The sequence below is a fragment of the Puntigrus tetrazona genome, chromosome 20 (genome assembly GCF_018831695.1).
Source record: "Puntigrus tetrazona isolate hp1 chromosome 20, ASM1883169v1, whole genome shotgun sequence".
NCBI classification, from domain to species: Eukaryota; Metazoa; Chordata; class Actinopteri; order Cypriniformes; family Cyprinidae; genus Puntigrus; species Puntigrus tetrazona.
In genome coordinates this window covers 26,708,033-26,780,121 of record NC_056718.1, presented here as the reverse complement: position 1 = coordinate 26,780,121, position 72,089 = coordinate 26,708,033, and the positions used below count along the sequence as shown (strand labels likewise).

The window sequence follows — 72,089 nt, the reverse complement described above, 5'->3', positions numbered from 1 at the left end:
AACAAACTTCAGCTAGTCCAAAACGCAGCAGCCAGAGTTCTTACTAGAACTAGGAAGTATGATCATATTAGCCCGGTTCTGTCAACACTGCACTGGCTCCCTATCAAACATTGGATAGATTTTAAAATCCTATTAATTACCTTGTAACGGTGGCGTATTTCATTCACAAAACACAATATGAAAAGTTAGTTCGGGCGCCAGGCAGATTAAATCCACCAACAAAATAGTTTAGCTCAGAATGAGCTGACCACCAGTTATACACTGTTTACACTCACATAATCCACACCCATGAACAAGCACAAAAAAAAAATATATATATATACGTATAAATTCAGTGAAAAATGTATAATTTCAGATTTTCCCCAAAACCAGACAAATGATCACATCACTCAAGTTCTTTGAAGTAGGCTCAATCCATTTGGAATCAGCTCACTCTTACGACATCTTACGAGCAATCCGAAGCACAGACGCCAAACACTCAGATCCAATGAACAGCACCCCAGGCGGGAACGCCCAAGCACAGACTCGACGACGATCCAACGACAGCGTCCACAACACAAGCGATATCCTCCAATCCTCCGACTGTGGAACAATCAGCAAAACTCCCGCAGCATTCACACAGGATCGCCGGTCTCCCCAGTCTCCACAGTCATTGCACTGAAGAATCAAAATGTACAACACCAATAATCGGAATCACTCGCGACTCATGTGTCGCCTCCGCCATGACAGTTGCACTTTGACCCCCGACGCACACACCCGCACGTTTGTGTGCCCCACTTTTATCTGTTAGGTCCGCTCTGTATAACGTGTACGTTTCTTATTGGTCACACACACACAAATAATAATAATAATAATAAAAATAATAACAAAAATACTGTACGATTCATTTAATCGCTACAACCTATAAAGCCCTGAATGGTTTAGCTCCTCAATACTTGAGCGAGCTCTTATCACATTATAGTCCTGCACGTCTGCTGCGTTCTCAAAAGTCTGGCCATTTGATAATACCTAGAATATCAAAATCAACTGCGGGCGGCAGATCCTTTTCCTATCTAGCACCTAAACTCTGGAACAATCTCCCTAACTCTGTTCGGGAAGCAGACACACTCTGCCAGTTTAAATCTAGATTAAAGACACATCTTTTTAACTTAGCCTACACATAACACCCCAACATACTTTTTTATTATTCAAATCCGTTAAAGGATTTTTAGGATTTAGATTTGCTGGAACCGGGAACACTACTCCTAAAATACGATGTACTTGTGACATCGTAAAAGAATGGCATCTACGCTAATATTAGTCCTGTCTCTTTCTCAATCTGTTTTCACAGTTTGTATCCAGACTAGATGGTGGATCAACACACAGAGATTATGTTCATCAGAGACCAGAAAACCTAGATGCGCCCGTGGACAGATCACCAGATCCTCACACACACACACACACACACACACACACTTCATTTACACTATCTGACACAGCTGCGTTTAAAATTGAACTTGAAATTGAACCCCAACTGAGTCTGGTTTCTCCCAAGGTTTTTTTTTTTTTCTCCATTCTGTATGCATGGGGTTTGTTTCCTTGCCGCTGTCGCCTCTGGCTTGCTTTGTTGGGGACACTTAACTTCTAGTGATTTAACGTCGAATTGATTACAGAGAGCGTCTCTGCATTTAATAACAAATTGGTCACTCTCGTCACTATACATCCCTGTCATTGTACTCTTCTACCTTATACTGTACAGTGCTTTGATGCAACCTGTGTTGTTAAAAGCGCTATATAAATAAAAATGATTGATTGATTGATTGATCCGTCAATATATTCATAAGTGTACGTTTACTAATAAAAAACTACTTTGTGGATTTGTTGACTGAAATATGCATTTATATTGACAGTATCAGAAACTCTGTAAATAAGAAAGCTGCGAACTGTACAATATATTTATTTGGTTTCATACTTGCATACATGTGCATATATTACATGTATACAAATTTTAATTGAGGCTCTGGATCTCTTCCTGTCTGCACCTCCCTGTAACTCCTTCTTCTTACCTCCTCCTGGGGGCCATCCTCCACCAGAACCTCCTCCCAAGCTCCCGTTTTTGTTTTGTCTCTTCAGTGCGAGGACGCACCTTCCGGGAGGGGGGCGATATGTCACGTCTTTGGACTCTTTTGTTGTTGTTTTTTGTCATGTGCTCTGTGTGCCCTACCTTCAGTTCTAGTTAATTGTCTTTTGTTGTCTTCAGCCGTGTCTTGTTAATTTAGTGATTTACGTTGTATATTTAAGTCCTAACACAAACATACTGTGTTTGTATTCAGTTGGTCCGATCGTCGAGGTCCATACGTGTGGTTTATGTTCTGCCTGCCTGTTTGTAGATTATTATTTTGCCCGTTTAAGAGAAATAAATGTTTGAATTTATTTTACTTGTCAAAGTGCTCCTTTACTCTAAACCACACCCATGACACCTTGCATATGCTTTATCGCTGTGGAATAAATCTTTTCATATTGAACCGAATCAAAAAGACTGCATTTTACTGCATGTATTAACATAACATCTATCTATTAATAGAACTCAGTATCAGTTCAGATCTGATTCCCGTTTCTCTTGACGTAATGACACAAAGATCTGGGAGGATTCTTGAGACATCTTGATCTGTTCCTGGTCCTTACAGTGAGGTCCTAATCCTTCAGGAGCTGAGAACGAGAACCTCTGGAGGAGGGAAGTGAAGAACAGGAAGAGTGTATTTCGTGCGAGCTGCTCACCCAAACATGACCTTTTCCCTGGACAAATGCAAAGGCGGGACACATGCACACGTCATCTTATTATGTGCACAACATCACAATAAAACATTTGTAAGCGTACAATGAATGCCTACCTGCAGAAAATGCCGTTTCCTAAAATTCCTTCGGCCATCTAGAAAGTGTTCGGGATAAAACTGATCTGGTTTTTCCCATTGTGATGGATCCTTCAGCACAGAGGACAGATGACAGATGACCAGTGTGCCCTTTTGTAAAAGGAAGCAGTGAAAAAATTACACATTCAATACAATTAAAGGAATAGTTCACCCAAAAATTAAAATTCTGTCCAGATCCAGGTCTGTACGATTTGTTTTTTGGTGCGCAAATCTCCTGCACCTTCTACCTTATTTAGTTTATCCTCAGGTAAGGTAAAGTAAGTCGAGTCTGTCCTATCTCTCATAAGCCTTTAATCATACTCACAAGACAGGTCACAGAAGACTTCTCCGTGGTCTGTTCTGCTCAGGTCTTGAAATCAGAGTCTTTTGGCAGGCGAGCGTATTGGTTATAATAAGATATAGTTTTATTATATATAGGTTAAATACATTACAAATAAAACACTAATATAAAATAGAAATAAAAACAAAGTTGTATAATTTGCGAGCTCAGTCGTTCGGAGGCGTCGTGGAGAGACTGTCTGGAATCAGAGAAGCGTGTCGCCGAGGTGCAGCTTTATCTTCTGCTCACTTCTAAGTGCAACCCTCCTATATAGACTACAGGTGCAAGTCAACACTTTTTGGGAAAGTCCCGTACAGCTGGAGACCTCCCTTTCAAGAAGCTCACTATAAAAACACAGCCATCTTATCAGTCTGCTCTTCTGCGAAGATCTTTCTAAGATGTCCTCCTCTCCACGTCGGGAACTCAGCACTCAACGGTAACATTCCTATTCTTCAAAGTTCTTACTAATACATATTTTATCTCTGGCTATACTTTAACTAAATGCTACATATATCATACCTAATGTCTTTTCTCAATAAACTACTTTTACACATGATGCTGTTGTGGTCTTTCTTTCTACTATTCAATAAAGTGAATACAATACCATGTGTACTGTGTATCTTATAAATACTTATCAAATAAAAGAATACAATATTCTGTGTGGTCTCTTCTTCTAGATAAATCATTAACACATCACAATGTGTTTACAATACAAGGTATCACTCAAATAAACAAGGCAAGCTTACAATATTGGGAAAACTTCCCGTTTTCCTCAACAAAATATATGATGCACTTATTACCAATATTGATATAAATCAATTCATTTTAGCAGGCTCATTAAAAGCATTTAAACACTTTTCCTTACAAACCATGAAAAACATTTTTTAATCCCGTTCTTAACATGCAATTTAAAAATGACCCAAAGCAAATAAATGCAAGCCAAAGCAATTAACCCGAAGGAGAAAACAATCAAGTGACAAACTTCAACAACAGTACAACTCTAGAGCAGAAGTACTTGAGGAATGAAGTATCCAGCCAGTACTGAGTCTCGACTCGTCAGACGCGGTGCAGTCAGAGGGAAGATGTTGCTCACTCTCTGAGTTTCATGAAGAACTGCATCTGTGTAAGGCATTTTGACTCTGTCTACCAAACATGGCTGCCGCCACTTGCCGATTACACAGTCGATTTCATCTTGAACTTTCTCTGCGAAAAAAGACAACAATTAAACAGTTTAGTGCATTTTAACAATCATATACAGTGCAGTATTGTGACTCACATTATGAAATATTCCCCAAAGAAAATTTGCCAAGCTGTACTCATCCTCAGGCCATCCAAAGATGCAGACCATTTGATTCTTCATCAGAACAGATCTGGAGAAATTTAGCATTACATCACTTGCTCACCAAGAGATCCTCTGCAGTGAATGGATGAATTCAGAATGAGTGAAATGAAAAAAAAACATCACAATAATCCAAACCACTCCGGTCCAACAATTAATATAGGTGAAGCCAAAAGCTGCGTGTTTGCAAGACACAAAATCATTCAAATGTTTTAAAATGTTACTTCTGTCCTCTATCCATAATATTGCCTGTTTCAATTCTCTTGGTAGATTTTGATATGAGAGAACAACACTGATACATGAACCTCGGCAAACCACATATAGAAAAGTCGACTCTATGCAATATTTTTCAAGCAAAAGCTTGGAATTAAGGACGAAGCAGGATGTCCTCTTTGGGCAGAAATCATCTTGCTTCGATAAACTGAACTGTCACGAGAGAAACTGCAACGACTCTGGGCTTTTAACAACAAAACGATTTTGCATTTTTGGATTAAACTTACTGTTGCTAAAAAGTAAATAGAGAAAGAGGGGGTCTTAAGAGTATGTTTGGTCTCAAGAGCTGCTCTACTACCATCTGCTGGTGATAATGTACCTTGTCAGATATTTATCATGCTTATCATGTCTTGAAATGGTACTCTAGCTTATGTTGGGGAACTTTGTTTTTTAGAAATTAGTAATAATAGAGCCATTCGTACTGTTTTACAAAGAGAAATTGTTACTGTGCCTGATATTTTGCCTCACTGAAAATTTGATTTGCTGGAGAAAAGTATGGATGTAACCACAGATATATCATCACGGATAAGATTTAAACCTTTATTTCTTATTTTCTTATTCATAGATTGTATCCAGTCATCCAGTCATTGTTAATAGGAATGTAAAATGCAAATTGTATTTTTGTAATGAATATGAGGAAACTTATTTTGGGATATATTAATATATTAGTAAGAATATTCGTTGTTTCAAACATTTTCACTCTTATATGGGAAAATGTAATGAATTCATTTACTTATTCTATTGACCAAATTATATATTCATAAGTGCACGTTTACTAATAAAAAACTATTTTGTGGATTTGTTGACTGAAATATGCATTTATATTGACAGCATCAGAAACTCTGTAAATAAGAAAGCTGCAAGGACTGCAAGCTGCGAACTGTACAATATATTTATTTGGTTTCATACTTACATACAGTACATGTGCATATATGTATATCTTGTGACTGAATGGACATACAAAATAAACAATGTGTACCAATCATTTATATACATTGAAGATGACAAATTTTAATTGAGCATCTCTCTTGTTTGTCTTCAGAATTGACCCTCGCTGGCTCCGTTGTCTTGAGGTGACCTCGCTGGCCCCGTGTCTTTTGATGACCCCCACTGACCCTTGTGTCTTCTGGTCTCCCTCACCTGCCCCGGTGTATTGTGATGACCCACACTGACCCTGGTGTCTTTTTGTGACCCTCGCTGAACCCGGTGTCTTTTGGTGACACTCACTGGTCCTGGCGTCTTTTGGTCACCTTCACCTGCTCGGTGTTTTGCCATGACCCGACTAGCCCTGGTGTCTCACTCATTCTGGTGACCTTCTACTCTCCTACTTCTGGGTCTCTATTCCTGAAGTGGCCTCTTCACTCTCCATGTCATTGCTACGTGACAAAAATGAACAAGAAATAGATCAAAAATCTGTGTTTTGTCACTCAACATTTAACTTATTTAAACTCAGTCTGACCAAACTCTTCATTACTAGATTACATGGGCACCAAACCAGATCTTTTTCACCAACCTACTGCGTACCTGCAAGTGCATGAGCAAAGATTTCTCCAAAAACCTCTCATTCTTTTTCTTAGTCGACCAAGTCTTCCAATTTTAGGCACCTTTAATCTGGAAAAAAAAAAACAGAACAAACATGAAAACAAACACTACAATAAATGACATACAATAAACTCAGCATCATATATGTGCATGTTGTATGTGATCTGTGCATGCATTTAATTAACAATGGTTTTTAGCGGCATATATCCGCACATGTGTGTGTGTGTGTGTGTGTGTGTGTGTGTGTTCAGCATGTACTTGGTCTCTGAGAGCGGCAATTGTGGGACACACTCTTCATTAGTCCATTTGCTATCGTCCTTAAACACACAAATACATTTTCAACCGTTTTCAATCTCTTAGATATATATTTGAAACTTCACCTCATAACGTGGTATAAACTCACTGCTGAGTTACTGGTGGATGCATGAGGGTACATGTTTGGCAGCAGGTGGATCAGGTTGTCCAGCAGGTGCTCTATCAAAGCAGTACACTGTCCCTGTTCTTCAAACATGGTGGGGCCAGAAGGAACGCTGCAACGTACAAATAACAAATACATGTCACCTTACTAAATACACCATACACCCCGTCTTCATTTCATGACTGGTCTCTGTGTCTTATACTGTTCTGAAGACTTGTGCAGGTAATTCTAGACACCTTTATCCTTTATGCTATTCTGTAACTATATTAGCTGAATGCATACACACATACACTTACTGAAAGATGCTGGGTCCAAAAACTACTGACAAATTCGTAGATGTCATCAAATTTAGATTACTCTCAGCAGCAACACGGGACAGGAAGAACATTAGGTAGCAGAGGACATTAAAATGTTCCTCTGGAAGGCTGTTCAGCACAGTCCTCAGAGCCTGATTCAGTTCTTCCTTTTTTGAATCTGCAAGATGTTGGACCTGATAAATCTGTGTGTCTTACTCGAGTACGTTTACTCGTCACCACCTCAACTTCTCTTACCCCTGAACACCTCCAGCAGCTGCGTCCTGTGTGACTCTGGGATGAGTCCGCCAGGCAATTCCCTGAGGAAAACTTTCAATAAGGAGGCCCAAGTGTAAACATCCCAATCGTCAAATTCCGGAAAGCCTCCTTCATCAAACGTTTTCCTCAGTTTCATGCAGCGTTTTAGTGACCCGCTAACTCTGAACAGGCCGGTGGCACTTAGGCCTAAACACACACGCACATTTTACAAAGACCCACACACAACCTCTACGTGCAAGTGACAAACACTGAGGAGCACAGTCAAACACTCACCGTGCTTCTCCACAATCTCCACTACGTGTGTGAACACCAGAGGAAGACCCTGCCTCATCTGTCCTCTCTTCCTCAGGCTGATGAGGGGCACACCGAACACGGCCCTTGGTGTTTCCACCTGCACAAGACAAAAGTTCAGCAATGAAAAATTTTAAAAATCAGGAAGGTGTGCCTTTTAATAGTCAGAAAACATTGTGTTTCTTCACATGCACTAACACCAATATGCAGAATGCAGTTTGTTAATCATAATAGACGAACGATGTATGACAAATCAATAACACAACAAGTTTATTACTGAACATTCAGCATTCGTAGGCTAAATTGTTAGTGATCTGTTGCGTGCAGGGCGCATACTCACACACACTGGTAAAACACCAACCGATCCCATTTCAGGAAAGGATGTTCTTCAGTGTGCGGGTTCACAACGAATCCGAAGCCGGCAGTCAAAAACGGAAAAAAGGGTCAAAACCGGGAGTCCAAACCGAGTCAAAAATCGAGCGTCAAAAACGGAAAAGGGTCAAAACCGAGAATCAATATCAAAAATCCGAAAGGTAGTCAAAAAAAGGCGAAATGCAATAACCGAAGAAATAATCACCATGGAAACTCGTCAATAGCACCAACCACAACAATCGTCAAACTTCCCAACAAAGAATTCTAAAAAAGAATGCCCGTATGTAGCTGCTGCGCTCCTCACGTCATGATTCTACAGACGTAGTTGTCTAGTTGTGCTGGATTCATGGATGTTTTTGTATTTCTTAATTATTTGTTGAATGGTTTATGGGAATAAGTAGATTTTAGATTGATTACACGCTACAATATACAGCATAATTTTCACATTTGAATTGTATTAACATTTTACAATCTAAACATCTTTACAAAAATTACATTCATAATGCACATGTCCTTGTGTCACGTCTTTGGACTCTTTTGTTGTCGTTTTTGTCTTGTACCATGTGCTCTGTGTGCCCTACCTTCCGTTCTAGTTAATTGTCTTTAATTTCTTCAGCCGTGTCTTGTTAATTTAGTGATTACCTTGTGTATTTAAGTCCTGTGTTTTGAGTTCACGTTTGTCCGATCATCAAGGTCCTTACGTGTGGCTAATGTTCTGCCTGCCTGTTTAGATTTTTTTTTTCCCCCCGTTTAAGAAGATTAAGAAGTTTTTTTACTTGTCGAAGTGCTCTCTTACGCTAAACCCCACCCGTGACAGTACGATCGGACCACAACAGTAAAACGGCGTATTTTGCCCTTTTGTTTTTTGTTTTTTGTCATGGATTACCCCTATAATGACCCGAACTTCCTCATCCTGCTGGAGCAGGAGGATCGCTCTCTCTCGAGGGTTATACGGAGATCTTCCTCATTCTCGCGAAGGACTCGCGCTACCCGGACAGCTTCCTCTGCTAGATCCACTTCCGAGGATTAAACACTTCCACACGAGCGAAGCTGTCCAGGGACGTGCTGGCGTTGTGCTATTCGCCTATGACTGTTCAGCCCGTGGACAACGACACCAGCCCCACTCCAGATCCAGAGCCCAGCCCATCATCTCCCCGCGTCGCGGAGCCCAAGCCTGAGACCACCGACGGCGGAGTCTGGCACGACCACGGAGCCATCACCGAAGAGAGCGACAGAGCCGTGGAGCGCCACCGGACCCGAGCCGACTGCGACAGACCAGGTACGTGAGCCGGCAACAGAGCTCGCCACGGTGGAGACAGCCGAGTGGAGCTCCGCCCACTGCACATCGGCTGAGGATGAGCTGATTATCCACCTGGGGCTGCTGGATGATGTCGACCTGGACTTAGACTGGGCACCTCCCCTGTATCCAGAGTTCCTGTTCCCGTTCAGCCGTCCTGTTTTCCCGCCGTCCTGAATACCTGCCTCAAGTGCGCCCCCTAGAGACTGTTCCCCAGAAGCTCACTCCAGTGCCCGCGCAGCCAACGCCGCCACCAGTGTCTATGATGCAACCTTTATCACCCTCCCACCCTTGCCACACGCCGTCGATGGATCCACCACAAAAGAAAGCTTTCTATGTAATCTTCCTGACTTATCTCAATTCCTTAGCACATCCAATACGACGCAAAAACTTGATGATATAACAGAAACTATGCACTCTCTTTTTCTAGCACTTTAGATACAGTTGCTCCTTTGCACTTAAAGATGAAAGAAAACAATCTGACTCCATGGTATAATGAAAACACACGGACCCTAAAGAGAGCAGCCCGGAAAATGGAGCGCAGGTGGAGAAAAACTAAATTAGAAGTATTTCATTGCCTGGCGGGAGAGTATTCTGTCATAGAGAAAAGCATTAAAAATGGCAAGATCTGATTATTTTTCATCCCTTTTAGAAGAAAACAAACAAAACCCCCGGTATTTATTCAGTACAGTAACTAAATTAACAAAATAAAATGTCAACAGGTGCTAATATTGCGCAAGAGTATAGCTGCAATGAGTAAATGAATTTCTTTACCTCTAAGATTGATGCCATCAGAGATAAAATTGTAACTATGCAGCCGTCAACTACAGTTTCACATCAGATAATGAGCTTTAGATCCCCTAAGGAAAAATTACACTCTTTCTCTACTATAGGAGAAGAAGACTTGTACAAACTTGTTAAATCATCTAAACCAGCAACATGTATGTTAGACCCTATTCCATCTAAACTATTAGAAGATTTGCTTCCTGAAGTCATAGATCCTATTTTGACCATTATTAATACATCATTGTCATTAGGATATGTTCCCAAAACCTTCAAACTGGCTGTAGTTAAGCCTCTTATTAAGAAAGCACATCTTGATCCCAAAGACTTAGTAATTTACAGACCAATCTCTAATCTCCCTTTTCTGTCAAAGATACTAGAAAGGTAGTATCCTCACAACTCTATTCCTTTTAGAAATAAATGGTGTCTGCGAGGATTTCCAATCAGGTTTTAGACCGTACCATAGTACTGAGACTGCTCTCATTAGATTTACTAATGACCTGCTTCTATCATCGGATCGTGGTTTTATCTCGTTATTAGTGCATTAGAGGAAGCGCCTTAGCATGGTTTAAATCATATCTATCTGACCGCTATCAGTTTGTAGCATTAAATGAGGAGGTATCATATCGCTCAAAAGTGAAATATGGAGTTCCTCAAGGCTCAGTGCTAGGACCGTTACTTTTCAACCTGTACATGTTACCTCTGGGAGATATTATCAGGAGTCATGGTGTGAGCTTTCACTGCTATGCTGATGATACTCAGCTCTATATTTCAGCGCAGCCTGGTGATACACACCAACTTGAGAATCTAACAGAATGCATAGTCGATATAAAAAAACTGGATGAGTAACTTCCTAATGCTAAATTCTGAAAAAACAGAGGTGCTAATAATTGGACCTAAAAACCCCACACATAATAATCTAGAACACAGTCTAACACTTGATGGCTGCTCTGTTAATTCTTCATCATCAGTTAGGAACCTAGGTGTGCTGTTTGACCGCAATCTTTCCTTCGAAAACCATGTTTCTAGCATCTGTAAAAATGCTTTTTTTTTCCATCTTAAAAATATATCTAAATTACGACCTATGCTTTCAACCTCTAATGCAGAAATATTAATTCATGCGTTTATGACCTTGAGGTTAGATTATTGTAACGCTTTATTGGGTGGTTGTTCTGCACGCTTAATAAACAAACTTCAGCTAGTCCAAAACGCAGCAGCCAGAGTTCTTACTAGAACTAGGAAGTATGATCATATTAGCCCGGTTCTGTCAACACTGCACTGGCTCCCTATCAAACATCGGATAGATTTTAAAATCCTATTAATTACCTATAAAGCCCTGAATGGTTTAGCTCCTCAATACTGGAGCGAGCTCTTATCACATTATAGTCCTGCACGTCCGCTGCGTTCTCAAAAGTCTGGCCATTTGATAATACCTAGAATATCAAAATCAACTGCGGGCGGCAGATCCTTTTCTATCTAGCACCTAAACTCTGGAACAATCTCCCTAACTCTGTTCGGGAAGCAGACACACTCTGCCAGTTTAAATCTAGATTAAAGACACATCTTTTAACTTAGCCTACACATAACACCCCAACATACTTTTTATTATTCAAATCCGTTAAAGGATTTTTAGGATTTAGATTTGCTGGAACCGGGAACACTACTCCTAAAATACGATGTACTTGTGACATCGTAAAAGAATGGCATCTACGCTAATATTAGTCCTGTCTTTTTCTCAATCTGTTTTCACAGTTTGTATCCAGACTAGATGGTGGATCAGCACCCAGAGATTATGTTCATCAGAGACCAGAAAACTTAGATGCGCCCGTGGACAGATCACCAGATCCTGATGCACACACACACACACACACACACACACACACACTTCATTTACACTATCTGACACAGCTGCGTTTAAAATTGAACTTGAAATTGAAATTGAACCCCAACTGAGTCTGGTTTCTCCCAAGGTTTTTTTCTCCATTCTGTATGCATGGGATTTTGTTTCCTTGCCGCTGTCGCCTCTGGCTTGCTTTGTTGGGGACACTTAACTTCTAGTGATTTAACGTCGAATTGATTACAGAGAGCGTCTCTGCATTTAATAAGAAATTGGTCACTCTCGTCACTATACATCCCTGTCATTGTACTCTTCTACCTTATACTGTACAGTGCTTTGATGCAACCTGTGTTGTTAAAAGCGCTATATAAATAAAATGATTGATTGACTGATTGATCCGTCAATATATTCATAAGTGTACGTTTACTAATAAAAAAACTATTTTGTGGATTTGTTGACTGAAATATGCATTTATATTGACAGTATCAGAAACTTTGTAAATAAGAAAGCTGCGAACTGTACAATATATTTATTTGTTTCATACTTGCATACATGTGCATATATTACATGTATACAAATTTTAATTGAGGCTCTGGATCTCTTCCTGTCTGCACCTCCCTGTAACTCCTTCTTCTTACCTCCTCCTGGGGGCCATCCTCCACCAGAACCTCCTCCCAAGCTCCCGTTTTTGTTTTGTCTCTTCAGTGCGAGGACGCACCTTCCGGGAGGGGGGCGATATGTCACGTCTTTGGACTCTTTTGTTGTTGTTTTTTGTCATGTGTTCTGTGTGCCCTACCTTCAGTTCTAGTTAATTGTCTTTTGTTGTCTTCAGCCGTGTCTTGTTAATTTAGTGATTTACGTTGTATATTTAAGTCCTAACACAAACATACTGTGTTTGTATTCAGTTGGTCCGATCGTCGATGTTGAGACTATTTCACTCAAACAGCTCTTTACCAGGAAGGATCAACTCAAGGCGAAATAAAACACAAGACAAGTTTTTGGATTTTTAGCTTGCAAGGATTGCGCTGTCGGTTGTAAGGGATAGCTGGGAGTAAGGGATTAGTTGATTTCTTCAGCAGCCAAAGGTTTTGATACCGGCCGACTTCCACCCTTACTCAGCGTCCTCCCCAAGTGTTAGCAGTTTGCAATGGTTTTGATGGATCCACGTAGATCTCTCAGCGATTTTAACTGCAGTCGGTGTGGTCAGGATAACTTTGATCAGGATGCTGTTGCCTGGTTTCACTCTTGAGGCCTGTGGGGACAGAGGTATATCTGGCAGATCATTTGCTCTCACAACATTTCAAACATTTTAAATTTCAACATTTTGTTCATCCACTCTGCTAGTGTATGCTGCTCTTGTGGTTTCTCACACACATCATCACACAGCGGCAAACTGAACGGTCTACCATACAGTATTTGTACTGTTGGCAACTGAAAAAGGTTGTCTGGCTTTGGAAATTGACCTCTCTTAGGCCTGCAGTTATGTTTACAGCAGATCAAACAAAGATTTACAAAAATTTTTTAGTAGTTATTAAACCCTGGTGCATAACACCTGGTGCATAAAAGTACTGTTCTACCCTATGCACCATCCCTCCTGTTGACACATGTTTTCTCATGCGTCAACATTGCTGCTGTTTTGTACAAACTTCGTGGAAGGCACAGTTTGCCTTCAAGTCTGTATTGTGTCTGCATCAAGCAAGGTCATGCCTTGGGAGAGGGCAGTGAGTGCAGCGAAAGTATGGGCCCTGTCTGCTTTTCCTTTTTTATTTTTCAACAATCCCTGTCCATGTCTGGCATAATTCATTATGCTAGTTACTGAGTCGGTGGACCAGTTTATATTAGATTTTTTTGATGTAATCTGCCAACTGGGGATTGAATCCTAAAAGGAGTGCTTGTTTTAATTGCTGTTGGTACGCACTAGCCTCCACGACACTATACTGAACCTCACTGTTAACCCTAAAAACATCTTCCAGACGCGCTCTGTATTCATGTACATCTTCTCCATCTTTCTGTTTACACTGGGATATATTAGAGTAGTCTGGGCGTGTTTTAATTCTTTCCTGTCCATGTTCTACTGCATCTCGCAATGCCGCTCCATCATGAGCTAATGGATCATCATTCCTGTCTAGACCCGTGAAATCTGAATTCAGTTATCTTGGATCGGTCATGTTTTTCTTTTCCTTTCCCTCTTACTCGCACTTCGCTTTGTGCTGTCTGCTCTCTCAGCTCCTCTCGTTGAGCTGCTGCAGCCATCTCCTGGCCTCTAGCTGCTCTTTCTACTCTTAACCTTTCTTTTCGATACAATGCCTCTGGTCACCCAACATAATCTGCTGGATCTTCCTCTTTCTGCACTACTTTCTTGTTTCTTTCTCTTCGACTTCCACCTGTCTTCTATCAGCCTGCTCTTGCCACTTCGTTGCTTCAATCAATTGAAGTTTCAACAGATCACTCTTTTTTCCCTTGGCTAAGGATAAATCAACCTTTATTTTGTTTATTAAGAGAGCGCAGTCCCTTTTGACTAATTTACCATTGAAATCATTTTTTATTCCACTCATTGAGATATCGCACACTGTCTGCCGAATATGTATGCATAAACTTTGGATCTCCCGTCAATTTACTTTTTCCTGCGCCCATATTTGCTTTTTGGTAAGAGTCAACGATTAGTCACACGTCTGATCAGATCGTCCACTGCACCAAGCTTCTACAGACACTAATTTGTCTGCGGATACAGCCGTCTGAACAAACCAACTTTTCAATTTTGACTCAAACCCAATATAATTTTATGTTTGAATAACACAACTCCCTTCCTAGTAGGGAGAAATATCAGTCGTGTTATTCCTAAACCACAACAACCACTAGTGATTCACAATGACATTCATACAACACATTCATACCATTCATACCCTGCGCACTTAACAAAATTTTTTTTTTTTCTTCTTCTTGTCGACAAACCAATGTCCTAGACAATTGGTCGACAGATTCTTCTGTCGAGATTACTGTGCTACCAGAGTCGATCCAGATCCTTCACCTTAACAGGCAAATCAACGGGTACACTCGAGCCGGTACCTATTATACTGCAGTCACATACACATACTTCACATACACGTAAAAAAAACAAAACACCGGTATATCACCTGATCAGTGCGTTGAGTTGTCCTTCCAACGGCTCCCCTCAGACAGCCCGGAGAAGTTGATTTTTCCAGACGAAGAATCACCGACCCCCCTCGAATTCACGCGGGTGGATTTTGTCAGGCAGCTACTGCCTGGCTTTGGCGCCAGAGACTATCTCTCAGCTCCTCTTCGTCCTCTCCTCCTCCGCTCTGTCCTGTTGGGATCCGGCTCGAAGGACCAAGTAAATGTTGAGACTATTTCACTCAAACGGCTCTTTACCAGGAAGGATCAACTCAAGGCGAAATAAAACACAAGACAAGTTTTTGGATTATTAGCTTGCAAGGATTGCGCTGTCGATTGCAAGCGGGAGAAGCAGGTTTCTCCTTAACCTCCTTTTGCCTCCTGCTTTGCCTCCGAAGCTCAGATCGCAAGTCACTTTATTTATAGAGGAAAGGACAGAGCAAGATAAGTAAAAGAAACAGGAAAAACAAAGACTTCAGACATGTTCGTCACATAAGTCATGACTAGTCACATATCTTTTTGAGCGTCAGAATCTTCATTCCCTCAGATTCCCCTGGTGCCCATACCAGTCTAAGATACTATATAGAGGCCATGTCATGTCATGACCTAGAACAAAAAGTGTTATACCAGAGGGAAGCTGAAACTGAAGGGTCAAAGTTGCAAAATGTCAATACATAACCCTAACATGCTCTGTGTGCCCTACCTTCAGTTCTAGTTAATTGTCTTCAGCCGTGTCTTGTTAATTTAGTGATTTACGTTGTATATTTAAGTCCTAACACAAACATACTGTGTTTGTATTCAGTTGGTCCGATCGTCGAGGTCCATACGTGTGGTTTATGTTCTGCCTGCCTGTTTGTAGATTATTATTTTGCCCGTTTAAGAGAAATAAATGTTTGAATTTATTTTACTTGTCAAAGTGCTCCTTTACTCTAAACCACACCCGTGACACCTTGCATATGCTTTATCGCTGTGGAATAAATCTTTTCATATTGAACCGAATCAAAAGACTGCATTTTACTGCATGTATTAACATAACATCCATCTATTAATAGAACTCAGTATCAGTTCAGATCTGATTCCCGCTTCTTGACGTAATGACACAAAGATCTGGGAGGATTCTTGAGACATCTTGATCTGTTCCTGGTCCTTACAGTGAGGTCCTAATCCTTCAGGAGCTGAGAACGAGAACCTCTGGAGGAGGGAAGTGAAGAACAGGAAGAGTGTATTTCGTGCGAGCTGCTCACCCAAACATGACCTTTTCCCTGGACAAATGCAAAGGCGGGACACTGTTAGGAGTTTATTCTGTTTTGGGTCCCTAGTGGCCGCTATTTGTGCTTTTTCTGTGATGTCTCTGTTTTTGTTTTTTTTTTTTTTTGTGTCCTTGCCTACACTGCTTTTTCCTGCCATTTTTGATTGCCTGATTATTGTCAGATGTGTTAGTCATGTGATCTAATTTACCTGCCTATTTATATTGGGCCTCGTGGGTGAAATGTCACTGAGTCTTTGCTTTAAGTCATGCTGGAGAGTGACCTGTTTTTCCTAGTCTTCATCTCTGTCCCTAAGCCAGAAAGTTAAGTTTTTTGTGATTATCCTTTAAGTTTTGTTTTTTGCCTTGCATTTTTGGATTTCCACTGTGGATGTTAAGTTTTTATGATTTTCTCAGTTCTGCCCTGTGCTGTTTATTGGACTTGATCATTTCTATTTTTTGAATTCTTTGTTGCAATTTTGATCTTCTGTGGATTCTAAGTTCTTGAAATAAACTCTGAGAAGACTTTTACACCTCTGCACTTGAGTCTCCTGTTGGGAAAAATCTTCGTTGTTTCCCTCCCAGGTTCAGGTCTGTCAATGATGAGACTTACTCTTAAATTTAAAATCTTAATAAGTTTAATAAAGTCAGAATAATTGAGACTGAGCTCAGGATACAGAACAACAGCATCAAGGCATGCAGGGCAGTCCTGTATGCTCACACTACATTTCACACAATATTTATATTCTTGTGCTTGGGTCTTCCTCCCATTCAGGGTGTCCTTCACAGAACCAGGTGCAGTTGTTTCTTCTCGACCAGTAGATGAGCTCAGCAGTCTCCATATCTTGTTTCTGTAGATAAGACATTTTGTACAGCACATACACACATAATATCAAAATGGAAAAACACATAATATCAAATGGAAAAACACAGAGCCTTTATGAGGCCTGGGCACAGTGCTTCTAATGAGTAAAACCTGTAAAACATAAATCCTTTAAAACATAAATCCCACACTCCTGAGTAGCTCACTTTGATTGAACTTTGCCTTTCACACCAGCGACCCGGGTTCGATTCTTGACAGACACATGCACACGTCATCTTATTATATGCACAATAAAACATTTGTAAGGTACAATGAATGCCTACCTGCAGAAAATGCATCCCGTTTCCTAAAATTCCTTCTGTTTGGGATGACAGATGACCAGTGTGCCCTTTTGTAAAAAGGAAGCAGTGAAAAAATACACATTCAATACAATTAAAGGAATAGTTCACCCAAAAATTTAAATTCTGTCATCATTTACTCACTCTCAAGAAGTTCCAGATCTGTACAAATTTAATACGATGCTATTTTAACGCCCAGTGGTAAAATGATTCGGGATGTTTTGGTTCACCAATGACTTTCTTAGTAGGAAAAATCCTATGGGAGTCGATGGTGACCAAAACAGCCTGGTTACAAACTTTCGTTGCGTTCGACAGAACAAAAAAAAATTCAGACAGGTACTTCTTGAGGCTGAGTAAATGGTGACAGAATTTTCATTTAAGTGCACTTTTCCACAAGTGGTTTTAGTCTTTATCAGGGTTTTTAAATGAATATAAATATATGATGCACTTATTACCAATACTGATGTAAATCAATTCATTTTAGCAGGCTCATTAAAAGCATTTAAACGCTTTTCCTTACGAACCTTGAAACACATTTTTAAATCCCGTTCTTAACATGCAATTTAAAAATGACCCAAAGCAAATAAATGCAAGCCAAAGCAATTAACCCGAAGGAGAAAACAATCAAGTGACAAACTTCAACAACAGTACAACTCTAGAGCAGAAGTGCAGTCAGAGGAAGATGTTGCTCACTCTCTGAGTTTCATGAAGAACTGCATCTGTGTAAGGCATTTTGACTCTGTCTACCAAACATGGCTGCCGCCACTTGCCGATTACACAGTCGATTTCATCTTGAACTTTCTCTGCGAAAAAAGACAATTAAACAGTTTAGTGCATTTAACAATCATATACAGTGCAGTATTGTGACTCACATTATGAAATATTCACCCAAAGAAAATTTGCCAAAGCTGTACTCATCCTCAGGCCATCCAAAGATGCAGACCATTTGATTCTTCATCAGAACAGATCTGGAGAAATTTAGCATTACATCACTTGCTCACCAAGAGATCCTCTGCAGTGAATGGATGAATTCAGAATGAGTGAAATGAAAAAAAACATCACAATAATCCATAGGAAATCCAAACCACTCCGGTCCAACAATTAATATAGGTCAAGCCAAAAGCTGCGTGTTTGCAAGACACAAAATCATTCAAATGTTTTAAAATGTTACTTCTGTCCTCTATCCATAATATTGCCTGTTTCAATTCTCTTGGTAGATTTTGATATGAGAGAACAACACTGATACATGAACCTCGGCAAATCACATATAGAAAAGTCGACTCTATGCAATCTTTTTCAAGCAAAAACTTGGAATTAACGACGAAGCAGGATGTCCTCTTTGGGCAGAAATCATCTTGCTTCGATAAACTGAACTGTCACGAGAGAAACTGCAACGACTCTGGCCTTTTAACAACAAAACGATTTTGCATTTTTGGATTAAACTTACTGTTGCTAAAAAGTAAATAGAGAAAGAGGGGGTCTTAAGAGTATGTTTGGTCTCAAAGAGCTGCTCTACTACCATCTGCTGGTGATAATGTACCTTGTCAGATATTTATCATGCTTATCATGTCTTGAAATGCTACTCTAGCTTATGTTGGGGAACTTTGATTTTTAGAAATTAGTAATAATAGAGCCATTCGTACTGTTTTACAAAGAGAAATTGTTACTGTGCCTGATATTTTGCCTCACTGAAAATTTGATTTGCTGGAGAAAAGTATGGATGTAACCACAGATATATCATCACGGATAAGATTTAAACCTTTATTTCTTATTTTCTTATTCATAGATTGTATCCAGTCATCCAGTCATTGTTAATAGGAAGGTAAAATGCAAATTGTATTTTTGTAATGAATATGAGGAAACTTATTTTGGGATATATTAATATATTAGTAAGAATATTCGTTTGTTTCAAACATTTTCACTCCTATATGGGAAAATGTAATGAATTCATTTACTTATTCTATTGACCAAATTATATATTCATAAGTGTACGTTTACTAATAAAAACTATTTTGTGGATTTGTTGACTGAAATATGCATTTATATTGACAGCATCAGAAACTCTGTAAATAAGAAAGCTGCAAGGACTGCAAGCTGCGAACTGTACAATATATTTATTTGGTTTCATACTTACATACAGTACATGTGCATATATGTATATCTTGTGACTGAATGGACATACAAAATAAACAATGTGTACCAATCATTTATATACATTGAAGATGACAAATTTTAATTGAGCATCTCTCTTGTTTTGTCTTCAGAATTGACCCTCGCTGGCTCCGTTGTCTTGAGGTGACCCTCGCTGGCCCCGGTGTCTTTTGATGACCCCCACTGACCCTTGTGTCTTCTGGTCTCCCTCACCTGCCCCGGTGTATTGTGATGACCCACACTGACCCTGGTGTCTTTTTGTGACCCTCGCTGAACCCGGTGTCTTTTGGTGACACTCACTGGTCCTGGCGTCTTTTGGTCACCTTCACCTGCTCGGTGTTTTGCCATGACCCCGACTAGCCCTGGTGTCTCACTCATTCTGGTGACCTTCTACTCTCCTACTTCTGGGTCTCTATTCCTGAAGTGGCCTCTTCACTCTCCATGTCATTGCTACGTGACAAAAATGAACAAGAAATAGATCAAAAATCTGTGTTTTGTCACTCAACATTTAACTTATTTAAACTCAGTCTGACCAAACTCTTCATTACTAGATTACATGGGCACCAAACCAGATCTTTTTCACCAACCTACTGCGTACCTGCAAGTGCATGAGCAAAGATTTCTCCAAAAACCTCTCATTCTTTTTCTTAGTCGCCCAAGTCTTCCAATTTTAGGCACCTTTAATCTGGAAAAAAAACAAACAGAACAAACATGAAAACAAACTAACAAACACTACAATAAATGACATACAATAAACTCATATATGTGCATGTTGTATGTGATCTGTGCATGCATTTAATTAACAATGGTTTTTAGCGGCGTATATCCGCACAAGTGTGTGTGTGTGTGTGTGTGTGTTCAGCATGTACTTGGTCTCTGAGAGCGGCAATTGTGGGACACACTCTTCATTAGTCCATTTGCTATCGTCCTTAAACACACAAATACATTTTCAACCGTTTTCAATCTCTTAGATATATATTTGAAACTTCACCTCATAACGTGGTATAAACTCACTGCTGAGTTACTGGTGGATGCATGAGGGTACATGTTTGGCAGCAGGTGGATCAGGTTGTCCAGCAGGTGCTCTATCAAAGCAGTACACTGTCCCTGTTCTTCAAACATGGTGGGGCCAGAAGGAACGCTGCAACGTACAAATAACAAATACATGTCACCTTACTAAATACACCATACACCCCGTCTTCATTTCATGACTGGTCTCTGTGTCTTATACTGTTCTGAAGACTTGTGCAGGTAATTCTAGACACCTTTATCCTTTATGCTATTCTGTAACTATATTAGCTGAATGCATACACACATACACTTACTGAAAGATGCTGGGTCCAAAAACTACTGACAAATTCGTAGATGTCATCAAATTTAGATTACTCTCAGCAGCAACACGGGACAGGAAGAACATTAGGTAGCAGAGGACATTAAAATGTTCCTCTGGAAGGCTGTTCAGCACAGTCCTCAGAGCCTGATTCAGTTCTTCCTTTTTGAATCTGCAAGATGTTGGACCTGATAAATCTGTGTGTCTTACTCGAGTACGTTTACTCGTCACCACCTCAACTTCTCTTACCCCTGAACACCTCCAGCAGCTGCGTCCCTGTGTGACTCTGGGATGAGTCCGCCAGGCAATTCCCTGAGAAAACTTTCAATAAGGAGGCCCAAGTGTAAACATCCCAATCGTCAAATTCCGGAAAGCCTCCTTCATCAAACGTTTTCCTCAGTTTCATGCAGCGCTTTAGTGACCCGCTAACTCTGAACAGGCCGGTGGCACTTAGGCCTAAACACACACGCACATTTTACAAAGACCACACACAACCTCTACGTGCAAGTGACAAACACTGAGGAGCACAGTCAAACACTCACCGTGCTTCTCCACAATCTCCACTACGTGTGTGAACACCAGAGGAAGACCCTGCCTCATCTGTCCTCTCTTCCTCAGGCTGATGAGGGGCACACCGAACACGGCCCTTGGTGTTTCCACCTGCACAAGACAAAAGTTCAGCAATGAAAAATTAAAAAAATCAGGAAGGTGTGCCTTTTAATAGTCAGAAAACATTGTGTTTCTTCACCTGCACTAACACCAATATGCAGAATGCAGTTTGTTAATCATAATAGACGAACGATGTATGACAAATCAATAACACAACAAGTTTATTACTGAACATTCAGCATTCGTAGGCTAAATTGTTAGTGATCTGTTGCGTGCAGGGCGCATACTCACACACACTGGTAAAACACCAACCGATCCCATTTCAGGAAAGGATTGTAATGGGATATGGGTTGGGCACTACAAGTCCCAGCAGCCCCAGGGCTCTTAAAAGGAAGTAGTAAGGTTGTGTTTGTTCTTTTCACTTCCGGGTTTTTGATTTTGGGGAAAGGTGGCGTGGAATGTAGAGTGGCATGTAGGTAAGGAGATTTGAGTGATGCATTCTTACTACTTTGTTAGTTTTATCGATTGCATAATGAATTGATGTTGTGGTAGATGTTACTTTGGGGATATGAGCGCAGATAATCATTGCCGCCAAATACCGCGGGGCGTTGCTGAGACTGAGAATATGCTGTACCGACTAATAGTAGGTAGAAGTCTGGTCATATTGATTTTGTTTATAGGTGTTTTGTTTTAATTAAATTATCTGCCTTTTTATTTTAGTGGTGTGACTGGATTATTGCCTGACTGTGGCCTGACCATCTTGTCGAAATAGTGGATGTGAAAGGTATTTAACGCTTTAATGAAAAAGGGTTTTTATTTATTTTTAAATTGGAAAGTGAGTGCATCTTATTTAATGAATTCTCTAATTCTGTTGATTTTTCTGTTTGTAATGGACTGTTTCCCCCTTTTAGGGATGCATGGTTACCGTTTACTTTATGGTTAAAATATTGTTTTGTTTCGTTTCTTTATTACCTTTTGTTTGTAAGTGTGGAGATCCGGAGTGGTAGAGATTGAGGTACTAGTGAATGTGTTTGGTTGTTGATTTTATGTTTGTGTACCTTGTATTGCCCACTGTTAATTGTGTTTTGTTTAGACGGCGGTGGTTATCGGGTTGCCCTCACAGTGTGGATGACAGTGGTAAGGTGGCTGGGATTGTGTGGTGGTTTGGTCACTGTATTTCTGTGTCTTCTGTAGGTTTGCAGTGTGATTGCTGTGAGCTTGGCTGCTGTGAGAACACTTTGGCTTCTAGGCCCTTCTTTCACTTTCTTAGGCAACCTGTGGCCACCTAGGGCCAGTTTTCTTTTATTTCTTTTTCTTTATTTTGTGGGCATTTACATCCAAAAGGGTATGTGATATGTTTTAACATGTTTGACTTGTCTGTAATAAAAATGTATTTGATTCTTTAAAGTCACCTCATGGCCCCTTCTTTTGGTTATTGACACAGTGATTGGTCATCATACCACAATTGGCGTAGTCGGCAGGATCTGTTTTTTTTTGAGGTGGTTGTGAGGTGTTGCTTTATTGGTTTTTTTTTGTATTTTCTTTTTGTTGTTTGTTAGTAAGCGGTAACCGTGCATGAAGACGATCATCGCAGACTCTGGTTCATGGACTATGGATTTTATTCATGTCTGAATTGCCTTCCTAAATAATTCGTCAACAGATATGGAGCAAGAACTAATAGACTTGCGGGAGCAAGTACGGGACTTGCAAGCACAAAATGAGGAGCTGAGGAGAGAGCTCCCCCCGCGCGGCAGCAGTGCTTCTAACCAACCTCACCCTTCTGTAATTAATGCCTCATCTCCAGTGTCTTTTAATAGGTACTTTTTGTGCCTCGGGAGAGGAAGTGCCCGCGGTTTTATGGAAATATGGACTCCAACTTGAATATTGAGGACTGGATTGAGGAGGCTAAGGTGTGTATCGAGGGTAGGGGTTGGTCTGATAAGGAAAAGGGGGTGTTTCTGCTTGATCATCTGGGAGGAGGCCAGAATGGAGATAAAACTCCAATCTTCAGCTATCAGGGAAAATCCAGAAGCTGTTTTTGAAGTGTTAAAAGATTTGTATGGGGGGAGACGGACATTTGTGCAATTACAACAGAGGTTTTATGAGCGAAAACAAAAAGAAGGCGAATCACTTACCGAATTTTCTCATGCTCTTATGTCATTGATGGATGCAATTCTTAACGGGAACCCAGGCAGCGTTCCGAATTCTGACAAAGTGCTTCGCGATCAGTTTGTTGAATATGTTCAAGATGTAATGCTGAAGCGTGAGTTAAAAAGATTTGTGAGGGAGAAACCATCTTCTACATTGCTGGAGGTTCGACGTGAAGCTCTTAGGTGGGTGGAAGAGGGAAATAAGGAAACAACTGCCTTATATTCTCAGTCATGGTGTAACGCTACTCATGGTAGGGTTATTGATATGGAGCCTAAGGTTAGGTTCCAGGATTCTACAGACTTAAAGGAGGTTAAGGAGATGTTAAAACAACAGCAAGTACAAATAAATGACCTTACCCAGCGTTTTGATAGTTTTATGTCTCAGAGGAATGATCCACCTGTTGTTCCTTCAACTAGGCAGAATTCTTCACGTCGATGCCTTCGCTGTAATAGAGTTGGGCATATTGCCAGATACTGTCGGTCATCCTGGCCTGTTGAGTCAAATGCTAGGTCACCTCAGGCAAATGTCAATGAGACTTCTGTTGGGGAACCTGATAGTGTAGCCCCTTCTGCAATCTTGAGTCAGATCGCAGAGGAAGCTAGTGAAGCCGCACAAACTCCTGTGTGCCCTACTATTTTGCAGCGTCTTGTGGGCAAATGCCCTATTGTGACTGCTGTGTAATGGGGGTTGAGATCTCATGTTTACTGGACACTGGGTCAATGGTAACTACTGTAACAGAGTCATTTTTTGAGAAACATTTTCGACAATTGAGGGTGGATGCTCTTAAAAAATGTAGTTGGCTTCAATTAAAAGCAGCTAATGGTCTTGCAATACCATATGTGGGTTATTTTGAAATAGATGTGATTGTGTTGGGGCAAACTCTTCCAAGGCAAGGCGTTTTGGTTGTGAAAGATCCGGTTGATACACTGTTCCATCAGAAGAAGGCACTTACTCCAGGCCTCTTGGGTATGAATGTAATTGGACAATGTTATAATGACTTGTTTGAAAAACATGGCCCAGCACTATTTTCAGTCCCTCAGGTCAGGCAGGCAGAGTTAGGCTGGAGAGATGCCTTGTCTCAGTGTCACCAAGCTGAGGAGTCCCCCGTCCCTGGATTTGTTGGTTATGTGAGAGTCCAGTCCTGCCAACCTGTCCAGATTCCGGCTGGAACGATGAGGTTAGTACCTGCTTTGTGTTCAAAGAATATACAAAGTGGTAAAGTAGTTTTTAGAACCTCAGGGTCCAGAGGGTGGGGCCTGCCTGCTGGAGTATTAATTTCACCTGCCTTGTTGCAGTGTACGCAAGGTGTGGTTCATGTACCAGTAGTTAATGTTGGTATGGAACCTTTATATTTGCCGCCAAGAATTAGATTGGGTAGCTTAATTATTGCGGAAATTATGAAATCTAATCAAGACATCTTTTTCAAGAAAGATTTATCACAGGATCCTAAAGCAGTGATTGTCCATTGTCAAACTATTACATCAGAGTCCAGTACTGATTTGCAGGGGCTAGAATTCCTGGGCTTTCAGATGCTGAGGGGAGGAAGTTAGAAGATTGTTGATTAAATATTCAGACGTTTTAGCTAAGCATGATGGTGATTTGGGTTGTTCAAATTTAATTGATCATCAAATTCCCCTAATAGATGATATACCAGTGCGCCAGCGTTATCGTAGAATTCCGCCCAGTCAGTTCGAGGAAGTGAAGGCACATATTAGACAGTTGTTGGACAGTCACGTTATTAGGAGAGTGGTAGCCCATATGCCTCACCAATTGTTTTGGTGAAGAAGAAAGATGGATCCTTAGAATGTGTATAGATTACCGCCAGCTTAATGCAAGAACTCGTAAAGATGCCTATCCCTACCAAGGATCGAGGAATCATTGGATGCCTTAACTGGAGCTAAGTGGTTTTCAACTTTGGATTTGGCAAGTGGATATAACCAGGTACCAGTTGCTGAAAGGGATCGATTTAAGACCGCTTTTTGCACTCCATTTGGGCTCTTTGAGTTTAATAGGATGCCATTTGGATTGTGCAATGCTCCAAGTACTTTTCAAAGATTGATGGAGCGAATTTTTGGAGATCAGAGTTTCCAAACTTTATTACTTTATTTGGATGATGTGATTGTTTTTCTACAACAGTTAAGCAACACCTGCAACGATTGGCGCTGGTGCTGGATCGCCTGAGACAACAGAACTTAAAGATAAAACTGAGCAAATGCTGCTTCTTTCGCGCAGAAGTGCGTTATTTGGGGCATGTGGTCTCTGCTACAGGGTCAGTACAGATCCAGAGAAAATAGCAGCAGTAGCTAAGTGGAACCAGCCGCAAAAATCTTCAAGAACTTCGATCTTTTCTTGGTTTGCAAGTTACTATCGCCGTTTGTTAAGAATTTTTCACAGATTGCTGCCCCTGAATACATTAGTAGCGGACATGATCCGGGGACAGAAGAATAAACGACCCAAGATTAATTTAGGGACGAAATGGACTGACTTGTGTGAAAATGCTTTCCAGGCCCTTAAATCTGCTTTGACCAAGGCTCCAGTCCTGGCTTATGCTGATTTTAGTAAATCTTTTATTTTGGACATTGATGCAAGCCACCAAGGTCTGGGTGCTATTTTTGTCTCAAGAGCATGGAGGCAAATGTCGACCAGTGGCATTTGCAAGTAGAGGATTACGACCGCCTGAACGAAACATGCAGAACTATAGCTCAATGAAGCTGGAGTTTTGGCCCTGAAATGGGCTGTTGCAGAAAAGTTCAGAGAGTACCTGTTGGGTCAGAAATGTTTGGTATATACAGATAATAATCCCCTTAGCCATTTGCAAACTCGCGAAGCTGGGAGCATTGGAGCAGCGTTGGGCTAATCAGTTGGCAGACTTTGATTTGGAAATAAAATACAAACCTGGACGCTCCAATGTTAACGCGGATGCCCTTTCTAGAAAAGTATTGCGTCTGTGGCAGAACTGGCTATGACTACTGCAATGCCGAAGGAGGTGCATCAATGTGTTCATGACAGTCAGCATGTAATGGTCAGTGAAACAATTTCAGTTTTCCTGAACAACCTAGAGAAAATCTTGGTGCCCTGCAAGAGGCTGACCCGGTTATTGGGCGATTCCTGGTGTATTGGGATCGCCGAAGACCCCAGATGCTCAGGAGAGAGCGGTAGAGTCATCAGTGGTGCTTGAATTGGTGCGGCAGTGGGGGAAGCTGGTGAAGATGGAGGGGGTGCTGTATCGAGATTCTGTCCCCAGGATGAACACAGAGAGATTCGTCAGGTTGTTTTACCAGCTGTCCTCAGGAAAGGGTTCTCACAAGCCTGCATGATGACCATGGCCATCAAGGAATTGAGCGGACAGCAAGTTTAGTGAGAACTTCGGTGTTATTGGCGTGTATGTTTAAGTTCATTGAGGAATGGTGTAAGAAATGCCAGCGCTGCACCCTAGCTAAAGTGGTGCGACCAAAAGTACTGTAGCTTTATGGGACACCTGACAGCAGAAAGACCGCTAGACATTTTGGCCGTGGATTTTACATTGTTGGAACCTGCGCCAAATGGACTTGAAAATGTATTGGTGTTAACTGATGTATTTTCTAAGTTCACACAAGCTATCCCAACTAAAGACCAAACAGCAGCAACAGTGGCACGTGTTTTAGTGGAACGTTGGTTTTACTTATTTGGAGTACCACGACAAATTCATTCAGATCAGGGGCGGTGCTTTGAAAGTAAGCTGATTCAAGAATTATGCAGATTGTATGCTATTTCAAAACTCGCACCACCCCTTATCGACCTCAAGGGAATGGTCAATGTGAACGCTTTAATAGAACAATGCATGATTTGCTGCGCACATTACCTCCAGAGGAAAAACGTCATTGGCCAGATCATCTTGCTCAGGTGGTTTTTGCATATAATACCACAGAACACCAGTCTACTGGGTACGCCCCTTATGTCCTTATGTTCGGACAAGAGCCCCATTTGCCTGTTGACTTTCTGCTGGGACTGGATAGTCATGTCCAGAGTGATGCAGAGTGGGTTGTGGACCACAAAAATAATTTGGAAAGAATATTTACTAAGGCTCGAGGACGTCTTCAGTATGCTACAGAATACCGAGCTCGACTAAATGATCTTCAGGTGCGACATGAAAAGTTAAGTGAGGGGCAGGTGGTGTATCGGAGAGCACATAACTTCAAGGGCAGAAATAAGATCCAAGATGCATGGGATTCAACCCCTTATAAAGTGATTCGATGTCTAGATGGACATGGAGCTGTGTATGCTGTCGCACCGGCAGATGGAGTTGATGGGATCAGAAACATTCATCGTTCTGAATTGCGTCCAGCCTATGTCTCTCAGATGACCCTGGCCTCCCTAATCTAGTTGATCATCAGGACACTGCTAGAGAAGCAGATGAAGACATGGTAATGATTTCATTGATGCCTGGGAGTGTATCTACTCAAGATAAAGCTCAACTTCTGTCCAGACCTCAATCTTTGCAGGAAGATATCAATTCGTCCTTGACTTCAGTAGGTGATGTTGAAGCCCATCTTCCTTCACAACATGAAGCGGTAGTAAGGCGTACAAGAAGGGTAACAGCTGGATGCCATTCAAACCCATATCATCTCCCTAGGCCTGTATGCATTAGTGAAACTCAGTTAAATGGTCCGGTTACTCCTCTTATGATGGGGCTGTCCAATAATAACCCCACCGTAGTGTTTCGCCCATGGTTGTAGGGGGGCTAATGTAATCGACGGACGGCGATTTAAATTGAAGGGTAGATTGTAATGGGATATGGGTTGGGCACTACAAGTCCCAGCAGCCCCAGGGCTCTTAAAAGGAAGTAGTAAGGTTGTGTTTGTTCTTTTCACTTCCGGGTTTTTGATTTTGGGGAAAGGTGGCGTGGAATGTAGAGTGGCATGTAGGTAAGGAGATTTGAGTGATGCATTCTTACTACTTTGTTAGTTTTATCGATTGCATAATGAATTGATGTTGTGGTAGATGTTACTTTGGGGATATGAGCGCAGATAATCATTGCCGCCAAATATCATGGAGCGTTGCTGAGAACTGAGAATATGCTGTACCGACTAATAGTAGGTAGAAGTCTGGTCATATTGATTTTGTTTATAGGTGTTTTGTTTTAATTAAATTATCTGCCTTTTTATTTTAGTGGTGTGACTGGATTATTGCCTGACTGTGGCCTGACCATCTTGTCGAAATAGTGGATGTGAAAGGTATTTAACGTTTTAATGAAAAAGGGTTTTTATTTATTTTTAAATTGGAAAGTGAGTGCATCTTATTTAATGAATTCTCTAATTCTGTTGATTTTTCTGTTTGTAATGGACTGTTTCCCCCTTTTAGGGATGCATGGTTACCGCTTACTTTATGGTTAAAATATTGTTTTGTTTCGTTTCTTTATTACCTTTTGTTTGTAAGTGTGGAGATCCGGAGTGGTAGAGATTGAGGTACTAGTGAATGTGTTTGGTTGTTGATTTTATGTTTGTGTACCTTGTATTGCCCACTGTTAATTGTGTTTTGTTTAGACGGCGGTGGTTATCGGGTTGCCCTCACAGTGTGGATGACAGTGGTAAGGTGGCTGGGATTGTGTGGTGGTTTGGTCACTGTATTTCTGTGTCTTCTGTAGGTTTGCAGTGTGATTGCTGTGAGCTTGGCTGCTGTGAGAACACTTTGGCTTCTAGGCCCTTCTTTCACTTTCTTAGGCAACCTGTGGCCACCTAGGGCCAGTTTTCTTTTATTTCTTTTTCTTTATTTTGTGGGCATTTACATCCAAAAGGGTATGTGATATGTTTTAACATGTTTGACTTGTCTGTAATAAAAATGTATTTGATTCTTTAAAGTCACCTCATGGCCCCTTCTTTTGGTTATTGACACAGTGATTGGTCATCATACCACAGGATGTTCTTCAGTGTGCGGGTTCACAACGAATCCGAAGCCGGCAGTCAAAAACGGAAAAAAGGGTCAAAACCGGGAGTCCAAACCGAGTCAAAAATCGAGCGTCAAAAACGGAAAAGGGTCAAAACCGAGAATCAATATCAAAAATCCGAAAGGTAGTCAAAAAAAGGCGAAATGCAATAACCGAAGAAATAATCACCATGGAAACTCGTCAATAGCACCAACCACAACAATCGTCAAACTTCCCAACAAAGAATTCTAAAAAAGAATGCCCGTATGTAGCTGCTGCGCTCCTCACGTCATGATTCTACAGACGTAGTTGTCTAGTTGTGCTGGATTCATGGATGTTTTTGTATTTCTTAATTATTTGTTGAATGGTTTATGGGAATAAGTAGATTTTAGATTGATTACACGCTACAATATACAGCATAATTTTCACATTTGAATTGTATTAACATTTTACAATCTAAACATCTTTACAAAAATTACATTCATAATGCACATGTCCTTGTGTCACGTCTTTGGACTCTTTTTGTTGTCGTTTTGTCTTGTACCATGTGCTCTGTGTGCCCTACCTTCCGTTTCTAGTTAATTGTCTTTAATTTCTTCAGCCGTGTCTTGTTAATTTAGTGATTACCTTGTGTATTTAAGTCCTGTGTTTTGAGTTCACGTTTGTCCGATCATCAAGGTCCTTACGTGTGGCTAATGTTCTGCCTGCCTGTTTAGATTTTTTTTTCCGTTTAAGAAGATTAAGAAGTTTTTTACTTGTCGGGCGTGCTCTCTTACGCTAAAACCCCACCCGTGACAGTACGATCGGACCACAACAGTAAAACGGCGTATTTTGCCCTTTTGTTTTTTGTTTTTGTCATGGATTACCCCTATAATGACCCGAACTTCCTCATCCTGCTGGAGCAGGAGGATCGCTCTCTCTCGAGGTTATACGGAGATCTTCCTCATTCTCGCGAAGGACTCGCGCTACCCGGACAGCTTCCTCTGCTAGATCCACTTCCGAGGATTAAACACTTCCACACGAGCCGAAGCTGTCCAGGGACGTGCTGGCGTTGTGCTATTCGCCTATGACTGTTCAGCCCGTGGACAACGACACCAGCCCCACTCCAGATCCAGAGCCCAGCCCATCATCTCCCGCGTCGCGGCCCAAGCCTGAGACCACCGACGGCGGAGTCTGGCACGACCACGGAGCCATCACCAAGAGAGCGACAGAGCCGTGGAGCGCCACGGACCCGAGCGACTGCGACAGACCAGGTACGTGAGCCGGCAACAGAGCTCGCCACGGTGGAGACAGCCGAGTGGAGCTCCGCCCACTGCACATCGGCTGAGGATGAGCTGATTATCCACCTGGGGCTGCTGGATGATGTCGACCTGGACTTAGACTGGGCACCTCCCCTGTATCCAGAGTTCCTGTTCCCGCTCAGCCGCCCTGTTTTCCCGCCGTCCTGAATACCTGCCTCAAGTGCGCCCCCTAGAGACTGTTCCCCAGAAGCTCACTCCAGTGCCCGCGCAGCCAACGCCGCCACCAGTGTCTATGATGCAACTTTTATCACCCTCCCACCCTTGCCACACGCCGTCGATGGATCCACCACAAAAGAAAGCTTTCTATGTAATCTTCCTGACTTATCTCAATTCCTTAGCACATCCAATACGACGCAAAAACTTGATGATATAACAGAAACTATGCACTCTCTTTTTCTAGCACTTTAGATACAGTTGCTCCTTTGCACTTAAAGATGAAAGAAAACAATCTGACTCCATGGTATAATGAAAACACACGGACCCTAAAGAGAGCAGCCCGGAAAATGGAGCGCAGGTGGAGAAAAACTAAATTAGAAGTATTTCATTGCCTGGCGGGAGAGTATTCTGTCATAGAGAAAAGCATTAAAAATGGCAAGATCTGATTATTTTTCATCCCTTTTAGAAGAAAAAACAAACAAAACCCCCGGTATTTATTCAGTACAGTAACTAAATTAACAAAATAAAATGTCAACAGGTGCTAATATTGCGCAAGAGTATAGCTGCAATGAGTAAATGAATTTCTTTACCTCTAAGATTGATGCCATCAGAGATAAAATTGTAACTATGCAGCCGTCAACTACAGTTTCACATCAGATAATGAGCTTTAGATCCCCTAAGGAAAAATTACACTCTTTCTCTACTATAGGAGAAGAAGACTTGTACAAACTTGTTAAATCATCTAAACCAGCAACATGTATGTTAGACCCTATTCCATCTAAACTATTAGAAGATTTGCTTCCTGAAGTCATAGATCCTATTTTGACCATTATTAATACATCATTGTCATTAGGATATGTTCCCAAAACCTTCAAACTGGCTGTAGTTAAGCCTCTTATTAAGAAAGCACATCTTGATCCCAAAGACTTAGTAATTTACAGACCAATCTCTAATCTCCCTTTTCTGTCAAAGATACTAGAAAAGGTAGTATCCTCACAACTCTATTCCTTTTTAGAAATAAATGGTGTCTGCGAGGATTTCCAATCAGGTTTTAGACCGTACCATAGTACTGAGACTGCTCTCATTAGATTTACTAATGACCTGCTTCTATCATCGGATCGTGGTTTTATCTCTCGTTATTAGTGCATTAGAGGAAGCGCCTTAGCATGGTTTAAATCATATCTATCTGACCGCTATCAGTTTGTAGCATTAAATGAGGAGGTATCATATCGCCAAAAGTGAAATATGGAGTTCCTCAAGGCTCAGTGCTAGGACCGTTACTTTTCAACCTGTACATGTTACCTCTGGGAGATATTATCAGGAGTCATGGTGTGAGCTTTCACTGCTATGCTGATGATACTCAGCTCTATATTTCAGCGCAGCCTGGTGATACACACCAACTTGAGAATCTAACAGAATGCATAGTCGATATAAAAAAACTGGATGAGTAACTTCCTAATGCTAAATTCTGAAAAACAGAGGTGCTAATAATTGGACCTAAAAACCCCACACATAATAATCTAGAACACAGTCTAACACTTGATGGCTGCTCTGTTAATTCTTCATCATCAGTTAGGAACCTAGGTGTGCTGTTTGACCGCAATCTTTCCTTCGAAAACCATGTTTCTAGCATCTGTAAAAATGCATTTTTTTTCCATCTTAAAAATATATCTAAATTACGACCTATGCTTTCAACCTCTAATGCAGAAATATTAATTCATGCGTTTATGACCTTGAGGTTAGATTATTGTAACGCTTTATTGGGTGGTTGTTCTGCACGCTTAATAAACAAACTTCAGCTAGTCCAAAACGCAGCAGCCAGAGTTCTTACTAGAACTAGGAAGTATGATCATATTAGCCCGGTTCTGTCAACACTGCACTGGCTCCCTATCAAACATCGGATAGATTTTAAAATCCTATTAATTACCTATAAAGCCCTGAATGGTTTAGCTCCTCAATACTTGAACAAGCTCTTATCACATTATAGTCCTGCACGTCCGCTGCGTTCTCAAAAGTCTGGCCATTTGATAATACCTAGAATATCAAAATCAACTGCGGGCGGCAGATCCTTTTCCTATCTAGCACCTAAACTCTGGAACAATCTCCCTAACTCTGTTCGGGAAGCAGACACACTCTGCCAGTTTAAATCTAGATTAAAGACACATCTTTTTAACTTAGCCTACACATAACACCCCAACATACTTTTTTATTATTCAAATCCGTTAAAGGATTTTTAGGATTTAGATTTGCTGGAACCGGGAACACTACTCCTAAAATACGATGTACTTGTGACATCGTAAAAAGAATGGCATCTACGCTAATATTAGTCCTGTCTTTTTCTCAATCTGTTTTCACAGTTTGTATCCAGACTAGATGGTGGATCAGCACCCAGAGATTATGTTCATCAGAGACCAGAAAACTTAGATGCGCCCGTGGACAGATCACCAGATCCTGATGCACACACACACACACACACACACACACACACACACACACACACACTCACTTCATTTACACTATCTGACACAGCTGCGTTTAAAATTGAACTTGAAATTGAAATTGAACCCCAACTGAGTCTGGTTTCTCCCAAGGTTTTTTTTTCTCCATTCTGTATGCATGGGATTTTGTTTCCTTGCCGCTGTCGCCTCTGGCTTGCTTTGTTGGGGACACTTAACTTCTAGTGATTTAACGTCGAATTGATTACAGAGAGCGTCTCTGCATTTAATAAGAAATTGGTCACTCTCGTCACTATACATCCCTGTCATTGTACTCTTCTACCTTATACTGTACAGTGCTTTGATGCAACCTGTGTTGTTAAAAGCGCTATATAAATAAAAATGATTGATTGACTGATTGATCCGTCAATATATTCATAAGTGTACGTTTACTAATAAAAAAACTATTTTGTGGATTTGTTGACTGAAATATGCATTTATATTGACAGTATCAGAAACTTTGTAAATAAGAAAGCTAGAACTGTACAATATATTTATTTGGTTTCATACTTGCATACATGTGCATATATTACATGTATACAAATTTTAATTGAGGCTCTGGATCTCTTCCTGTCTTACCTCCTCCTGGGGGCCATCCTCCACCAGAACCTCCTCCCAAGCTCCCGTTTTTGTTTTGTCTCTTCAGTTCGAGGACGCACCTTCCGGAGGGGCGATATGTCACGCCTTTAGACTCTTTTGTTGTTGTTTTTTGTCATGTGCTCTGTGTGCCCTACCTTCAGTTCTAGTTAATTGTCTTTTGTTGTCTTCAGCCGTGTCTTGTTAATTTAGTGATTTACGTTGTATATTTAAGTCCTAACACAAACATACTGTGTTTGTATTCAGTTGGTCCGATCGTCGATGTTGAGACTATTTCACTCAAACAGCTCTTTACCAGGAAGGATCAACTCAAGGCGAAATAAAACACAAGACAAGTTTTTGGATTATTAGCTTGCAAGGATTGCGCTGTCGGTTGTAAGGGATAGCTGGGAGTAAGGGATTAGTTGATTTCTTCAGCAGCCAAAGGTTTTGATACCGGCCGACTTCCACCCTTACTCAGCGTCCTCCCCAAGTGTTAGCAGTTTGCAATGGCTTTGATGGATCCACGTAGATCTCTCAGCGATTTTAACTGCAGTCGGTGTGGTCAGGATAACTTTGATCAGGATGCTGTTGCCTGGTTTCACTCTTGAGGCCTGTGGGGACAGAGGTATATCTGGCAGATCATTTGCTCTCACAACATTTCAAACATTTTAAATTTCAACATTTTGTTCATCCACTCTGCTAGTGTATGCTGCTCTTGTGGTTTCTCACACACATCATCACACAGCGGCAAACTGAACGGCTCTACCATACAGTATTTGTACTGTTGGCAACTGAAAAGGTTGTCTGGCTTTGAAATTGACCTCTCTTAGGCCTGCAGTTATGTTTACAGCAGATCAAACAAAGATTTACAAAAATTTTTTTAGTAGTTATTAAACCCTGGTGCATAACACCTGGTGCATAAAAGTACTGTTCTACCCTATGCACCATCCCTCCTGTTGACACATGTTTTCTCATGCGTCAACATTGCTGCTGTTTTGTACAAACTTCGTGGAAGGCACAGTTTGCCTTCAAGTCTGTATTGTGTCTGCATCAAGCAAGGTCATGCCTTGGGAGAGGGCAGTGAGTGCAGCGAAAGTATGGGCCCTGTCTGCTTTTCCTTTTTTATTTTTCTTTTTTTTTTCTTTTTTTCTTTTATTTTTATAAAACATTTTTTACAACAAATAATTAGACGATACAAAACAAGACATCAAGAATAGAAAAGCAAATCAAACAGAAAAGAAAACATTGGAGGGGTTACATTGTTTCACTTTTTGAACAATCAGTAATTGTTTATATTACAGTATTCGGTCCATTTCTTCCAATATCTTAAAAATAAGTCCTTTTTAAGTCTCAAATTGAAAGTCAATTCTTCCATATCACATATTTCCTTAACAATTATTATCCATTCATCAATAGAGGGGGTGACCTGTTTATACCAGTGCCTGGTAATGCTCTTCTTACATGCTACATTTAATACATTTACAAGATATACATCTTCTTTTAACACGACATCTTCAAAATTACCAAGGTAAATTATAACAAAATCTCTTGGGATTTCATATCCCAAGATCCTTTCAAACTCAACAAAACTTTGTTCCAAAAGGTAATATATTTGCACAGCTCCAGAAAATATGAAAATGGTCAACATCGACCTGGCCACACATTCGCCAGCATATTTGTGGTGTGGATATATTTGTTTACTTTTAATTTTGGGGGTAATGAAAAAACGCACCAAATTCTTCCATGCAAATTCTTTCCACCTCCGTGAACGAGTAATTGTATGTTGCACCTTACAGGCCGAGTACCATTTTTCACTTGGGATTTCTTCTCCTAATTCCCTTTCCCATTTCTGCTTAATATAGTGGGATGTATCCCTTCCATTCTCCCTCAAGGCCTGGTAAAACTTAGAAATTATTTTGAGATTATTGTTTGTATAGGAATCAATGATCAATTTCACTATTTTATTCAATTCAGTGCGACTCATTCTTTTATATTGCCTTTCAAAATAGTCCCGTATTTGTAAATATCGATAAAAATCCTTATTATCCAAGTTATAATTCTTTTTTAACTCTGAAAAACTTTTGAATTGTTCTTGTGCAACGAAAGTACACAGTGCGGTTAACCCTTGATTCGCCCATCTCTTGAAGCTGGCATCAAGAAGCCCTGGTTTGAAATTATGATCTAATGCCACCCATTTTAACAAAATAATCTGACTTTGAAGGTTATACTGTTCAACTAATTTAAACCATACCTCAAGTGTGGTGAGCATTATTGCATTTAAGTTTTTTTGAAGTCAAGAATTTTTCTTTATCTCCTAAAAGGCACTGTATAGGCAAACTTTGATTTATACATTCTATGTTTTTCCATTTAGATATATAACTTGGGTTACACCAACAAACACATGGCCTAATTTGAGCTGCATAAAAATATTCCTGTAGATTTGGCAGTGCTAGCCCTCCTTTGTCTTTTCCTAGCTGCAATGTTGTATATTTTATTCGAGGCTTTTTACCTTCCCAGATAAATCTCGAAATTGTCTTGTCCCAAGCCCTAAATTGATTTTTAGGAATCATTACTGGAAGAGCCTGGAAAGATACAGTAATCTCGGGACAATGTTCATTTTACAATCTCTATTCTTGAACTAAATTCCATTGGCAGCGTTGACCATCTCTCGATGTCTCTTTGAATGTTTTTATTAATGATATTATAGTTTTACAGTAAAGTTCTGAATATTCTTTGGTCAGAATTACCCCTAGATATCTAATAAATTTTGCATCCCATTTTACGTTGTAGTTTTGTCTGATTATTTGTGAAGGGGAGAAATTAAATGTTAATATCTGGGTTTTGATACATTTATTTTATACCCAGACAATTCACCATATTCTAACAGTAGGTTCATAAGTATATGGAGGGCAGTCTCAGGTTCCCTAAGATATATAATTACATCATCAGCAAATAACCCAATTACATGATTTTCTTCTCCAATTGTAATCCCATTTAAGTCTTAAGCTTTGCCTAACTGCTTGGGCTAAGGGCTCGATGTAGAGAGCAAAAAAGTAGGGCTCAAACAGCAGCCCTGTCTCGTACCCCTATATAGATTAAAGGTGGCTGTTAAATTTCCGTTCACTTTAATTCTAGCTCTTGGATTTAAATAGATTGTTCTGATACACTGTAATGAATTTTCACTGAAACCAAATCGTTCAAGTACCTGGTAGAGAAAGGCCCAATTGACACTATCAAACGCCTTTTCTGCATCAAGGCTCAGGATAGCTGCACATTCACGTTTCTGCATAATTTTTTTCCATGACATGTAATGTTCTCCTAATGTTATCATGTGTCTGCCTGCCTTTGATAAAACCAGTCTGGTCCTCCTCAATTAGATCGGGTAAAAATATTTCGATCCTTTTACAGATAATTGAAGTGAATATTTTATAATCAACATTTAGAATCGAGATGGGTCTGTATGAGCCACATAATTCTTTATTTTTACCCTCCTTTGGTATCACTGTTATGATAGCTTCCCTCCATGAGGGGGGAAGCTTGCCTTCTTTAAGAGTTTCGTTAAATGATTTTAATAGAATTTGTTTTAAGTCCTCCCCAAAAATCTTATACCATTCAGATGGAAGGCCGTCGCTACCTGGCGATTTATTGTTTTTAATCCAGTTATTGTTTTATCTAATTCTTCCATTGTGATTGGTGCAGTGAGTAGTTCATTTTGAATTGTGCCAATTGTAGGTAGGTCTAGGGAATCTAGAAATGTTTTTATCCTTTCTCTATTTACAGCTGGGGGTTGAGAGTATAATGATTTATAGTAATTCTCAAAAATCGTTTCTATCTTTTCTGGTTCGTATATTAATTGTTTTGTTTTAGGGTCCTGAATTTTGTAGATTGTATTTAATGCCTGCTGTTTTTAATCGTCTAGCTATTATCCGTGTGCTTTTCGTCCAGACTCATAAAAAGTTTGCTTTGTGTATCTCAGTTTCTTGTCTAACTCACTCTTCAAAATGTCATTTATTTTTAGCTTTATTTCTTTCATTTGTCTATGTATGTCTAGATCTTGTTTAGTCTTATGTCTATTCTCTAAAGCTTGTAATTCTTTAACCAGGTTATCATATGTTATTGATCTAGCTTTTTTGCAAGCTGCAGTCAGTGCTAATATCTTACCTCGTATAACTGCCTTAGCAGCGTCCCATACCATTATAGGACTAACATCCCCCGTGTCATTTTCCTCTATATATAGCTTGATATAATTTTTATTTGTTGGACCATTTCTTTATTATTTAATATTCCTAAGTTGAGTCTCCACAATGTGTTCTTTTTCGGTGTTCATGTCTATTTTTAATTTAATTATATTATGGTCCGAACAAGTCAGCTACCCCAATTTCACATTCTTTAACTTTATGTTGATCGTTTTTACTAACCAAGAAATAATCAATTCGTGAGTGCACTTTATGTGGTACTGAATAGTGAGTATAGTTTCTGGAAAATGGATGACTCTCTCTCCAAGCGTCAATTAGTCCAAGATCTTCCATAAGGGTCCTAACACATTTCGAAATTTTTCTTTTTCTGTTACAGTGGCTTGTAGTATCAATCTCGAGTTTAATACCACATTAAGATCCCCTGCTAGAATTAAAACTCCCTCTGTCTCTTGAGCCACCAAATCAAACAGGGACTTGAAAAACCTTTTATCACTTTCAGGGGGGGCATAAACACTAATCAATGTAACCAATGTATTCTCAATTTTGCCCTTTACTAAAATATATCTTCCCTCCTTGTCACTTATTTCCTTAATGAATTCAAAGCAGACAAAATTAGGGATTAGGACTGCCACTCCTCTTCTATGTCCCTTCTCAAAGGAGCTATAAAAACTATTCCTGTACCTAGTTTTTAAATTTTTCATGTTCTTGTTGTGAAAGGTGTGTTTCCTGCAGAAACACCACTTGTGCCCTTTCTTTTTTAATTTTTGCCAGGACTTTTCCCCTCTTAATTGGATTACATAATCCATTTATATTTTGTGATATGATCTTCATAAAATTTTAGATTGACTCGAAAAACGTAAACAACACAATACCCTCCAGAACTCTGCAAAACTTCCGAACACAATAAAAAAGTCATTTCTCGAACGAACTTCTAAACAGTGCGAATTAAAGTAGAATAATACTATAGCCTACGAATATTAACTTAGGCCTATAAGTAGAATAAAAAAAACAAAAAACAAAAAAAACCACAAACTTAAATGAGTGTGCTTGTGCACTCGTGTAAGTCCCGTTAGCGGTATGCGGGAATAGCCGTGAGAAGGGGGGCCCGCCCTAGTTGCGTGTAGTAACTTATGTTACTTACCACAGATTCTAGGTAAAGTCCAACGAAATTAAATAAGAAGAATTAAATAAAATGTTGATTTTCTCCCAGACAGTCAAAAGTACTGTTTCAATGTACAGGTGAAGTTCTATATCTTGTTAAGTATTAAAGATCTCACCAACAGGTGCCCAGCTTTTTACCTCTTGTCTGTTATACCGGTGGCATGCGTTGGTATTCTTGAAGTTTCTGTCGGACTCGCAGGTTCCTCTCGGATTCTTTGCTGCCGACGTTTCGCCAGGCCATGCAGTGTTGCAGCCGCTCCTCCATAGGATCGGTATTGGGACCCGTTGCGCTTCCACCGTCTTTATCCATCTCGGATCTCTTAATGATCCGCGCGGTCCATCATATCTTTCTCCGCCTCGTCGGGAGTGTTGTAGGTCCGTGTCCCGTTAGCCCAATGGATGCGTATTTTCGTAAAGGGTGTCTGGAACCGGATTTTCTCTTCTTTTAATATTTTCTTTATCCCATTGTATCTTTTTCGTTTTTGCATTATTTCTGTTGCATAGTCGTGGGTCGAACGAGATGGGACGGCCCTGCATTTCTATCCGCTTTTGCCAAGCCAGCTTCAAGACAGATTCTTTCACCGTGAACTGAAGGAAATTGACAATGATAGATCGTGGTGGCGAAGTAGGATTTGGTTTTGAAAGTAGTGCTCTATGTGCTCGTTGGATTTGGAGATCAATGTCAAGTCCTAGTTCTTTTTTTGAGGAGCGTATCCACAAACTGAGTGACTGAATTTCCACCTTCTGCACCCTCCGGTATTCCGTAGATTCGGACGTTGTTTCTCGTGATCTTGACTCAATGTCGGTCAGTTTCTCTTGCATTTCGGTTCCTTTGGAGCGTTTTTATCAGAGCCGCGTTCGCCTCTGTGGACCAGGTCTCCAGCTGTTCGATGCGTTTTTCTACCTCTGTGAGCCTGCCTTGATGTTTCTGAATCTCGCTAGCATTCGATGTCAGTTTTTCGTTTATTTCTTGTTTAAACTGAGCGAATTCCTTTTTCATGCTGTTCTTGAATTCTTCCGTGAATGATCGTAATTCTGACTTCATTTCTGTTTTCAAATCATTAATTTGCTTGCTTAAAGTTTCAAGTCCAACGTGTGCATTAGCCTGATCGTCCTCGTGTGTTAGCTTAGCTTCCCCCATCTTACCAGGCGAAGTACCTGCGTCGTCGATCATGTTTTGCCTCGTTCACCTTTGTTTGGTTATTAGGAATTTCTGCGCTCTTTGTTTTGGTACCCCCACTCATTCTGAGTCTGAATGCGAGTTAAGAATTTGAATTTTAGGGGTTATGTTAGTCTTACTGTCGGGAGCTATAAACTTTGCTGCCGTTTACGCCGCCATATCAACCGGAAGTCCTCCTTTTTTATTTTTCAACAATCCCTGTCCATGTCTGGCATAATTCATTATGCTAGTTACTGAGTCGGTGGACCAGTTTATATTAGATTTTTTTGATGTAATCTGCCAACTGGGGATTGAATCCTAAAAGGAGTGCTTGTTTTAATTGCTGTTGGTACGCACTAGCCTCCACGACACTATACTTACTGGTATGTACTTCCGGCTTGCGACTGTTCGGACGCTCTTGCTTACTGCTCCGCGCTTTGCTTCTTTTTATCTACTTTTATCTACTTTTTTTTTCTGATTTTACTAAGTTTTAACTTCAGCATATAGCACAGTGCTCAAACAACACATATTTGGCAAAAACTTTCGGGATTGCAATAATAGCTACTACAAAGAACTAGATTATCTGCCTCCCGCTGCTAGCAGCTTACATTCCGGAGACGGGAAAACACAGCTTCCTATCTTCAACAAACAAGAAAGAAAATGCCTCTTCTGGAATCTACTTGCTGCACAAACTGCCACAGACTGCTACAAAGGATTGTGGCTCTTGAAACGAAGTTACTTGCTGGACTCCCAAAACAAGCAGATCACACAGCAGATCATCACGGACCCCCTCAGCCCACAGCCGGTGAGTCCTGTGAATCGAATCAACCTCGACAGTATACAAATGTAGCGAATCAAGCTAAAGCTGATCAACACACAAATCAGTGGCAAAGACAGGGAGCGAGACCCAAAGGCACTCGAGACATCAGACTGTCACGAGTATCTCATATTGCCGCTGTGGCATCATCTACCCCAGACATGGCCATGAGAAGGCTTGGAAAAACTGGTATTTTACCACCCCCTGTACAGCTCGAGAACAGATTTGAATCTTTAACGAATTTGGGTGAGGAATCCCCGAAAGTGACTGAGCAAGAGTCATATCAGCCAGTAGCTAACACCGCTACAAACAGGCGCTCAAGGTCGAGCAGACAGCGGCGTTCAGATCACAAAGCAGCCGAGCCCAGAACTCTGATAGTCGGAGACTCCATTATCAGAAACGTCAGGAGCAGAACGACAACTACATGCTGCTTTCCTCAAGCGACCGTCTCTGATGTAAACAATGGACTTCAGAACGTTCTAATGAAGCACAAGACTGCAAAACGAGTCATCATCCATGTGGGGAAGAATGACATTCGTAAGGAGCAGTCAGAACTCCTGAAGAGGGACTTCAGTGAACTCATCGAAACAGAGTTGAAGTCCAGTCGTTCATCAGTGGACCACTCCCAGCAAGGGGAACAAACATGTTTTCACGGTTGCTTGGACTGAATACTTGGCTACAAAGAACCTGCAGTCAAAAAGGAGTCAACTTCATCGACAACTTCAATCTGTTCTGGGGACACAGACAACTGTTTAAACTGGATGGCCTTCACCCAAACAAACTTGGTGCGAGAGTGTTAAAGGACAACATCTATTTTTCACTCCGTCATCCATCAGCAGAGTGTGCCAGTCCACTCAACATGAATGGCACACACACACCTGGACAAAGTATGGATGACGACAGGACTTCATATCAGCCTCAGAGTCATCATCTGGTCGACACATCCCACAAGGACACTGAAAACACCACAGAGCCACAACAAGCACTGTTTGTGGACACTATCACGGTTGAGCCCTGCCATGCAGAGCCCATCACAGACACAATGTGACGCACAACAACGGCTCCAGCACTCAGAGCCGAAGGACGACTCTCTGGTAATCAGCCAGGAAGCCAGGACAGCATAATTCTGCCACGGAAACACCAATGCTCTGTTTACCAGAGACATTATCCCTCTCTCCAGCATCGCCACTTCTCAGCTTCTCACAAAAATGGAGGAATTGGTGGCTAAAACCAGACTCTCCCACTCCTTTGCTGCGAGCCCCAGTTATCAACTACAAACGGGCGGGCACCACCACCTCCAATGCCGCTGGGCCCAGCTCGCCCTCCTCCAGCGAGAGCTCTTCGGCCGCTGCGACAACGCCAGGCCATCCCTCCTCCATCTGCAGCTGGTAAAGCAAAAACAACTGATAACAGCTCTCAGTGATGTGTTTCGGGTCCCCGCAACTACAGCAAAAACTTTCAGGGATGTTTAGAAAACAAGCGGGAACCCAGTGTGTCTCTCACTATCTCCGTCTTATTACAGGATAGAAAGTCTAAGGCCTTCTCAAGGCGTACAGCTGACAAATCTAATCTGCGGCCCATTAGACAACAAACTCAGACTGCTATAGAAACAAAAAGTACTACCATCAAGCTAGCATTATTAAATGTTCGATCACTAAAAAACAAATCATTTGTGATCAATGATTTAATAATTACAAACAATCTAGATTTTATGTTTCTAAATGAAACATGGCTTGAAGAAAGCTGCAGTGCAACAGTGCTCAATGAAACAGCCCCTCCCAACTTCACTTATATGAATGTTTGCAGAGTTGACAAGAGAGGGGGGGGGTTACTGCTCTCTTTAAAGATGTCTTTCAGTGCAGACAAGTGTCATTTGGTCAGTACTTGTCATTTGAATATCTAGGGATTGTGTTGAAAGGTGCTCCACGCATCCTGTTTATCATTATTTACAGGCCTCCAAAATATTCTCCAGCCTTTGTTGAAGAGTTCACAGAATTGTTATCAATGATTTGTTCAGAGTTTGACTGTTTTGTGATTGCAGGGGATTTTAATATCCACATAGAAAATGCAGAAATCAAAACTACAAAAGAATTTATAACTGTTTTAAACACTTTTGAGCTGATTCAGCATGTGCATGGACCTACACATCACCATGGGCACACGCTAGATTTACTCATCAGTAAGGGTTTACAGCTTTCATCCATTGTTATCAAGGATGTAGCACTGTCTGATCACTTCTGTATTTTCTTTGATATATTGATCTCTGCTACCACTGAATCCAGATCTGTCACTGTCAGAAAGAGATGCATTAATGAGAACACAAGTGTGCTATTTATGAAGGCTGTTTCTTCAATGCCAAGCATTTCTGCCGACTGCGTTGATCTTCTCCTAGAGTCCTTTGACTCAAAAGTTAAGAATGTCATGGATGACATTGCACCTGTGAAAGTCAGTAAGAAGACTGGCAGACAAAAGTCATGTTGGAGAAAATCAACAGCAGTGCAGATCATGAAAAAGCAATGCAGAAAGGCTGAGCGGACGTGGTGGAAGACAAAACTTGAAATCCACTATAGCATCTATAAAGACAGCCTGCATGCTTTTAATGTGGAATTAGCCACAGCAAGACAGAAGTTTTTCTCAAACCTTATAAATAGTAACCTGAACAACACCCGCACTCTTTTTGCTACGGTTGAGAGACTGACAAACCCCAAGTCAGATTCCCAGTGAAATGCTTTCTGACAGCAAATGCAATGAGTTTGCCTCATTCTTTTCTGAGAAGATCGAAAATATCAGAAAGGCAATTAAAACATCAGATGATGTAGAGATATGTCAGATTCAACCAAAATCTCAAAAAGGAGTCACTATGTGTGTTTTTGACGCAATTGATAGCAAAACTTTGGAGGAAGTAGTACAGCACCTAAAATCCTCAACCTGCTGTCTTGACACACTTCCCACATCCTTTCTTAAAAGCGTGTTTGACTGTTTAAAAGCTGACATCTTAGAAGTGGTGAACACATCACTTCTTTCTGGGACTTTTCCAAACGCCCTGAAAACTGCGGTTGTTAAGCCCCTCCTGAAAAAGAGAAATCTTGATAACAGTATATTGAGTAACTATAGACCGATATCAAATCTTCCGGTCATAGGCAAGATCATTGAAAAGGTAGTTCTGAATCAGCTGAACAGCTACTTGAACTCAAATGGTTATCTGGATAATTTTCAATCTGGTTTCAGACCGCACCACAGCACAGAGACAGCGTTAGTTAAGATAATAAATGATATTCGCCTAAACTCTGATTCTGGTAAAATATCAGTGCTGGTACTACTAGATCTTAGTGCTGCGTTTGACACTGTCGATCATAACATTCTTCTAGACAGACTGGAAAACTGGGTCGGGCTTTCTGGAATGGCTCTAAACTGGTTCAGGTCATATTTAGAGGGAGGGGTTATTATGTGAGTATAGGAGAGCATAAGTCTAAGTGGGCGTCCATGACATGCAGAGTCCCACAAGGCTCAATTCTTGCGCCGCTCTTGTTTAGCCTGTATATGCTCCCACTAAGTCAAATAATGAGAAAGAATCAAATTGCCTATCACAGCTATGCTGACGACACGCAGATTTACCTAGCCTTATCACCAAGTGACTACAGCCCCATTGACTCACTCTGCCAATGCATTGATGAAATCAACAGTTGGATGTGCAAAAATTTTCTTCAGTTAAACAAGGAGAAAACTGAGGTCATTGCATTTGGAAATAAAGATGAAGTTCACAAGGTGAATGCATATCTTGACTCAAGGGGTCAAACAACCAAAAGGCAAGTCAAGAATCTTGGTGTGATTCTAGAGACCGACCTTAGTTTCAGCTGTCATGTCAAAGCAGTGACTAAATCAGCGTACTACCACCTAAAAATATTGCAAGAATCAGATGCTTTGTGCCCAGGCAAGACCTGGAGAAACTAGTCCATGCCTTCATCACCAGCAGGGTGGACTATTGTAATGGTCTCCTCACTGGCCTTCCCAAAAAGACCATCAGACAGCTGCAGCTCATCCAGAACGCTGCTGCCAGGATCCTGACTCGAACCAGAAAATCAGAGCACATCACACCAGTCCTCAGGTCCTTACACTGGCTTCCAGTGACATTTAGAATTGATTTTAAAGCACTTTTACTCGTTTATAAATCACTCAATGGACTAGGACCTAAATACATTGCAGATATGATCACTATTTATACACCTAACAGACCACTCAGATCACTAGGATCAAGTCAGTTAGAAATACCAAAGGTTCACACCAAACAAGGAGAATCTGCTTTTAGTTATTATGCTGCTCGCATCTGGAACCAGCTTCCTGAAGAGATCAGATGTGCTGAAACATTAGTCACTTTTAAATCCAGACTCAAAACTCATTTGTTTAGTTGTGCATTTACAGAATGAGCACTGTGCTGCGTCCGAACTGTGCTACTTTGCTTCTTTTATTTAAACTGTTTTAATCTCTTTTTGCTTTAAATTCAATTTATCTTAAATCAGTGTTTTTATTTTATTTTAATTTCTTTTATTGTTATTTAAACCTTGTAATTATTTTATTTCCTCTTTTGTAAAGCACTTTGAATTACCATTGTGTATGAAATGTGCTATATAAATAAACTTGCCTTGCCTTGCCTTGCCTATACTGAACCTCACTGTTAACCCTAAAAACATCTTCCAGACGCGCTCTGTATTCATGTACATCTTCTCCATCTTTCTGTTTACACTGGGATATATTAGAGTAGTCTGGGCGTGTTTTAATTCTTTCCTGTCCATGTTCTACTGCATCTCGCAATGCCGCTCCATCATGAGCTAATGGATCATCATTCCTGTCTAGACCCGTGAAATCTGAATTCAGTTATCTTGGATCGGTCATGTTTTTCTTTTCCTTTCCCTCTTACTCGCACTTCGCTTTGTGCTGTCTGCTCTCTCAGCTCCTCTCGTTGAGCTGCTGCAGCCATCTCCTGGCCTCTAGCTGCTCTTTCTACTCTTAACCTTTCTTTTCGATACAATGCCTCTGGTCACCCAACATAATCTGCTGGATCTTCCTCTTTCTGCACTACATTCTTGTTTCTTTCTCTTCAACTTCCACCTGTCTTCTATCAGCCTGCTCTTGCCACTTCGTTGCTTCAATCAATTGAAGTTTCAACAGATCACTCTTTTTTCCCTTGGCTAAGGATAAATCAACCTTTATTTTGTTTATTAAGAGAGCGCAGTCCCTTTTGACTAATTTACCATTGAAATCATATTTTTTATTCCACTCATTGAGATATCGCACACTGTCTGCCGAATATGTATGCATAAACTTTGGATCTCCCGTCAATTTACTTTTTCCTGCGCCCATAATTGCTTTTTGGTAAGAGTCAACGATTAGTCACACGTCTGATCAGATCGTCCACTGCACCAAGCTTCTACAGACACTAATTTGTCTGCGGATACAGCCGTCTGAACAAACCAACTTTTCAATTTTGACTCAAACCCAATATAATTTTATGTTTGAATAACACAACTCCCTTCCTAGTAGGGAGAAATATCAGTCGTGTTATTCCTAAACCACAACAACCACTAGTGATTCACAATGACATTCATACAACACATTCATACCATTCATACCCTGCGCACTTAACAAATTTTTTTTTTTTTCTTCTTCTTGTCGACAAACCAATGTCCTAGACAATTGGTCGACAGATTCTTCTGTCGAGATTACTGTGCCTAGACAATTGGTCGACAGATTCTTCTGTCGAGATTACTGTGCTACCAGAGTCGATCCAGATCCTTCACCTTAACAGGCAAATCAACGGGTACACTCGAGCCGGTACCTATTATACTGCAGTCACATACACATACTTCACATACACGTAAAAAAAAAAAAAAAAACACCGGTATATCACCTGATCAGTGCGTTGAGTTGTCCTTCCAACGGCTCCCCTCAGACAGCCCGGAGAAGTTGATTTTTCCAGACGAAGAATCACCGACCCCCCTCGAATTCACGCGGGTGGATTTTGTCAGGCAGCTACTGCCTGGCTTTGGCGCCAGAGACTATCTCTCAGCTCCTCTTCGTCCTCTCCTCCTCCGCTCTGTCCTGTTGGGATCCGGCTCGAAGGACCAAGTAAATGTTGAGACTATTTCACTCAAACGGCTCTTTACCAGGAAGGATCAACTCAAGGCGAAATAAAACACAAGACAAGTTTTTGGATTATTAGCTTGCAAGGATTGCGCTGTCGATTGCAAGCGGGAGAGAAGCAGGTTTCTCCTTAACCTCCCTTTTGCCTCCCTGCTTTGCCTCCGAAGCTCAGATCGCAAGTCACTTTATTTATAGAGGAAAGGACAGAGCAAGATAAGTAAAGAAACAGGAAAAACAAAGACTTCAGACATGTTCGTCACATAAGTCATGACTAGTCACATATCTTTTTGAGCGTCAGAATCTTCATTCCCTCAGATTCCCCTGGTGCCCATACCAGTCTAAGATACTATATAGAGGCCATGTCATGTCATGACCTAGAACAAAAAGTGTTATACCAGAGGGAAGCTGAAACTGAAGGGTCAAAGTTGCAAAATGTCAATACATAACCCTAACATGCTCTGTGTGCCCTACCTTCAGTTCTAGTTAATTGTCTTCAGCCGTGTCTTGTTAATTTAGTGATTTACGTTGTATATTTAAGTCCTAACACAAACATACTGTGTTTGTATTCAGTTGGTCCGATCGTCGAGGTCCATACGTGTGGTTTATGTTCTGCCTGCCTGTTTGTAGATTATTATTTTGCCCGTTTAAGAGAAATAAATGTTTGAATTTATTTTACTTGTCAAAGTGCTCCTTTACTCTAAACCACACCCGTGACACCTTGCATATGCTTTATCGCTGTGGAATAAATCTTTTCATATTGAACCGAATCAAAAAGACTGCATTTTACTGCATGTATTAACATAACATCCATCTATTAATAGAACTCAGTATCAGTTCAGATCTGATTCCCGTTTCTCTTGACGTAATGACACAAAGGTCTGGGAGGATTCTTGAGACATCTTGATCTGTTCCTGGTCCTTACAGTGAGGTCCTAATCCTTCAGGAGCTGAGAACGAGAACCTCTGGAGGAGGAAGTGAAGAACAGGAAGAGTGTATTTCAGTGCAGAGCTGCTCACCCAAACATGACCTTTTCCCTGGACAAATGCAAAGGCGGGACACTGTTAGGAGTTTATTCTGTTTTGGGTCCCTAGTGGCCGCTATTGTGCTTTTTCTGTGATGTCTCTGTTTTTGTTTTTTTTTGTTTTTTTTGTGTCCTTGCCCTACACTGCTTTTTCCTGCCATTTTTGATTGCCTGATTATTGTCAGATGTGTTAGTCATGTGATCTAATTTACCTGCCTATTTATATTGGGCCTCGTGGGTGAAATGTCACTGAGTCTTTGCTTTAAGTCATGCTGGAGAGTGACCTGTTTTTCCAAGTCTTCATCTCTGTCCCTAAGCCAGAAAGTTAAGTTTTTTGTGATTATCCTTTAAGTTTTGTTTTTTGCCTTGCATTTTTGGATTTCCACTGTGGATGTTAAGTTTTTATGATTTTCTCAGTTCTGCCCTGTGCTGTTTATTGGACTTGATCATTTCTATTTTTTGAATTCTTTGTTGCAATTTTGATCTTCTGTGGATTCTAAGTTCTTGAAATAAACTCTGAGAAGACTTTTACACCTCTGCACTTGAGTCTCCTGTTGGGAAAAATCTTCGTTGTTTCCCTCCCAGGTTCAGGTCTGTCAATGATGAGACTTACTCTTAAATTTAAAATCTTAATAAGTTTAATAAAGTCAGAATAATTGAGACTGAGCTCAGGATACAGAACAACAGCATCAAGGCATGCAGGGCAGTCCTGTATGCTCACACTACATTTCACACAATATTTATATTCTTGTGCTTGGGTCTTCCTCCCATTCAGGGTGTCCTTCACAGAACCAGGTGCAGTTGTTTCTTCTCGACCAGTAGATGAGCTCAGCAGTCTCCATATCTTGTTTCTGTAGATAAGACATTTTGTACAGCACATACACACATAATATCAAAATGGAAAAACACATAATATCAAATGGAAAAACACAGAGCCTTTATGAGGCCTGGGCACAGTGCTTCTAATGAGTAAAACCTGTAAAACATAAATCCTTTAAAACATAAATCCCACACTCCTGAGTAGCTCACTTTGATTGAACTTTGCCTTTCACACCAGCGACCCGGGTTCGATTCTTGACAGACACATGCACACGTCATCTTATTATATGCACAATAAAACATTTGTAAGGTACAATGAATGCCTACCTGCAGAAAATGCATCCCGTTTCCTAAAATTCCTTCTGTTTGGGATGACAGATGACCAGTGTGCCCTTTTGTAAAAGGAAGCAGTGAAAAAATACACATTCAATACAATTAAAGGAATAGTTCACCCAAAAATTTAAATTCTGTCATCATTTACTCACTCTCAAGAAGTTCCAGATCTGTACAAATTTAATACGATGCTATTTTAACGCCCAGTGGTAAAATGATTCGGGATGTTTTGGTTCACCAATGACTTTCTTAGTAGGAAAAATCCTATGGGAGTCGATGGTGACCAAAACAGCCTGGTTACAAACTTTCGCTATGCGTTAGACAGAACAAAAAAATTCAGACAGGTATTTCTTGAGGCTGAGTAAATGGTGACAGAATTTTCATTTAAGTGCACTTTTCCACAAGTGGTTTTAGTCTTTATCAGGGTTTTTAAATGAATATAAATATATGATGCACTTATTACCAATACTGATGTAAATCAATTCATTTTAGCAGGCTCATTAAAAGCATTTAAACGCTTTTCCTTACGAACCTTGAAACACATTTTTAAATCCTGTTCTTAACATGCAATTTAAAATGACCCAAAGCAAATAAATGCAAGCCAAAGCAATTAACCCGAAGGAGAAAACAATCAAGTGACAAACTTCAACAACAGTACAACTCTAGAGCAGAAGTGCAGTCAGAGGGAAGATGTTGCTCACTCTCTGAGTTTCATGAAGAACTGCATCTGTGTAAGGCATTTTGACTCTGTCTACCAAACATGGCTGCCGCCACTTGCCGATTACACAGTCGATTTCATCTTGAACTTTCTCTGCGAAAAAAGACAATTAAACAGTTTAGTGCATTTAACAATCATATACAGTGCAGTATTGTGACTCACATTATGAAATATTCACCCAAAGAAAATTTGCCAAAGCTGTACTCATCCTCAGGCCATCCAAAGATGCAGACCATTTGATTCTTCATCAGAACAGATCTGGAGAAATTTAGCATTACATCACTTGCTCACCAAGAGATCCTCTGCAGTGAATGGATGAATTCAGAATGAGTGAAATGAAAAAAAACATCACAATAATCCATAGGAAATCCAAACCACTCCGGTCCAACAATTAATATAGGTCAAGCCAAAAGCTGCGTGTTTGCAAGACACAAAATCATTCAAATGTTTTAAAATGTTACTTCTGTCCTCTATCCATAATATTGCCTGTTTCAATTCTCTTGGTAGATTTTGATATGAGAGAACAACACTGATACATGAACCTCGGCAAATCACATATAGAAAAGTCGACTCTATGCAATCTTTTTCAAGCAAAAACTTGGAATTAACGACGAAGCAGGATGTCCTCTTTGGGCAGAAATCATCTTGCTTCGATAAACTGAACTGTCACGAGAGAAACTGCAACGACTCTGGCCTTTTAACAACAAAACGATTTTGCATTTTTGGATTAAACTTACTGTTGCTAAAAAAGTAAATAGAGAAAGAGGGGGTCTTAAGAGTATGTTTGGTCTCAAAGAGCTGCTCTACTACCATCTGCTGGTGATAATGTACCTTGTCAGATATTTATCATGCTTATCATGTCTTGAAATGCTACTCTAGCTTATGTTGGGGAACTTTGATTTTTAGAAATTAGTAATAATAGAGCCATTCGTACTGTTTTACAAAGAGAAATTGTTACTGTGCCTGATATTTTGCCTCACTGAAAATTTGATTTGCTGGAGAAAAGTATGGATGTAACCACAGATATATCATCACGGATAAGATTTAAACCTTTATTTCTTATTTTCTTATTCATAGATTGTATCCAGTCATCCAGTCATTGTTAATAGGAAGGTAAAATGCAAATTGTATTTTTGTAATGAATATGAGGAAACTTATTTTGGGATATATTAATATATTAGTAAGAATATTCGTTGTTTCAAACATTTTCACTCCTATATGGGAAAATGTAATGAATTCATTTACTTATTCTATTGACCAAATTATATATTCATAAGTGTACGTTTACTAATAAAAAACTATTTTGTGGATTTGTTGACTGAAATATGCATTTATATTGACAGCATCAGAAACTCTGTAAATAAGAAAGCTGCAAGGACTGCAAGCTGCGAACTGTACAATATATTTATTTGGTTTCATACTTACATACAGTACATGTGCATATATGTATATCTTGTGACTGAATGGACATACAAAATAAACAATGTGTACCAATCATTTATATACATTGAAGATGACAAATTTTAATTGAGCATCTCTCTTGTTTGTCTTCAGAATTGACCCTCGCTGGCTCCGTTGTCTTGAGGTGACCCTCGCTGGCCCCGGTGTCTTTTGATGACCCCCACTGACCCTTGTGTCTTCTGGTCTCCTCACCTGCCCGGTGTATTGTGATGACCCACACTGACCCTGGTGTCTTTTGTGACCCTCGCTGAACCCGGTGTCTTTTGGTGACACTCACTGGTCCTGGCGTCTTTTGGTCACTTTCACCTGCTCCGGTGTTTTGCCATGACCCGACTAGCCCTGGTGTCTCACTCATTCTGGTGACCTTCTACTCTCCTACTTCTGGGTCTCTATTCCTGAAGTAGCCTCTTCACTCTCCATGTCATTGCTACGTGACAAAAATGAACAAGAAATAGATCAAAAATCTGTGTTTTGTCACTCAACATTTAACTTATTTAAACTCAGTCTGACCAAACTCTTCATTACTAGGTTACATGGGCACCAAACCAGATCTTTTTCACCAACCTACTGCGTACCTGCAAGTGCATGAGCAAAGATTTCTCCAAAAACCTCTCATTCTTTTTCTTAGTCGCCCAAGTCTTCCAATTTTAGGCACCTTTAATCTGGAAAAAACAAAGAGAACAAACATGAAAACAAACACTACAATAAATGACATACAATAAACTCAGCATCATATATGTGCATGTTGTATGTGATCTGTGCATGCATTTAATTAACAATGGTTTTTAGCGGCATATATCCGCACAAGTGTGTGTGTGTGTGTGTGTGTGTGTGTGTGTGTTCAGCATGTACTTGGTCTCTGAGAGCGGCAATTGTGGGACACACTCTTCATTAGTCCATTTGCTATCGTCCTTAAACACACAAATACATTTTCAACCGTTTTCAATCTCTTAGATATATATTTGAAACTTGACCTCATAACGTGGTATAAACTCACTGCTGAGTTACTGGTGGATGCATGAGGGTACATGTTTGGCAGCAGGTGGATCAGGTTGTCCAGCAGGTGCTCTATCAAAGCAGTACACTGTCCCTGTTCTTCAAACATGGTGTGGGGCCAGAAGGAACGCTGCAACGTACAAATAACAAATACATGTCACCTTACTAAATACACCATACATCCCGTCTTCATTTCATGACTGGTCTCTGTGTCTTATACTGTTCTGAAGACTTGTGCAGGTAATTCTAGACACCTTTATCCTTTATGCTATTCTGTAACTATATTAGCTGAATGCATACACACAAACACTTACTAAAAGATGCTGGGTCCAAAAACTACTGACAAATTCGTAGATGTCATCAAATTTAGATTACTCTCAGCAGCAACACGGGACAGGAAGAACATTAGGTAGCAGAGGACATTAAAATGTTCCTCTGGAAGGCTGTTCAGCACAGTCCTCAGAGCCTGATTCAGTTCTTCCTTTTTTGAATCTGCAAGATGTTGGACCTGATAAATCTGTGTGTCTTACTCGAGTACGTTTACTCGTCACCACCTCAACTTCTCTTACCCCTGAACACCTCCAGCAGCTGCGTCCTGTGTGACTCTGGGATGAGTCCGCCAGGCAATTCCCTGAGGAAAACTTTCAATAAGGAGGCCCAAGTGTAAACATCCCAATCGTCAAATTCCGGAAAGCCTCCTTCATCAAACGTTTTCCTCAGTTTCATGCAGCGTTTTAGTGACCCGCTAACTCTGAACAGGCCGGTGGCACTTAGGCCTAAACACACACGCACATTTTACAAAGACCCACACACAACCTCTACGTGCAAGTGACAAACACTGAGGAGCACAGTCAAACACTCACCGTGCTTCTCCACAATCTCCACTACGTGTGTGAACACCAGAGGAAGACCCTGCCTCATCTGTCCTCTCTTCCTCAGGCTGATGAGGGGCACACCGAACACGGCCCTTGGTGTTTCCACCTGCACAAGACAAAAGTTCAGCAATGAAAAATTAAAAAAATCAGGAAGGTGTGCCTTTTAATAGTCAGAAAACATTGTGTTTCTTCACCTGCACTAACACCAATATGCAGAATGCAGTTTGTTAATCATAATAGACGAACGATGTATGACAAATCAATAACACAACAAGTTTATTACTGAACATTCAGCATTCGTAGGCTAAATTGTTAGTGATCTGTTGTGTGCAGGGCGCATACTCACACACACTGGTAAAACACCAACCGATCCCATTTCAGGAAAGGATGTTCTTCAGTGTGCGGGTTCACAACGAATCCGAAGCCGGCAGTCAAAAACGGAAAAAAGGGTCAAAACCGGGAGTCCAAACCGAGTCAAAAATCGAGCGTCAAAAACGGAAAATGGTCAAAACCGAGAATCAATATCAAAAATCCGAAAGGTAGTCAAAAAAAGGCGAAATGCAATAACCGAAGAAATGATCACCATGGAAACTCGTCAATAGCACCAACCACAACAATCGTCAAACTTCCCAACAAAGAATTCTAAAAAAGAATGCCCGTATGTAGCTGCTGCGCTCCTCACGTCATGATTCTACAGACGTAGTTGTCTAGTTGTGCTGGATTCATGGATGTTTTTTGTTTTATTTATTAATTTTTTATTCCAATTTGTAACAAGATCGCACTGCTTTTTGTTCAAACGTCAAGCAAATAACTTTTATAATTACTTTATTGTATAATATTATTTTATTCTATGTGCTCTATGCAGATATCACGAGTTTAAATTGGATTTTTTTTAATCAGTTCAGTCAGTAAATAGGCCGTTGATATTGTTATATTTTAAACAATAACGTTTTTATGAATGAATCCGTGTTTAAGTCCGTTAACAGAGAGAGCAATTAATTAATTCCTGAATGAATCAGCCTTTTGAACGAGTTTTTTTTTTCAGTTTAGAGCAAGAATAAACATCTTTCACTGACATAAAGGCAAATATCTGATGTGTATAAGTTAACAGGGTATTTCTTTATTTTTTGTTGAATGATTTATGGGAATAAGTAGATTTTATATCAATTACATGCTACAATATACAGCATAATTTTCACATTTGAATTGTATTAACATTTTACAATCTAAACATTTTTACAAAAATTACATTCATAATGCACATGTCCTTGCATATGCTTTATCGCTGTGGAATAAATCTTTTCTTATTGAACAGAATCAAAAAGACTGCATTTTACTTCATGTATTAACATAACATCTATCTATTAATAGAACTCAGTATCAGTTCAGATCTGATTCCCGTTTCTCTTGACGTAATGACACAAAGATCTGGGAGGATTCTTGAGACATCTTGATCTGTTCCTGGTCCTTACAGTGAGGTCCTAATCCTTCAGGAGCTGAGAACGAGAACCTCTGGAGGAGGGAAGTGAAGAACAGGAAGAGTGTATTTCGTGCGAGCTGCTCACCCAAACATGACCTTTTCCCTGGACAAATGCAAAGGCGGGACACATGCACACGTCATCTTATTATGTGCACAACATCACAATAAAACATTTGTAAGTGTACAATGAATGCCTACCTGCAGAAAATGCATAAAATGCATCCCGTTTCCTAAAATTCCTTCGGTCATCTAGAAAGTGTTCGGGATAAAACTGATCTGGTTTTTCCCATTGTGATGGATCCTTCAGCACAGATGACAGATGACAGATGACCAGTGTGCCCTTTTGTAAAAGGAAGCAGTGAAAAAAATACACATTCAATGCAATTAAAGGAATAGTTCACCCAAAAATTAAAATTCTGTCATCATTTACTCACCCTCAAGAAGTTCCAGATCTGTACAAATTTAATACGATGCTATTTTTATGCCCAGTGGGGTAAAATGATTCGGGGTGTTTTGGGTCACCATTGACTTTCTTAGTAGGAAAAATCCTATGGGAGTCGATGGTGACCAAAACAGCCTGGTTACAAACTTTCTTCAAAATATCTTTCTTTGTGTTCGGCAGAAAATTCAGACAGGTATTTCTTGAGGCTGAGTAAATGGTGACAGAATTTTCATTTAAGTGCACTTCTTTTCCACAAGTGGTTTTAATCTCTATCAGGGTTTTTAAATTAATATAAATATATCATGCACTTATTACCATTACTGATATAAATCAATTCATTTTAGCAGGCTCATTAAAAGCATTTAAACACTTTTCCTTACAAACCATGAAAAACATTTTTTAATCCCGTTCTTAACATGCAATTTAAAAATGACCCAAAGCAAATAAATGCAAGCCAAAGCAATTAACTCGAAGGAGAAAACAATCAAGTGACAAATTTCAACAACAGTACAACTCTAGAGCAGAAGTACTTGAGGAATGAAGTATCCAGCCAGTACTGAGTCTCGACTCGTCAGACGCGGTGCAGTCAGAGGGAAGATGTTGCTCACTCTCTGAGTTTCATGAAGAACTGCATCTGTGTAAGGCATTTTGACTCTGTCTACCAAACATGGCTGCCGCCACTTGCCGATTACACAGTCGATTTCATCTTGAACTTTCTCTGCGAAAAAAGACAACAATTATACAGTTTAGTGCATTTTAACAATCATATACAGTGCAGTATTGTGACTCACATTATGAAATATACCCAAAGAAAATTTGCCAAATGTTTGCCAAAGCTGTACTCATCCTCAGGCCATGCAAAGATGCAGACCATTTGATTCTTCATTAGAACAGATCTGGAGAAATTTAGCATTACATCACTTGCTCATTAGCATTACTCAGATCCTCTGCAGTGAATGGATGAAAAAAAAAAAAAACATCACAATAATCCATAGGAAATCCAAACCACTCCGGTCCAACAATTAATATAGGTGAAGCCAAAAGCTGCGTGTTTGCAAGACACAAAATCATTCAAATGTTTTAAAATGTTACTTCTGTCCTCTATCCATAATATTGCCTGTTTCAATTCATCTCGCCTGAACCAGGACAGAAATATGATCCAAAACAGTTCTAAACAAATCTCTTGGTAGATTTTGATATGAGAGAACAACATAAACTTTTTCACTATTTGGATTTTGACCAGAAGTAATTGTTTTAATGTTAAAATGTCTTTAAGATGTATGTTTTTTTTTACAAACATTCAACTTTTCAATGTTAAATGATGGACATGGTCTTATTTGTGATGTTTTTATCAGCTCTTTAGACTCTCATTCTGATGGCACCCATTCACTGTAGAGGATCCATCGTTGAGAAAGTGATAAATTTCTCCAAATCTTGAATGGCTTGAGGCTGATTGTCATTTCACAGAACTTACTTACTTTGGACATCAGGGTACTTGGTCATTAGAAGTAAAGCCCATCGTAAGGTATCAGTCATGGTTTGTGTCCCAGTCTTGAGAAGGTCCACAGTGATACAGGCAAGGTTCTCCCCAGTGAAAGCAGCCTCTGTATCCTTCCGTCTCTAAAACAAAACCATGATTCAGACACACTAAACCAGACTTAAACCTCATTCTGACAAAGCACAGCAGAGATCATGATTGCTACAAATTTTGCTCTCTTAATGCATGTTCCTGTTTTCTTTCTTTACTAAAGAACGAATCTGTTTGTTTTATCAAAAAAATAACCTATATAACTTTTACATTACAGCAACTTTTTTAAAAATGACAAGCCTTAAAATGGGTTGTGAATGCTATTTATTGTTGGCCTTAAATTAAATAAATATATTTACCTTATCTATCTCTCCAATGTAGGCATCTATGAAATCACGATGATCGAAAGGGTCCCAGTCCTTCTTATGTTTCTCAATTTGTTTCTTAACGAAGGCTGATAGCTTTGCATAGTTTAATAAAGCCGTCTTATGTGGTCCATAGAAACGTTTGACAATCCCAGGAAATGCATTGTAAAACTAAATATACATTAAAACAGAAAATTTGCATTAACACCATCTTATTTCACATAATCTGGTAAGAAACGGTAAACGTTATAGCCTACTACCGTACATACTGTGTCAACCATGTCAACATAAAATAAAAGCACAAAAAGCGTCTGTATTTCAAGCAAGAAAAGTGAAAAGCACCTGAATTTGTGGAATATTTTCTATGAACATGGAGTCTGAATTGACAAGCAGGTTCCTGAAGTCAACGAAGCCGTCATCAGAAAGTTTCCCAAACGCAAAGCATCCAATTACATTAACAGTGGCATTGTTTAGGATGTCATGAGGGTTGAAGGGGCTTCCTGTCAAGTGATATTGTTGTTATTTTAAGCAAAAAAGGGGCTTAGCGACTATACAAGAGTGAGTAAATAATGAAATTGGATTTAAAGAGACGGGGCTAAATAAAGCACTGCACCTTGCTCTTCTTCAATGCTCTGACACAGATAGATGCATTCTTGTTGAACGTGACGCTCCAAAGCATTTTTGCCCTCTGCAAAGGCCTTCAGGTGAAAGGAAGTAAAATGGCGCTGCTTCCTCCACTTGTATCCACTGCTCAGGGAAATGCCTGCACAAAAAGGTTATTTTAAACAATCCTCTTGATCATGAATTGACTGGGTTTTGATGTCAGAGATTCAGGTAAACTTATCATTAATTCTGACACACAAGAAAAACTAGGCTCACCATTTCCTTGAACTACTTGTTTAAAAGGAAGAGATCTGACCCGGTCCAGAAAGTAGTCCCCTTGTGTCTCCAAAACCTCCTTCACCCTCTCGTATCCAGACACCAGCACTATCTTGTCATAACCCACTCTTAGGCTGCAAATGTTGCCAAACTTTGCAGCCACCTGCATGATCAGTAAATTACATACATTACACGAATCTCTACATGGAATTTTAAAATAACTTCTATTGTATTAAAACATGAATTCGTATATCACAAACTAAAATACAATTGAGAATGTTAGTGGCTCTATTCATGTCATGTTTTACTTTGTTTTCATAATTTCTTATTTCACCATGTGTCTTTAGTTATCATCATATATGTCCTCCTTCCTTTCATATTTGGTATTGCGGTTTTGTTTTGGCTCTTGTGATCAATGTTAGACAATGTTAATCAAAATAAGTGTAGCCTATTTTAAAAAAGATTAATACATTGATTTAAAATACTTTAATTTGACATGCACTTTTTAAAGGTATATGCTTAAAAAGTTGATGTATTCTAAGTACACTTCTGAGGCTTTTCATACTATTTTTACAGTTTAAGACAGGCTATATGATGACTTCAAAAACACTCATAAAGTCAACCAAACAAACATGTCTGCGCAATTGTTCCCAGCGCAACTGCGAGCGCTTGCGTTGAAATGAACAACACTATCCCGACAAAAGCGTCTCTGTTCCCACGGTTGCATTGCGCCACTCTGTGATTTACATACGGACACACATATGGATATAACATCTTCATGGCCTCAGAAAACATCTTCACGAGCTCTTCTTTAACGCGTGAAAGTAACAAGACTGAAGCCCACTACCTCGTCCATCGCGCGACAGTCGAAACCGGCGAAAACGTTGCCAAGAAACGGAAAACTCCACGGTCCTGGCGGAAAGTTCGGCGCATTCTTACTTTTCCAAAAATCGAAAATTAGTAAGGATACGAGAAGAAGTCCTAAACAGCTCTCGACGTCCAAGGCATTCAGTAATGACATCGAAAGCATGGTGCTGCTCCGGGCAGAGTTTGCTTCCAAAGTCCTTTCGAGTTCACGTGTCACACACCCTTTAAATGAAACGTGAGCCATTTAAAATAGTACGTTTTGGTTTTTGATCACGTTTTTTTTTTTTTTTTTTTTATCTTGTCACGTGGCATCGCGCAGCAATTAAAACTTGTTTTGTATTACATATTAAAGCATTTCAGTTATTATTATTATTAATAATTATTATTGTGTTGTCCTCATTCGTCACACTTGCAAAGGAAACATATGACAGACAGATATGCAAGCTGATATGTTACAATATTTTTGATGAACAAGACTGTACATGCTACTAATGCAGCATCATAATGCAAAATGGAGTGTCCTCGCATTAAAGCAACATTTTTCTAAACGTTCAAGGGGTCCAGGGACTATTGAGAAGGTTTATAATATATAAAAGTAAACATGTTATGCTAGATCTGAAGTGTGATGAAAGCTTATGACAGCAGACATGTCAACAACAGATATATTCCACATATCTCTATGAACAGCATTTGTGTGGGAGTTTGCTCAGTACATTTCAGTTAGTTGCATCACAACCCTTTTGAGATCCTTGCGTGTATCACCCATAAGTTTCTGTGTTTAAATGGTCATGGCATCGGTTGAAAAACGTTGGTTAGTGAAAACATTGACAAGGTCAATAAATAAATTGAAGATGAATTTTCTTCCAGTGCTGCATGTATACACTTTAATCTTCTTATAAGAAGTTCATTTTTTTTATTATTATTGTTGTTTCTTGTTTGTTCTTGGTTTTATTTCACAGTAAAAGGATGCGAGACAACGTTAATGGCACCAAAAAGAGACAAATAGGTTCATTTACACCCAATAAGACCATTTAATGTTTTGAAGGGCCCAAACGAAGTATTTACTGAAATAGAATTAAATGCTTGTGATATATATGACAAATGAAATGGATATTAATTATGAATGATAAGAAAGGATGTTTTTTGCTGGCTAATTGTGTAGTTACTCTACCAGCAGGGGCTAAAGTGGCCATGCAACCTGAAAACCCTTTAACCCTTCCCTTGATCCAAAGAATGAGCCGAAAAGCCACAGAGTTTGACCCTATTTGCGCTGCCCTCTACTGTGACAGTTCCTTCTTCTTTTTGCAATAATAATAATGTTCAATCTACACCTGATGTAAGAAAAACAGAGAAGGTGTAGCTACAGTACTATCAGATTTGTGGTTTTGCTTATATTCCTTCTTGTATTTAAGAGCGTTGAACATTGGAAAGAGGGATGTGGGTCATTAAAGCCTCTATTTGCTTGCATCAGCAAGATTGCAGTAGGATCGGAGAGAGATGTAGAGCTATTTTACGGGAGAGAGAGAGAATAAGGAACGAACAGGTGCAGGTTTTCCAGGATACACACTGCAGATGCTCTCTGTAATCGAAAAACAAAAGAAGCTCCCTCCTCTCCCCGCACGACTATCCCAGAGGAAACCTTTACACCGGCTTGCAGCCCTGTGTATTGAATCCTTCAACGTGGTTTTGTTCCATTTCGGCACAAAATGTCCGTGTCTGCACGCACATACACGAATCCCGTATCCCTGTCCACACAGGCTCCACATGGTTCCTTCTCGCTGCATTATTGGATAAAGGGAGGGGGCAGGAATGAGAGAGCGTTCGTTGATGAGTGCGTCTTAAACATGCTTTTTCTCCTTTATTTTGAGGGACAGGGGAATAAGGGCGCTTCGATGTCTACAATATTAATCATGTCAGTTCAGTTTTGTTGTTTAAAAACATATTGTTTCAAACTGAAAATAGCGCCTTAAAGCAAGCCGAGGGAGACTATGACAAGGAAAAACCGAAGATGTTTAAAGGTCCCATGACATGAAAATGTCACTTTATGAGGTTTTTTAACATTAATATGAGTTCCCCTAGCCTGCCTATGGTCCCCCGGTGGCTAGAAATAGCGATAAGTGTAAACCGAGTCCTGGGCATCCTGCTTCGCCTTTGAGAAAATGAAAGCTCAGATGGCTTCATCTGGAATCTTCCTTTATGTCGTCATACGGGGGGAAAGGTTACCTCTCCTTTATCTGCTTCGACCACCCAGAGAATTTAACTGATGAAATTGTACAGCTACGTTATTATTCCGGCTAACGTTACATCTAGCCACTAGTCCAGCTCACACACAACAATGCATATACAATACATACATAAATGTGCAAAAAAATTGACTGCACTAAGTGCAAAAAACAATGGATTCTATTAAAATAACTGAAAATATTATTTTATTATTTAAGCGCTATACTACTTATTGCAAGTGGCAATTATCTGCACCTCAGTATTGAAGTGCATTATAAAACAGAATGCAATTTATTGAGTGTAAATGTTCATTTTAATTCAAATTAATAAATAGATGCCACCCTTATTGGGACAATAAAACCCTCTCTACACCTACCCTAACCCTACATCTTACCCTAACGAGAAATATCTGCACCCACACAAAACGATGTAGTATGCATGCCAGACCAGCATGTGGTGCTGTAATTCTGCCACAGAGATACACTAATGTGCGTATTTAAAACTCCAGGAGTGTGCCAGGCATTTTTTTCCTAGGTAATGGAAGCTGAGGAATGTTCAACTTTGAGCAAAATTCTGAGGTCATAATGTGTCTCCTTCGAGCCAGCCAACCAATCAAAGTAGGGGAGGGGCGGGGCTACTGACTGTACTGAACATGGCTCCGGGCTGAACAGCAATGGAGAAGTTAATATTGCTTGTCTCTGAGTGTTTATGTCCTTACTAGATCAAATTGCTGGACTACCATAATATTGCTATAAAATATAATGTTTGGAGAAACATTTTATACCTTGCAATCAGTTTACAAACGAACATACAATACATTTATTAATCTGTATTAACAGAAGTCAATCGTTCAGTAGTTTGTTCACGTTCTTGTTGGGGTTGCATTGATTTCGCTGTCCGAACGAAAACGCAAGGATGCAGTTTTCACTGTAGGACCTGGTTTCAAAACATATATCAGCTGCACTCTCTCAAAACACTGGATCCATCTGGACAAAGCGCCTATGTGATAGAAAACGTCTACAGCTAAACGCCTCTCCACGTGGACGGGTTATTGCTGTTGTTGTACTGCCAATGCGTGAGTATTTAAGATACACTCCTGCCGGACGAATAGCAAATAAACTAATCCGTAGCAGATCATACACAGGTGGAGTTAGGCCATCAGCTTGTGCCAAGTAGTTTAACGCTGTGAATATCATCAGTTTGCATCAACCTGAACAGTCTAGAGAGGGATGATATTCATGTCCCTATTACTGCCAATGAATCAGAAGACTTTGCATATTAAAATAGCTCACATCCACTTTGCAAAATGCGGGGACAGACCTTCCCGTGAAGAAAGAGTCATTGAGGAACCAAAAGGTTCATCTCTTCTGTTTTGCTGTGAAACAACCTATTAAGAGTGTGTGTGTGTGTATATCTCAAACCCACTGGAGCGAGTAACAAGATGCACTATGGGTGTCCCATGCTGCTGGTATAATGCCATATGGGTTTGCTGCTGTCGGAATTGATTTATGAAGGTCCCAAAAATGGACGCAGCCCACCAGAAAGCTTCTGTGTTTGTCGTGCTAATTGTTTGTTAACTGCTGCAGATAGGATCCAACGCAAGAAGATGCACGCAAAAGGGAAAAGGTGTGCGGGCTGAATTCCACGAGAGGAGTGGCGCGTGAGTGAGAGATCGACGTAAAAAAAAAAAAAAAAAAAAAAAAGACACGAGAGGATATTGGCGCGAGAGAGAAGAGAGAGAGAGGTGCGCAGTACTGCAGCAGTATCCTCTCAATGAAGCCTTCTCGGGTCTGTCTGCCTGACTAACTAGTGCTGCAGCGGAGGAGAGAGAGAGAGAGAGAGAGAGAGAGAGAGAGAGAGAGAGAGAGAGAGAGAGAGAGAGAGAGAGAGAGAGAGAGACGCGGCGCACACGCTCACTCCAGTGCTGCAGGACTGGATGAGAGGAACTGAGATAATATCCACACCACCAGCATCCATCACCGGAGCTACAGAGCCATCTCAGCCCGTCACGGCGCTCGCCGGCTGTTAACGGCACCATGGCACAAGCCGCCAAACATCTGCGGAAGAATAAGGATTTAGAGGCGCTCGCCGAACAGGAGCGGAAGGAGAAAGAGGAGGAGAAGGCGAAGAAAAGGAGTCGCTCGCGGGATAAAAAGCGCAAGGTAGGGAAGAGAGATAAGTTGACAGCGGATGAAGGGAGGGGGACAGCACTGGGATATTAATGCCGGGATAGCAGCAGAACACGCAGGGCCAGGCATCCGCTGCTGTTTACACGTGCACGTACAGGTGAGGTGCTTCCCCTCTCGAGGGTCCGCTGGCACAGCACGGTGGAATCATCCCAGCAAGGGTGCTTATGTTTTCTACCACTGTAGTTGGTGTGTTTTCACATGAAAATTCTGTTAAATTGGGATAAACTCATTTATTCTATGCACACCGATGGGCATGAAAAAAAGAGAGAAGATGCAGGTAATGTATTCAAACAAAGCGACCTTACCGAGTTAAAGGGATAGTTCATCCCAAAAATATTTTTTTGCCATCATTTTACTAAGCCTGAAGTAGTTTCAAACCTGTATTAATTTCATACATTTCCCATTGACTTCTATTGTCGGTAGGGTCTAATACATCACACACATTCTTTAAAACAAGCTATATTGTGTTCAGCGGAAGAAAGAGATTCATATAGAGTTGGAATAACTTGAGATGAGTAAATGGTGACAGAATTGTCATTTTGGGCAAAAAGTATCCTTTTAACCCGTCAGCCTTGCAAGAGTTTGAGATTCGGCATATACACAAATATTATATCGATATAATATTGATATTCTAAAAATTGTCAGTTGTGTTAATCGCCTGTTTACCAAATATATTTTCTCTTATATTTATAAAAAATATTTTGTGCATAATACAAACATGATTAGTTCAGTTAAATTACAAACAGTTAGCATATAATTAAAATTATATTATGTCTATTCAATCTATAAATGAGCCAGAAAAGCAGGGGATGTGTAATAATGTACCGGTTTTAAGCTAAACTACCTACAAATAGTACATATAGTATATGCAGATATGCAGTCACATATGCATACAATATGTTTTGCACATTTTTTATTTAAAATAGTATATGAATGATTAACTGCAAAATGAAATAGATGTGAATATGCTTGCATTGCACCACATATCAAAAGTAATGCACATACATCATATCTTGTTCACTCACACGGAAGAGCAAGGAGCTAGTCTATTTGAACAAATTACATGTGTATAGAAACAAAGGATTACAAGCTTTCTCTCTTAAAATCAAACAGTACTTGAACCATTTTACTCTGGTGCGGCGTGCACAGCAAAAACGTTTATGTTAGTAGAGTTTGTTGCACTTTCCTTTCGCTGCCTGCGTGGAGATGCGCTGCTGTTTAGCTCTAACACTTAAACCATTTTCACTGCAGAGTTTCATATTACAGCACCTTGCTGAGGAGGGTGCTTGCGTGCCCGGATCTGCGGTGGGATATCAATAATCCGTCTTCTCCCTTCATTTCTGCATGTGTTCATTGTAGAAATCACTTATTTAAGGCTGTCGGTCTCTTGATTGATCGCGAGTTTCATTTTGAGTTGTACGCCAGAAATAAAAAAATGTATAGAAACGATTTTAAGGAAAATAATTGTAGGCTGCGCGATTTGTTTAACTAAATAACAAGTTGCCGACAAATTGTTTTCATGCATTCCAACCCTATACATATGGCCGGTAGAATGCAAAGAGTCTAGAATGTATGCTATACCTGCAGTGAACGGATTCGATTCAGCCACACGCATATTTCTTTTCCTTGCATCATTTTAATATTTATGGTTAGGCGTATCTCATTCCAGCTCTTGAGTCTTGGAGGTTGCCTTAAAAGTCATTTTGAACAGCGGCAATCGAATGCAAGGTCTTTCAAGAGGTGTTAGTGGGCTGTCTTTGTCGAAATGAAGTCTCACCGAGGACTGTATTGCAGTTTTGAGGGTACCTTATGCTTATAACTTCCCACCGAATTTTTCTTAAACAAGGCTATTAAAATGCACTCATGCTCATACACACACTTAAAGTCCTCCCCAGTGGATTGTCTTTCATTAATTGCACTTAAAAGCCACAATTGTTGCTTACCATTGTGATTGATTTGAGAATATGTGAATAAGTGGCTTGTACACTAATGCAATATCTGCAGGATACTGTAACTGGGAGAAATGGTTAAAATGGTCAATTTTATAATATGGTCGAGTCAAACCCCACTGTTACAGGTGAGATCATGGTCTTCAAATCCAATTTCACTCAGTTCTATGCAGTCTGCTATAATATTGCGCTTCAAAACCTAGAAATAGTCTTGCAATGATACATCCACTCCCTCACACATGTATTATGCATTTTATTCTGTTATATTCTAAGCTTGTCTTGTATTTGGTCTTCTTTTATTGTGCTGATCCAGCACTTTTGTGATTTTTTTCCATGCTACTTAAGCATGATTTATATGCTAAGTGACGGAGAATTATTGCTTTGTGATTCCCTCAGGCAAGACATTTTCACCATCTATTTGTCTTGTCTATCACTGTACACACCGTACTCTTTAATCTTCCACCAACAGTGGTGCATATTTATCGCAACATGTAATTCACATACACAAAGAATCGAACATAAATGTGCTAATGCAAACATGCATGTTTTTAAAATCTTTTTTATTTGGACTCTTTGTTGTTTAGCGTTGAAATCAAAATGCAGCGTGTAATTTATTATCAATTTTTCGAATTGCATTTGTTGATGCAACTTCTTTATGAACCATTGGTTTAGTCCAGCTAGCCAGCTGGCTTCTCGCAGTACTGTGTACAGCATTTCATTTTGACAGTTGCCAGCTAACAATTACTTTTATAGAACTTTAGTTTTGTAAATGGCGTATGAAGCCAGACGTTGCAACAGGCTGTGCATTGGAGCGCATTGCTGTATATGCAGTTTTCTCAGGTCTTTGCCGGATGCTGTTTTCAATTTGTAGCAAGTTTCTATTTCTATTTGTGGTTTGCAGCAAATTTGCCATGAATTAACTAAGTTTCTCGAATAATATTTTGAAAGGGCAGCTCTTTGAATTTGAAGGCAGTTGCTTTTTTGGGACCGATCCAGCTTGAATACATAAACTGTTTCCATTAACATCTGGCCACATTTTTGCATACAGTGGTTGCTGCTTGCTTGCATTTTTATAGCCCTAAAATTCATTTCTTTCACAATGTTGAAAATAATTCCTGTGCTTTACAGCTAAATCTACAGAACATATTATGTTTAGGATGCCCTTATGCTTTAGGAGAGAGCAAACGTTAGGGCTGTATATGTACAAGAATGAAATAAATGATCCTCAGATTTGGATTTTGCTATATTGTGTAGCAGCTATATCTCTACATTGTCTTGGTAACACACCTTAGCTTTTGAATGCAATTAATATATAATTAAAACTCTTTCAAACAATCTCAAACAATCTAAAAAAAGCGTTTAAACCTTCTTTTTCTGTGTATCAATTGCACACTTGTGTATGCGCATTAAAAATTGCAACTCAAGTCAAAGTCAAGTCCCTAGTGTTTTTATATTTGCCAGGCAAGTCACGTTTCTGCCTCTTAATATTTTTGACCTTTTGAATTTTTTACTGATTATTTACATTGCAGTTAGCCTCACCTCAGTCTTCTCTGCCTTTATAGACAATTCCAGAAGACCTCGTTGCTGAGCTAAGCATCACGATCATCAATTCTGAAGCAGTTAATGCTTACTGAAGCTGATGGACTCGTCAATAATATGTAGCTTAAATACTACATCATCTGCTGATTGTTATATCTGGACAGATGTATGGCTAGACAAACAAAATGTACAAACAGTAGCATGGAGTTGGGCAAAATGCTTTATTTGGACAGTATTGATGGGTGAAGGCGATGGGATTTAACACCTAACAAAAGTAAATTTATGACACTACATTTAGAAGCAGAAATTCTTGTAGGCATTTCTTATCGTTATCTAGCAAGGTGCAAGCTTCATGTAGTAATCTGTCATGTTGACATTGTCATTGCTTCACTGCCCTCGCTGACCTCATGGGATAGTAAAATGTCCATCAGACTTGCACACTTCAAAGTCTTAACGGAAGCAGTCGGTCATCTGAATGCCTTTCACCTCCTAGTTTATTAAGTACTACAAATTTGGACATGCTAATTATTTCATATACTGTTTTTTTTTTACCTAACGCTACTACGAATCATGGTTCAAACGTGATTCTGATGGCCCGCTCACCAAGAATGATACCTATGAAGATATTAGCATATATTAGCATTCACGTTAACGCGATAACATTGTTTTAATTACAATTACTCTGCAGTTTTATCATTTGTCGCTTTTCTAAGCGGATGGATTCTGATTGGTCAGCAATGTTTTCATTAACTGGGAAAAACTTAAAACGATTCCAACGGTATCATGTGCTGTGGTGTGGACTCGCTATTCTTTAAATACAGAGTGATTTTAAAGCTATATTTCTCTGCAAGCACGACACACTTGCAACAAAATGGATTATCTATTTCATAAATATTAAACCGAATTAACACTATTAAAAATGCATACCGAGCGATCAAAACCGTCTTTGTCATAGAACTCTCTTGGGTTTACAGCTTTAACATTTATGTTTCCTTTATTTCATGATCTGAGCTTAATTATTCATTGTCATAGCTACAATGAAAACACAAAATGATATTCATACTCACATAACAGATGTTAAATTCAATGTTAAATAAAGGACATAATCAATACCTAGGTTTATCATGGTAATGGTTGTATCAAGTTATAAGTTAAAAGTTAATCAACTTTCTTTTTTTTTCTCTGGTCAAAACTTAATGTCAGTTACATAATTGTAGCAATTTGGTCTTATTTAAATCTGAATAGACTCATCAGACTTATTCTTAAGAAATAACACCTTTAATTGGTTATGTTTATGCACTGCTCAACTCAATATCAATATATGCTCAAACTATACTATATAATATTGTGTTGATTTGTTTGCATGCCACGGGTCATTTTTCATGTTGAAAGGTGCACTTAGAAAGGTGCGCTGTGTCTAATTTTTTGCCTGTACTAAAATATTTTGCAGGCATTGAGGAAACACATGAAAAACAAGGAAAACAAGGCTCCAGAAAACAATTCTACAGCCGGTTCTTGTGCTTTGAAATGTGCGTTCCTTGACAGAATGTCTGTTTTTGTTTTGGTCAGTGTGATTTCATCAATGGTTTAATTTACCTAATAGAATTTTGTCACTCTGGGTTGCCAGTTGGCCAAAAAAAGCAAACCCCAGCATATTGCAACCATGTAAACTGACATACAAAATGTGTCAGATATTATCTATCTATCTATATAAAAAATGTAGATAAAATCTTATCAAGTTACAGTGCAATGCTCATCACCTTCCATTCTGTTTCTTTAATCTAGCAACCTGCGTTAGAGTTGAGTTTGAGGAGGAAGGGGCGGAAACCGCTTCAACCCGCCAGTTGTCGATATTACATACTGCACCTTTAAGGCTAATTTTCGACTTTTTTCCAGATGGCTCCAAGCATTTTCCTCGAGCACTCTTTAGTGTTATGTGGAATTCATAGCTGATGTTAAGGTGGAAAGTTCATTCAGGCCCTAAAGCTGTGAAACATCTCCTAATCACAACACTTCTACCACAGTTAGCACGAGGATCTTTCCATCATCAAACGTAGACTTTTAATAGATAGACAGATAGATAGATAGATACATAGATAGATCATATCTTCTTAATGGTGCACAGCTTCTATATATCAGTGTTGATTGCAGGGTTCTGTCACTCTGTTAGTGGTCCAGTGGGATTTGTGCTCGGCCTGCAGACACATGACTCAGCACATTGTGAGCATCACTCACTCATATTTATAGCTGAGTGTGGGCCTCTTTCAAACTCCACCTTTACCACCCTTTCTAATTGAGTGAAGGGTGTTGTGGATGGGGGTTACGTGTATGCCTGTGTATTTATGAGAAAGCTGACTTTGAATAAATGTCTTGGAATGGATTGAATTCTGCACTTAGATAAAAAAACACTACTGTAAGGTTTTAGGTCATACTTCATTTTAAGGTCTAATTCTACTATTAACTATTAATTATAGCTTATGCCTCAATAAACTCCTGTTTTGCTGCTTGTTAAGTGAAGTAGTTTTTAAGTTTAGGTATTGGGTGGATTATGCAGTATAAGGCATTGATATGTGACCCTGGACCACAAAACCAGTCGTAAATAAGCTTTCCATTGACGTATGGTCTGTTAGGATAGGACAATATTTGGCTTATAGTTGGATTGGATTTATATTACTATGCATGTTACTAATCAAAATTGTGTTTAAAATATATTTACATAATATCTTCATGGGGCATGATCTTTACTGATTATATTTTTGGCATAAAAGAAAAAACACATTTCATTTGTTCTGCAGCTTTTATTAATCAGTTAACGCTCGACATTTACTAAAACATTTTTAAAATACAAATAGTTAATACACTAAGACATTAACATTAACAAAGGGTAATAAAAGCTGTAAAAATATATTAGTCATTGTTATTTACTGCACTAATGTCATTAACATTAGTATATTATCATAAATGCAACAAATTGAAATCTTTAAAAGATTCAGAGCAAGGTAATTTACTAATTTGTCTTATGACAGGACTGGTGACAGATCTGGATGTTTAGGTGAACTATACCTTTAAGAAATGCAGTTCCCTTGTTCAGAACACACACCATCATACCGAGTCAATTAAATATCAGAGTAATGTAATCAAAGCTCAGTATGACAGCTGTCAGGGGAAAACGGTTTCTCTGATTACTTGGATCTGATCTTGGCGTCACGTACGATTATTGGTTTTCTGGTGCCGTACTTTCCTCTGGAAGGTCTTAATGCACTTCAGAATTGATTTGAGAAAATATGATTCAGCTTTAATTTTAATTCATTTTTTATTGATATTATCACATTCGTTCCAGCGCGGTCTTCACATAACTAACCAAATGCAATATGTTGTGCATTTATATAGTATATATTGCCGATCAGATCGGAACGCGTTTTTGGAAACCAGTTTGAAACGGTCATTACTTTTTCTTTATTGTTCTATTTTGTGACACCATAAATGAAAAATGTAATTTTAACATTTTTAGTTTTTAAACCCATATGGTTTGCTTGTTTAACATTGATCAATGCACTTGTTACAGAGAACAGTAAATATTTTAAAGCATAGATCATCCATGTTTTTACGCAAGAATATAAACCTAAAAGAATAAATAAGAGATATAAAGTGAATATTATTTGTTACACATCTGAGCATCTCAAAACGTTTAACTGCTCAATTCATATGGATTATTATTAAGAGGGGCACATATATATTTTTTTACTTCATTCAAAAATAAAATGAAAATCTAACTGAAAATTATGATCTAATTTTTTTTTTTTGCTGTGAACCAAGTACCTTTAGCATACTGAGCTATACTTGCAGCTTGTCATTTAAAAATCGGGTGGGGGGGGGTTCGGGGGTGTTTAAAGGAGCAGCTACTTAAAATTATGAGTAGCTTGTATTTGGCGAGGCCCATTTATAAAGTAGCTTCATTAACATCGCCTGGATCCACTTTTATATTGTACATCATGACAATTTCACCCATGTCGCCTTGTATCTGTCTCCTCTCAACCCCTCTGACTCCATCTGCCAGGGAATAATAATCCCTCCTTAGAAATGGTATTCTGATATGCCAGTCCTTTCATAAAGCTCTGCATTAAGAACACAGAGATTAGAATGACTAAAACAGATCGTCATGGGTCTGACGCTAACAGGAGACAGGCATGGTGGAGGAGGGGAGTGGAGAATAATACTGCGACTGGTGTGAAGAATTCATCATTTAACACTTTCTTCAGCATCTGCTTATGGTCACAGTGCTGTAGTTCCAGATATATTTGTTAAAGTAATGAAACATTTTGTGAAACATTATTAACATAAAACATGAGTAAAACATTTGCTTTACTGTAAAACCCAAAGTATGCTTCAGTTTTGATTCGAACACTTACTCGTAGCGTTGCAAAATATATTGCATTTGAGTATGGGAACCAGCTGCTGTTGGAGATTATCATGCAACATGACTTGCAAAGGCTTGCTGTAGTCAATTGATTAGTATTTTTTGCTATTATTTAACGCCGACTAGCACTATTACGCTAATTTGCTGTAAAAGAGTAAATCTGTCCGTGAATTTTTAAAGTGTGTCCAAAAACTTGAACATACATCAGTGTAAGATGAGCTACCTACAATGACACTTTTTGGAGGGTAATTCGATTTTTAGATTGGTTTACGCCCCATTCGCTTGCATGCAAGGTTAAGAGCTATTTTGTAGCCGGCCACCAGAGGGCGATCAAAATGTTTCGGCTTCACAG

General features: G+C 39.8%; 1 protein-coding gene and 2 long non-coding RNA genes across 4 annotated transcripts; 1 reads left to right on the top strand and 2 right to left on the bottom strand.

The window, feature by feature from the left end:
* Positions 1 to 21,918: 21,918 nt before the first annotated feature.
* On the top strand, positions 21,919 to 23,069 carry LOC122325367. 2 transcript variants are annotated; one of them, XR_006247290.1, is made up of 3 exons: positions 21,919 to 22,057; positions 22,302 to 22,365; positions 22,493 to 23,069. It is a non-coding gene; the product is annotated as an uncharacterized LOC122325367 (long non-coding RNA). The 2 variants fall into 2 exon arrangements; XR_006247289.1 differs by lacking the exon at positions 21,919 to 22,057 and adding an exon at positions 22,198 to 22,224.
* A 30,028-nt stretch (positions 23,070 to 53,097) lies between these two features.
* On the bottom strand, positions 53,098 to 54,588 carry LOC122325353. The gene is made up of 3 exons (XR_006247288.1): positions 54,206 to 54,588; positions 53,848 to 53,965; positions 53,098 to 53,114 (listed from the first exon to the last, which is right to left on the bottom strand). It is a non-coding gene; the product is annotated as an uncharacterized LOC122325353 (long non-coding RNA).
* Positions 54,589 to 54,959: 371 nt separating this feature from the next.
* LOC122324339 (cytochrome P450 2J4-like) lies at positions 54,960 to 59,624 on the bottom strand. Its single transcript, XM_043218693.1, has 9 exons — positions 59,401 to 59,624; positions 58,554 to 58,716; positions 58,288 to 58,437; positions 58,017 to 58,174; positions 57,669 to 57,845; positions 57,260 to 57,401; positions 56,312 to 56,499; positions 55,538 to 55,679; positions 54,960 to 55,442 (listed from the first exon to the last, which is right to left on the bottom strand). The coding sequence occupies exons 1-9, from the start codon at positions 59,581 to 59,583 to the stop codon at positions 55,240 to 55,242; spliced, it is 1,506 nt and encodes a 501-aa protein (XP_043074628.1). The 5' UTR covers positions 59,584 to 59,624; the 3' UTR covers positions 54,960 to 55,239.
* Positions 59,625 to 72,089: the final 12,465 nt, after the last annotated feature.

Excerpts from the sequence above, each read along its gene's own strand:
- LOC122324339 (XM_043218693.1), bottom strand. The coding sequence starts at position 59,583 with ATGCTTTCGATGTCATTACTGAATGCCTTGGACGTCGAGAGCTGTTTA. Across the intron at positions 58,717-59,400 it reads ACTGTCGCGCGATGGACGAG|GTGGCTGCAAAGTTTGGCAA; the intron begins GTAGTGGGCTTC and ends CTGATCATGCAG. Across the intron at positions 58,175-58,287 it reads GAGCATTGAAGAAGAGCAAG|GAAGCCCCTTCAACCCTCAT; the intron begins GTGCAGTGCTTT and ends ATCACTTGACAG.